The 67515-nt window shown below is 38.6% G+C and overlaps 3 protein-coding genes across 4 annotated transcripts; 2 read left to right on the top strand and 1 right to left on the bottom strand.

Annotated features, from left to right (window-relative positions):
- The first annotated feature begins 10985 nt into the window (after window positions 1–10985).
- Window positions 10986–13309, top strand: LOC104441301. The gene is made up of 2 exons (XM_010054394.3): window positions 10986–12151; window positions 12931–13309. The coding sequence occupies exons 1-2, from the start codon at window positions 11297–11299 to the stop codon at window positions 13006–13008; spliced, it is 933 nt and encodes a 310-aa protein (XP_010052696.2). The 5' UTR covers window positions 10986–11296; the 3' UTR covers window positions 13009–13309.
- A 4352-nt stretch (window positions 13310–17661) lies between these two features.
- LOC104441302 (protein transport protein SEC23) lies at window positions 17662–29238 on the bottom strand. The gene is given in 14 exon segments (XM_010054395.3): window positions 17662–18029; window positions 18805–18909; window positions 19694–19957; window positions 20053–20214; window positions 21584–21661; window positions 22210–22291; window positions 22369–22544; window positions 22618–22693; window positions 23998–24140; window positions 24568–24729; window positions 28106–28279; window positions 28382–28785; window positions 28788–28837; window positions 28839–29238. Coding segments are annotated over 14 exon segments (2283 nt in total). The 5' UTR covers window positions 29105–29238; the 3' UTR covers window positions 17662–17888.
- A 4725-nt stretch (window positions 29239–33963) lies between these two features.
- LOC104441303 (TATA-binding protein-associated factor BTAF1) lies at window positions 33964–56358 on the top strand. 2 transcript variants are annotated; one of them, XM_010054396.3, is made up of 29 exons: window positions 33964–34122; window positions 34273–34481; window positions 34590–34684; window positions 35306–35520; window positions 35688–35742; window positions 38999–39080; window positions 40219–40550; window positions 41276–41375; window positions 41453–42074; window positions 42663–42795; window positions 42913–42981; window positions 43277–43488; window positions 44719–44959; window positions 45450–45623; window positions 46904–47326; window positions 47504–47947; window positions 48526–48645; window positions 48734–49201; window positions 49460–49998; window positions 52004–52496; window positions 52583–52651; window positions 53402–53506; window positions 53586–53816; window positions 53905–54168; window positions 54251–54300; window positions 54420–54529; window positions 54681–54763; window positions 55167–55379; window positions 55790–56358. In XM_010054396.3, the coding sequence occupies exons 2-29, from the start codon at window positions 34433–34435 to the stop codon at window positions 55958–55960; spliced, it is 6162 nt and encodes a 2053-aa protein (XP_010052698.2). In that variant the 5' UTR covers window positions 33964–34122; window positions 34273–34432; the 3' UTR covers window positions 55961–56358. The 2 variants fall into 2 exon arrangements, with proteins under 2 accessions (XP_010052698.2, XP_039167345.1); XM_039311411.1 differs by lacking the exons at window positions 33964–34122; window positions 34273–34481; window positions 34590–34684; ... (1 more) ...; window positions 35688–35742; window positions 38999–39080 and having other exon boundaries at window positions 40417–40550; window positions 41280–41375.
- The last annotated feature ends 11157 nt before the right edge of the window (window positions 56359–67515 follow it).

Raw genomic sequence — 67515 nt, forward strand, 5'->3', positions numbered from 1 at the left:
TTCTCTCTCTTTCATCTCGCGATACTATTTAAGTGTGGATGCAGGCCCTTCGAGTTGTTCCTCGACCGCCTCAAGTTCATTTTACAAGGCCGAGAGTCAATTAAAGCAAGCGGTAACCAAAAGGTTCCCTTGCTTGAATTCAGACAAGGCTTGAGTGAGTGTGGAGCTTGACGCATCAAGTTTGCTGTACATCTCTCGAATGTTGCCCCACATAACCTTTGAGTCCTTGGCTGATGGAAGACCGGCAACGATCTCAACACTCAGACAATTACTGATCCATGTGCACACAAGCCGGTTGCATCGGTGCCAATGTCGCTGGAGACGTTCATCAGTTGGGAATGTTGGGGTTTCATGAATCATGTATAGGTAAAATTAACAAAAAGAACGCAGCGGAAACAAAATGATATATTTTATACATGATTCTCCGAAAGCGTTATTCGTGCATTTTAATCAAAAATCTGAATATATAAAAAGGGAGTTAAACAAATTATCTCTCGAAGCGCGCTTTATACGAATTGATTCGGATATTCTATAGTTCGAAACCCACAAATGTCAAACATCTAATTTAGACACACCAACAATGGACGTTGAACGGAAGAGAGAAATTTTGGATAATCACCACTATGATCGTGCTAGCAATCTCGTGGAGGTAATCCGCCGTATCCTTGATGTTTTAGTCACGGCCCGAACGAGAGAGAATCCGTCTTTTTCTCGCGTCTCAAAAACACAACAATGCACACACTTTGCTCTATTTTCAGCAACCAACACACCCCTCTCTTTGTTGCGGCATTTAATAAAAACACACTTTCACGATCGTGCACAATCATGCACGATTTCGTGCATGATGGTCAGCAGTTGCTGACCATCCATGCTACGTGCATGATGTTTAGCAACCGCTGACCATCATGCACAATTTTGTGCAAATCGTGCATTTAATTTTTTTTATTTAGTTGTTATTATAAAAAAAAAAATGCACATGATGTGCGACCGTGTGCATGATTAATTAATTAAATAATTAATTAATTAATTCCTAAAACAAAAATAAAAGGAACATAATCTTTGCGTGTGCAATTAGGGTACATTAACATGTATCCACTTTGGGCATGCGTGTGCATCATATGCAAGTAGCTCATAACTATAATACAAATTAAATTAAATCTCATTTAATTTAATTTCAAATCGACTCAATTCAATTGTAATAGTTGCAAACACATTTGCAACAATATTTCTCTCTTATTCCCCGTTATCCTAATTGTTTATGGTGTGTGACATCCTTAGGTTCATCACTTAGCCGGTAGTAAAACTTGTACTAACACATTAGTACTCCCAAAAGAATTAATTGTCTCAATTAATCTTTGGTACCTACAAGCCATAATTGACATTTAGCAATATGTCATGACTACCCAGATAGTGTAAATACTTTAAGAATATAATGAACATATCAGTTTTGGCTATAGTGTAATTCAATCCCTCTGTCTTATTATGTCCCGATCAAATAAAGACCATGGAATATTTGTCAAGTCACCAATTCAATCATACGCACAAATCTAATTGACATGCATTTTATTTGAGACATAAACAATTTATTCTAGATTACAACCCCGACCGAGGATTTCAATGCATTGTCATAATCAGATTGCATAGAACATCATTATTATACCTTGCATGTAACAAAGAGACAGATTCCATATTGCGTACACGTGCAACTTCGGATATAAACAAACTATGACCATCAAGTATATAGACAGATCAACGACTCGGCATTATGTGCACCCATGAACCATAGTTGTTCGACACACAAGTTAACACCATGCCCCAGGTCTAAGGATTCTTTACACAAGACCAAAGCATGAACAATTAGACATTGACCACGCTAAAAGCTTTCATGTTGTTAATCGTTCCATATGCGTCACGTTCAATGAACTTGTCTAATACAAACACTTGTGTTCTAACTCAGGTATCATAATACCCAATTACATGCGACTCATCATTCCCTTAAGTATCTAATACTATCACTAAGCTGGTAATAAGACTTGTACTAACACATTAGTACTCCCAAAAGAATTAATTGTCTCAATTAATCTTTGAGTCCTACAAGCCATGATTGACATCTAGCAATATGTCATGGCTACCCATATAGTGTGAATGCTTTAAGAATATAATGAACCTATCAGTTTTGGTTATAGTGTAATTCAATCCCTTTGTCTTACTATGTCCCGATCAAATAAAGACCATGGAATATTTGTCAAGTCACCAATTCGATCATATGCACAAATTTAATTGACATGCATTTTATTCGAGACATAAACAATTTATTCTCGATTACAACCCCGACCGAGGATTTCAATGCATTGTCATAATCAGATTGCATAGGACATCATTATTATACCTTGCATGTAACAAGGAGACAGATTCCATATTGCGTACACGTGCAATTTCGTATATGAACAAACTATGACCATCAAATATATAGACGGATCAACAACCCAGCATTATGTGCACCCGTGAACCATAGTTGTTCGACACACCAGTTAACACTGTGCATCAAGTCTAAGGATTATTTACACAATACCAAAACATGAACAATTAGACATTGACCACGCTAAAAGCTTCCATGTTGCTAATCGTTCCATATGCGTCACATTCAGTGAACTTATCTAATACAAACACCTGTGTTCTAACTTAGGCATCATAATACCCAATGACATGCGACTCATCATTCCCTTAAGTATCCAATACTTAGTGGTGAAGTTAAGAACACACCGGTCTCAACAAGATTATAAATATCCACTCAATAATCCATCGATCGAGAACGATTTAAAGATTCAGTCTAACTATGAACCCGTCACATATATTCTTAACATCTCAAGAATAGGTCTAGTTACAACTGATCTTATGGAATCATTCATAAATATAAAATAATTAGACAAATGAATGAATACGTCATTGCCATTAATTAAATAATAATAATGATAGTACAAGTGAAATCATGTAACTATTACATAGTAGCTTTGCATATATCCAATAATCAGGAAGGCTACGGTCCCGTCAAGGAAACCATCTTTCTCCTTAGTCACCAAAGCTCGCAGGAAATCCCGATCCCATGCCATATAATTGTCTGGTCTAGTGAGCTCTAGGTTGATGATTTTCAATTCAAGGCCATCGATCAACGATGTGTACAACGGATCGCCGAGCTTTGGGCGACTGCCTCCAACAAGAAACAAATAGGGCACAAATCTGGGTTGGAATCCCGGGTAGGGATCCGTCCCAAGACCCTAAAGATTCGGGTCTGGTCTCTAACCTGAAAATGTCCAGCCTACTCCACTTGGGGCAAATGGAGTCGGCCCACCTCCATTAGGCCTGCCTCCAAGTGGATCATATTGAGCCCAAGATTGACTCGGCCTAGCTACCCATTGACTTGAAAAGGGAAACCAATGGACCTATGGCCACTGAATCTGCCCGGAGTACTGAACAGTAGCAAGAGCTGAGGAGACTAGATGCTGAGCAATGGACAGTTCTTCTATGTTAGGATCAATCTGTTGAGAGATCTGATTTTGTGGTGAGTTTTCATCGGAACTTGTCTGTTGTTTTTGGTTTTCTTGCATGGTATCGTGAGGTATGGATTCCTACCAAAGCGCTGAATTTGTTTTGCAAATAAGAGGCTGCAACAACAAATCAGAAACTAAAGATGGAGGCAATCCTAGAAATTCTTTTGTGGAAGCTAGGTCAGGAAAGAAAGCTCTAATACCATGACAAAAAATGAGAAAGAATTGGAGGAATTTTGTGTATTATGTATTACTGTGCTTGTACATATATTACACGCTTATTAATAATACAAGAAAAGAGTACGATAGGAAAGAGTATACAAAATACATCGTTTCCAACATTTTCAACATCAATGAGTAACACCTACTCATGAGAGGGATATCTTTGTGAAGGTATACTCTCTCCTGTTGATTTCCTCCCTTGAGGTGTAACCAGTTGTTCTTGATCAATAGGTTGTTCTTGCTAACGGGATGTTCTTCATTAACTATCTCGTTTGTCTCAACTTCTCTATATAGACTCAACCACTTTATGATTTATATGATTTCCTTGCACTTATTGCTCATAACTTCCACCTAACATGACAGGAGGGTTTGGGCTAAAAGTAATAAAGTGCCGATCTAAAATTTTGACCTACTTGGCTTATCGATGTCTTCAATGGTTTGATATTCAAAGAAAACCACATATTGACTTCTAATTGGATCCCATGACCTGTAGCTAAACTCTTTATGTCCATAACCTAAGAAGATACATTGCTTAGACTTGTGTGGCATCCCAAAATTCTTAACGACCTCTAGCTACATTAAAGTCTATGAATAGGTGATGGAAGTACCATTAAGTTATTTTATAGCCATTTAATCCATAAATTGCAATAAGATTTATGGCCAAGCTTTTAATGGATAATTAGGTGATAGGAAAGAAAATTCTATCATTGGCCATGTGCATCATAAATTGGAATTTATGGATTTGTGACTATAAGTTTAATGGCCTTATTATTTTTGCAAGTTAGGTAGTTATTTAAGTAGAAAATGTTAATGGATGATCAAGGTTGATGCTATAGGACAATTTGATAAAGAAGACTTTGTTCTTGACTATGCACTTTATAGATTTGATTTTATGGATTAATATCACAAAGTCTTTTGGCCATTTTATTATGCAAATAGGTATTTATTTAAATGAGGGTTAAAATGTACTATTAAAAATTAACTTGGGCCATTTAAGCTTGGGCTTTAGGCCCAAGTGTGTTGGCCTAAAGCGGGCCAAGAGGCCTAGCCCATGAAGCCCATTGGGCTGTCACGCATGGAGGGGTGGAGGAGGAGCCGCATGGCCTCCAAGTGTCTTCGGCAAAGGAGACACTTGTCTCCTTCTTAGGGACAAGTGTCCCCCATGCAAAGAGGGGGTGCATGCAAATATATATACAACCAAAAAGAGAGAGAGAGAGAGAGAGAGAGAGAGAGAGAGAGAGAGTGGCTGGTGGAGAATTCGGCCAAAGGGAGAGAGAGGAGGTTGAGAGAGAGAGAGAGAGAGAGAGAGAGAGAGAGAGAAAGGGTCGCCGAGAGGGAGAGAGGAACCGAGGAAGAAGGAGCCGTCGCCGCCCGTTTGCTGCCTGTGTGCCGTCGTTCTCTTGAGTTTAGAGGCAATTTGGGACTGATTTCCACCCTTGCATGTGTGCCTTGCATGTATGATTTGTTTGTGGTAGGTTTCGGATCATAGGGAAGGCAAAAATCGGAGCTAGAATGTGGCTGTTCTTGACTTTGCATGCTGATTTCGTGAGGTCCGCCTGAACCAGAATCTTGTGAGGGCTTGCATGCATGTTTTAAGTTGGATTTTGACTTTTATTCCTTCATAAAAGTTGTAGCCAACATCTTAAAATACAACATACTAAAATTTGGGACAAAATGGTGGAGATTTAATGGGTCAAACTCTCATCCTACGGAGATGCTAGATCTGGAATGTTTTCGCATAAACTGTTTGAGTCAGAAACTTTTTAGAGATTTCATGCATGTTTAGAGTTCGATTTTGACTTGGATATCTTCATGAAAGTTGTAGCTAACGTCTTAAAATAAAACATACTAAAATTTGGAGGAAAATTATAGAGATTTAAGTGGTTAAACTCTCATTATACGGAGACCTCAGATCTGGGACGATTTCACTGACCTTTTGATGGATTTTTGGTTGTATGTTGAGTTTTGCTAAGAATCTCTCTTCTATTTCTTCATGAAAGTTGTAGGGAACATCTTAAAATACAACATACTCAAGTTTGAAGCAAAACGAACAAGTATAACCTAGTAAATCGACTGAATCTTGGAGATGGTAATTCTGGAGATGTAGTACAGGACACCCGAGGCTTCATGGACCTAAACGACGACTATACTCTGGATTTTTGACTTAAATATCTTCATGAAACTTGTAGAGAGCATCTTGATGTAGAACATATCCAAATTTCAGAGGAAAATAAGAAGAATAGGTAGGTGAAAACTCAGTATTTCGGAGAAGCATGTACTGGACGTTTCGGTGTTGGATCCAGAAGCTTCGTATGACTATAGAAAATTATCTAAAACGAATCTGACCTATAAGTCTTCATGAAAAATCTACATTAGTGTCTTAACTATAATCTGGTAAAATTTCATAATTTTTGGAGGTCGTTCGGGTATTTTAATCAAATTATTTCGAGAACTGCACATTCTGTTTCTACCCGAAATTGTATGCTGTGTTGGTATAAATCATATCTTTTGTGTGGAACTCTATTGGGCATGTATTTCTCATGAAATTATTATCTTATTGTCTTGCCTATCACATGCCTTGATTTCATGATTTTTTAGAAGCATATGGATATTTAATTTAAGTATTTTCAAAAATGGTACATGCTGGAATTTTGAAAAAGGCATGAAATATGGACCATTTTAAAATTGCATGGACTCCATGAAGTGTATTGTTATAGATGATGGTGTCTTGCTGCATGTACGATAATGATTTGAGATGCATGTATGAATTCAATGATGAATATGATCTTGGTTGCCATCACATCGCATGCCATGTTGAAATTGAGCCATAATTATGAATGTGAAATTGAAAATGAGATGTATAAGAACATGCATCGTGGTGATGATGATACCGTCGGAGGTGTGAGCCGACGATGCCCCGGGAGTCGGGATGCCCAAAGGTTCGAATGAGTCGATGCCCTTTGGATGCCTAGTTGTATTATGAATACATGCCCAGAGGTTTTCCCCGGGAGTGTCGGGATGCCCGGTTGTATTATGATATATGCCCGGAGGGTGAGGGGTTGTATCATGATGCATGCCCGGAGGGTAGGGGTAACCATTTTCATGGCGAACCCCGGAGATTCCTCGTGATGCCAGGTGGGATGCGAGATGCCTAGAGGTTCAAATGAGTCAATGCCCTTTGGATACCCAGTTGTATTTTGAATACATGCCCGGAGGTTCCTCGTGATGCCAGTTGGGATACGAGATGCCCGGAATGTGGGGGTGCCGGATGCCCGGTTGTATCTTGGATACATCGCAGTGTCGAATGCACTGAACAAAGAGAAATGTGGTGGTCCAAAATGAAATTGAAATTGAATTATGCATGATGATATATGCATGATACGATGAGATGTGCATGGATGCATGGTAATGATGATGGTACATGTGATATGATGATGAGATGTGCATGGATACATGGTAATGATGATGGTACATGTGATATGATGATGAGATGTGCATGGATACATGGTAATGATGATGGTACATGTGATATGATGATATGATGATGATGTTACATGCATGGATGCATGGTAATGATGATGGTACATGTGATATGGTGATATGATGATGATGTTATATGCATGGATGCATGGTAAGGATGATGCCATATGTGACATGTTGATGGTAAGTGTATAATATGATGATGAAGTCTATATGATGATGATGGTACATGAGGTATGATGACATGTGCATGATGCCATGGTATGTTGTGCATGGATGCTTGTCTGATATGTGATGCTATGATTGTGATGATTGCATGGCATGATGTATTGAGTGGTTTATTAGTCATTTACCTGCTGAGTGGCTGTACTCACCCATTTGGGGACCAACATTTCAGACTAAATAAGATGCATCTGCTGCTACTACTACTAGTAGACGGATCGAGTGATTAGATATGATCATGATGAGGAGGATAGTAAAGGAAGGAGCTTTTAAACGCCGACACTGATCGATGGACTTTAAGTGTACGACTGTCGGAGGGGATGTCGGTCATCTTTTAAAGTATAGCCATGTATAAGAAACTATGGCATTTCGATGTACCGACTAAAGATGTCCATCTGTTTTATGTAAATAAAAGTGTACGGCTTTAACTTATATAAGATGTTTAGTCGGTGTGCATCGTTTTCTGAATATATGGAAGGGAGTTTGTTGGATGTGCTTCCGTATATGAATTGTGCAAGGGACCTATCAAAAAAAAAGTGTAAACCCCCTATGTGATATGGACCCGCTGCAATTGAAATGGTATCAGAGTGACATGTTATTAGGAAAAGTGAATGGTAAGCGAACTGTGGTGACCCTAATCGGATCGGGGGCCGTCAAGGGGTGCCACAACTTGTTATTAAGTTGGACCTCTTATCTCTTGAAACATGATGAATGCCCCCACAATCGGACACTTCTAGATGTTTGTATGAATCTTTCTCACTCCAAATTTTCTACAGAACATCCCCCTTAAGATAAACAAATGTTGGAAGGTTTATCAAGTTTAATATCGTTGTCATTGCTTCACCCCAAAATGACTTACACAACCTTACATGAGAGGGCATACATTGAATCTGATCATTAATCATCCAATTCATTCTCCCCACTAGTCCATTATGTTGTAGTGTTTATGGAATAGTTTTCTCAAGCTTGATATCATGATCTCTTCAATAACATTCAAACAAACTTCTATATTCACCACCATTGTTAGCTCAAACACGTTTCAACTTCTTTGTGGCTTCTTGTTCTATGTTGACATAAAAATATTTGAAAGCTTTAAGCACCTAGTCTTCATATTACAAAGCAACGACATGCACTTTTATGAAGCAGTCATCAATAAATGTTACATAATGTACCACCAAGTGTTCTAGCATCCATGAAACAAACATTGATGTGAATTAAATCAAGTAAATTTGATTTTGTGTGTGGAAAGGAACGATGAAATCAAGATATTTGTTGCTTACCTCTTAGCTGGCGAGTATGTTCTCTTTTTTCTTCTTTTTTTCTTTTTTCAATGGTGGAAGATTTTGTTTAGCAATAGTTTCAAGCTCCTTCTTGCTGAGATGACCATGTCTCAAACGGCATAGGTCAACTAAGGAGTCATCCATTGTATTTACCTCTTCCAAGATCAACATTAGCTTGTATGGTGTAGAGAGTGCAATTTTTTTGCCCTTAACCACCGCTATTAGACCTTTAGTTTGCCATCATTAAAGGAATTGCAATAACCATCTTCATTGAAAGCACCTGTGGAATCGAATGAAGAACAATGTCTGGAATATGTCTCACATTTTGCAAAAGCAAATTATATCAACATTGATTTCTAAATGAACATATCCTATATCGATAATTTTACAAACACCATTGTTGCCTATCTAGTCACATTCAAAATCATCTTTGCAATATGATGTGAAGTAGTCACGCTGTGAAGTGACATGAAATGAGGTTATGGAATTAACAACCCAACTATGGTCTTGGCATATAAAATTCACACAAGTAACGCCACAAATTAACATAATATCGCCATTTGATGCAATTGCCATTGTATCTTGCTTCTTTTCTATCTTTCCATCTCCATTTCCATCTTGGAATTTATCTCTATTTTTGAACCTGCATTCTTTGATATAATATCCCATCTTATCACAATCGTAGCACTCTGAATTCTTCCTCAAGCTTGATTTCGATCTTCCTCTTGAGTTGACTTTTTATCATAATTTTAAAATTTTCTTGATTGATTTTTCCATGTTTTTCAATGACAAGGCCCTTCAAGTGAGAAGCATAATTCATGCATCTTCCCATTATTTCTTCATTGAACAAGTTTTCTTTAATCGTGCTCATCAAAAGCATGCCATAAGAAGCAGAGTCATTTAATGCCAAGACCAATGTATCCCAACTATCAAAGAGAGCACCAAGCAATAAACATGCCAGCAACTCTCCAACAAGATCAATTTCTAGATTTGTCAATTGATTCACAATATTTTGAAATTCACTCAAATGTCCAGACATGCTACTACCCTCCTTGTATCTCAGATTTACAAGTCTATTAACAAAATATGCTTGTCTTGTAATTTCTTCCACGGTGTTTCGGCATTTGTTTCTTGAATGACATCATAGTAAACTCACTTATCAATCCATTTTCCAATAAAAATAATTTTTTTATGATTCATCGGCCCCCATTATTTATCTCCTTGTCCCCTTTAGACTCATCCCCATCAATGGGATCATATGAATATTTACAATACGATTTGTCTTCCATCTTAGGCTTCCAAATAAAATAATTTGAGGCATTTAACTTAAACATAGTACTACTAGTTTCCTCCATTAACCTCGCTTTGATACCACTTTGATGAGGAAAAAGAACAACAAAATTCACTAAGAACTTAAATTTATCCAAGATCAATTTTTTCCCAAAACTCAACCAACCAATACAAAAATAACCTCAGCAGCAACCACCCCCAATGTTCCAGCAATATCAACCACCAAACCAATAGACATAACGTTGAAAATTGAAGAGTCAATGGAAGAAACAATAGCCACAAATTTTATGTGAAAAATTCAATATAAGAAAAATCATGAAGCCTCTCAAAATTTCTACTAATCATCAAGAATAGCAGAACATGCAATAATTCATTTCCAAGTCACACAATCAGAGGCTCAAAATATAACAATATAATAATATTTCATCATCACAAAGGGGGATTAACAAAGGAGCAAGAAAACTCTACTTACTATCTTATCTGAGGACTTGAGAGAGAAATCAAAGAATGATTTCAAAGATTAGAACCATTCACCTTGTAGATCTTGATCTCACGATATATACTAACATTTCAGCTGATTTCGACAAAATTTTACCGTCAAATTTGAATTGCCTCCTCTCCTCTAAATCGCTATCTCTCTCCCTCTTCTTCTTCTTCTTCTTTTTTTTCCTTTTGTGCGAACGCTCCTTTTTTCTCTCTTCACTGTCATGGGCCTTCAATCCCCTTTTGCTTTCCTTTTTCGGCTTTTGTTCTGTGTCTAAATAAGGTGCGCCGGGCCCCATGAGGAGGACCCAGCCCATCATAACTTGGCACCGCATCGGCTCAACCCGACCCAACACGAAGGAGACAACGCAGCCACAATTTTGACATGGAAACGAGACACTCTAGTGAGGTGGTAGCAAGGATGAGGCAGTGGCCACTCTAGAGTTTGATACGGACAAGAAGACAACGAGTCCATGGCCCGGCCGCAATGCAGGGCGGTCGTGGCCGCATCAGGGATGCGGATCGGGCAGCCGCCGCTGTGGAGGGCGGCGAGGAGAAGGTTTTCAATGTGTATTTTTCGAGGTGTTTTAATGGAAGACAACTGGAAGCAAATTTTAGAACAGAGTGATTTCTTGGTTTCTCCCCCTGAAAAGGGCTCTGCTCTGGACCAAGTGGTGCCAAAATGGTCAACAAAGTGGGCACCATTCCTGGATAAAAGTGACTCACAGTCATCCTCTTTTCTTGGTTTCTCTCTCTCTCTCTCTCTCTCTCCAAATGCAGTCTTCAGTGCTTCCCCGAGTTCCCACCACCACCGTCTTCAACCTCCTAACCCTAACCCTGTCGCTCCTCCCCCTCCCTTCCCTCCCGCTCTCCCTCTGCCGCACCTCCTGCGGGGCCGTCCCCGTCTCCTACCCCTTCGCCGTCGACGACGGCTGCGGCTCCCCGAGCTTCCGCCGCATGCTCTCCTGCAACGACTCCGACCTCTTCTTCGCCACCCCCTCCGGCGCCTACAAGGTCCAGTCCATCGACTACCCCAAGCGCAAGGTCGTCGTCTTCGACCCCGCCATGTCCACCTGCTCCATCCTCCAGCCCCACCACGACTTCGCCCTCACCGACGTGCAGGCCGCCCTCATCCCACCCTCCGACGACACCATCTTCGCCGTCCTCAACTGCTCCGTCGACTCCCCCGTCTCCAACCACTTCAAGTACCTCTGCTCCCACGACGTCGGCGGCCACACCTGCGACGAGATGTACGGCGCCTGCGCCTCTTTCCGGATCTTCCGGCCGGCGGCCCCGCAGTTGGCCAACCAGTCGTTGCCGTCGCCGTCGCTGTCGCCGCCAACGTCGACGTCGACGTCGCCGCCGTGCTGCTTCACGAGGTACGCGACGGTGAAGTTCATGACCATGAACATGCTGGACTGCACGCACTACACGACGGTGATCGACGCCGGGGGGCTGGAGAAGTCCGGGCCGCTGGACTGGACGTACGGGATCGAGCTGACGTACGCCGTGCCGGAGAGCACCGCGTGCGACCGGTGCAAGCGGTCGGGCGGCGCGTGCGGGTTCGACGCCGAGTCGGAGGCCATGCTCTGCCTCTGCTCCCCACCCTCAACGCCACTGTGGAGTGTCGTAAGTGCAAAAAACGAAAGATATTATCTTTTTCTTCGTTCTCTTTTTGTAATATAAATATATATAATATAACCATAATCGTCCTTTACCAAATTTATTTTATTTTCGTGTTCTATAAAGAAGCTTACAGTAGGACCCGTTAATCAAATAAGTGAATGTAAAGAACAAAAAGAGTTTTCTTTTCTTTTTCTTTTTTTTTTGGAGGGGGGGGAGGGGAGGTCATTTCCTATTCATTGAGGACACTTAAATTTGAAATGTTCAACTTTAAAGTAGTGATCCTCTACAACATAAGAATAATCGGCTTATTTAAAAACTGTATTTTTTTTCTACTTATTAACTGAATAGAGATTTATAGCACCATAAGCTTGATATTAATGGACAAATGAGAATTTTTGCTTATAGATTAAAAAAAAAAAAAAGATAGTAAGGCTAATGATTGATCATCTTCCCTTTAGTACATGTATATTCTTATGAATCATTTGAATTGCGAGGGACGAAAATCCATCGATGCAAATTAAATGGAATTGATTCGATCCCAACCCATGTCGGGTCATTCATTTCCCCCCAATCAAGGAGGGACGTAGGACAGACATGACATTATTCTAATTATTACAAGTACAGTACAGAATTCAAAGTTGAAATGCCACCATGATTGAACTTTTCGAGATTTGAATTCGGCTTCTAAGTCGATTGCTTGACCTGCATTTGGCTTGCATTTCTTGATTTTGTGTGTTTCCACTAGCCTCGATGATGATATTAAAGTCTTGTGTTGGGTCCAGCTGCAGGCACTGGGACTGGCTACGGAGAAAAGCTTGCTCCGAGGATATCATTCCACGCAACCCTATTTATCATTTTAATCTCCATTATTTACACCAATTTAGTGTGGTGATTTCTTCTTCTTTTTATTATATTTTTTTATTTTATATATTTTACCTCTATTATCTATTTTTCTTTGTTTTGTTATTGTCTCTAGAGTTCACGTGTATTTCCCAATGGCTTCACATAGAAATCGCTCACATCAGAAAAAGAACAACAGTTCATGTAATCCCTCTAGTCGTCATATGTACTCGTGTCTGTTGCTCTTGCGTTTCTGCTTGTATTGTCTCTAGGGTTCACGTGCATTTACCCATGCGGCTTTATAAATTTCTCCCCAAGCCATCCTTCCTCACCACACTCACAAGAATCTTAGAGATGAACTTATTGAGAAAAGTTTTGAATTTCTATTATTTGTGAGATAATATAAATGGATGGAGGAAACCCTTTGTATAAGCACTTCTCTGATTTAACAGTAGATGTTGTTGTATTGACGTGAAAATAGTAGGATCTTGTAAATTAAGTCTTTATCAAAATACTAAATAAATAAATAAAGAATAATAAGAACACTAAAGATTTATAAGATTCGGTCTAAATATCAATATTTACACATAGAGAAGGTCAATAATAAATAATTTACTATAATCGGAAAATTAAAGTTAGTTCAAATATTTTTCATACTTAATTTAAGTGAAAATTTAAGGTGTTTATAAACAAATAACTTAATTTAGATGTAAACTTACGGCAGAAATCACCGGGCTTCGCGTTTATTGCGCGGCTTCTTTTCTCGTGCGGCGCGTCTCGGCTTGTGCGGCTCTTCACTGGTTTCTCGGCTATTTTTGGGGGCAAAAAATAAAGGGAGAGGGACCCACAAAGAATCCTTTGGCCTTTGGCCTTTGGCCTTTGCCTTTTGCACGACTTCTGCTGGAGAGAGAGGAGTAGCTTATTTTGTCCTGTAGCGTCCAGCATTGTACGACATATATTTATAAATGATTCAACCTCGAGGTATAATTTAATAGTTATCCCTTTAATCTAACAATAATACTCTATCTTCCAATCTACAAGCTAATTGCATTAATTACAAAAACATCTTAGAATAGTACGCATTTCTCATATTGCTCTTAAGAATATTTCAAAGAGAAGTCCTATGCCCTTAAAAGCTTTAAGAATGATCTTCTTGAATTACCCTTGATTCATTCTGAGTTGAAAATCCTTGGTTATGCCTAGTATAAAAGGTTAAGGACGCGTATGATAACCATTCTATTTTTGTTTGAGAACTATTTTTTTATTCCAAATTCATTTCTAGAACATAATTCCGTTTGGTAAAATTATTTCATTTTTCTATTTCCAGAATAAATTTTTACTCTAAAAATAGGTTTGGTAAATTTATCATAAATGTACCAATTTGAGATTTTTGATAATTTAAAAATTAATTCGAGATAAATTTGTCATATATGCACTAGTTTATGGTTTTTAGTAAACAAAAATTTACTTTGAGATAAATTTGTCACATATGTACCAATTTATGATTTTTTGGGATGTTAACCCAAACTAAAATTTTAGCTCGAGGCTTTAATTTCACCTTAATTTGAATAAGTATATTAAAAATCTTAAAACTTATTAAAAAATGCAAAATTGGATTTTAAATCTAATCAAGTCTTAAAATTATCAAATTTGTGTAATTAAGTCCTTCCGTTAACTTCATCAACATAACTAATAGAAAATGTTGCAATAATTTTTTTCTCTCTCATATATGTCTTTAACTAGCTAAAATATAAAAGATAAGGTTAAATTGGCATCATTTTGGTCTAGATCTAATTTTTTAATCTAAATATTAATTAAACTAAATTAAAAATAAATAAAATTATTTTAAAAAGCATAAACTATTGGGTTTTGGGGGAGGGGGCCGGGGGCAAGGGCAAGGGCCCTTGTCGTTTACGCCCTCACCAACCGCAGGCAAAGGCCTGACAACCCTTGCCTAAGTCTCAGCAAGGGTGCCTCCTCTAGCAAACTCCACCAGCCCCACAACAAGGGGTAGTGAGGGCAAGAGCCTTCCAAACTGCCCTTTTTTGTGCGCGCGTGTGTTTTCATCCTTTTTTGCTTTTTAATTTTATTTAATTAAGAATTGGCTAAAATTTTAGGATTTAAGTCAAAACATGGTCGTTTTATATATTTTAGTAAGGTCAATGCCAGTAGGAGAGAAAAAATATTTTTAAAGAGCCACAAAGAGAAAAAAATAATACAAAGGTTGTTTAAGTGTTTCGTTAGTCTAATTGTACATTGTTAGTAGCATGACTTGATTATATAAATTTGGGAAAATCTCAAATAAGGGCTTGAAATGAGTTCATTTTCTCAAAAAATGACCTAAAGTGGACACTATATCAAAAAATGATCCAAAGTGGCTAATTTTGTCTCAAATGAGGACCCAAACTTTTAATCTTATTTACAGCTTGGGGTAGTTTTGTCCAAGAACATTTTTTCTTAATTTTTTTTCTTTCTTCATCTTCCTCACACCTCCTCCTTCACTCTACATTGCCTCCTTCTTCAACACCATAATTAGGGCCCCTACCAACGACCTCGTGAGCTTCATGTCATCACGTAGTTGGTCCTAGTGACAAGAAGTCAAATTGGAGTTATTAGCTACTGGTCACCTTCTCGGATACTAAAATCCTCAGTTCCTCACGATGCATCAAATCTCGGCTCGCTTGTGCTCAACCTAAAGCACGGATTGACCTCCATCTGACGACGAAGATGCTGGATTTTCTATTAGGGGCAGCAGTTGATGAGGTCGAGAGCTCGAATAGGACTTGTCAATGGCAGCAATGGGGTAACGAAGTACAATAATTTCTATAGTTAATGATGTCAAATACGACTAATAATCAATCTCAAGATGGGTATCAATTAAGAAGAAGAGCTATGTCGATGAGAATGGCAAGAGTGTGGTGGGTGTCTCCAAACTAGGGATTATTGAAAGGAGGCATTGGCATTGCAAAGGGGAAGGGGATCTTTGAAAGATTGAATTTACGCAAGAGAGGCAAACCCAAATTTAAAATTGATGAGGAAACTCTTGCCAAGGTTGAAATAGTCGCCAGCTAAAACAAAATTGTTCTTTGGCATGAAATTATTGATCACCAAGTGTTAATTGAATAGAGGCATAAGTTAGTCAAACAAGATGATCTGGCAATGCTTGGATATTGCTACTATGTTGTTGCCAAGCAGGACTAAAAACAACATAAAAAATTGCAATTGCTGGGTTAGCGGAAGGCCTGGAATAAGTGGAGTTTGATGCACTCTTAAGGTGAGAGAAATACGTCGCTAAAGGGATTAGTTGCATAGCTTGGGAGTTGGACAAGAAGTTAAGTCTCAACAAAAGCAGATTCATATTATGACTTTGAGATTAGAATTTGCGATGAATGTTGGAATAAAAGAACTTATTTTTTAAAGCTCATTTCAACGTCGTGGAATTGTCTACAAATCATTTTGAGGAGCGAAAATTTAAAATTTTCATTGAATTAGACTACGTTGTAATGGCTTGTGTTAAAGAAAACTCAATCTTGGTCATACAACGAGATGACACAGAGCGATGGAGGGGCTGATAATGGAGGTGATGTAGAGAGTTGGTCATACAACAAGATGTCCACTTTAGGTCTTTTTTTGAGAAAATGGCTCAACTTCGATCCTTATTTGAGATTTTTCCTATAAATTTGATAAATTTTAGGGCTTAATTATATATTTTGTAAATTTTAAAATTTAATTATACTTTCATGATAATTTTAAGACTTACAATGTTCTTATCTTATCACCGTCAAATTTCTGTTCAATGATGCCGTTTAAAAATGCTAATATTATTCCTTGGGTATTCGGCGACTCAAGGATGTTCACGTGGAAGGATGACACACCATCCGAGAACTTCCTGTCTTCGTCGTCGGGTGCCAAACAAGTTCAAGATTCCTTTTTTCCCTTCAATTTTCGTACATTGCTTGGATACAGCCACCCGTTTATCCATGCCACATTTGTCAGGGAAATCATTTTTTTGATCCATTTCAATTTTTGTCGCCAACATCCAAAATTTGAATGCTCAAGTTTTCTCCTCTTGTTTCGAAACCATTCAAATTTCGTCGACGGCCTCAGTGACGATAGCCGTGAGTCATCAGTATATGTGGAATGAGACGTTGAACTTATAATGGTAGTATTAGACAGAAACTTGACAAGAGCCAGATATGTCTACCAACTAAATGTTGGGGTTTGTAATCCAACACAAAAAGCTTGAGTCAGAATCAAGCTCCAAGCTAAAGTACGTGTTTCTTTAATGAGATAAAAAAAGAAGTTCGAATCAAAATGAAGAACCAAATTTTTTTTTGGTCGAAAAAATTAAGAACGAAGTCAAAGTTTGTGTTTTATTAGGAAAATTAGGTCAAGAAAGAAAACGGGAGGAACGCAAAACCTGAGATATTCATATCCAGAAGGTACAATGGAGATGACCGGCTGACCTGGTGGTCCGTTCATAAATTCCCCTATCCACTCGCTTCCCTCCAAAGTCATCGACCGTTACACGAGCAGTGGCCATCGCACTGTCCAGACGTACGAAGGAAAAGGGACTGACCCTTATTTCGAATGCTTGAGCACTCCAATCCCCTTGAGCTGATTGCGCGCACGTGAGATTCATGCATTTGCGCTTGCAAAACAAGCCACAGTGCTGAAGAATCAAGGCTCGACATGAGTACTGATACTGAACTATACCTGGGGATTTCATTCGATCGATTCTACAAGCGTCCAAGTTTCAAGAAAGAGCTTCAGACCTCTTCGACAAGGACACGCATGTCGTCTCCTAGGGGACACATCCTGTCCGAGGCCTAGCTGCACAAAATTTGCAATAAAAAAAAAAACATTCCCAACCCGACAAAACTTGCATACTTTATACACATCATTGAACTGCTAGTCTCTGCAGATGATCCAAGAAGACTTCAAAGCTAACATCGTCCGTAAATATAACATCTCCGCCCGGCACAGGAGCTTCAGAATTGTAAGTTGCAGAGGGATTCAATTTGGCCAGAAGAAAACGAGCCTGCATGGAAATAAAATGGAGATGAAATTCGCATAATATATTCTGCACAGAACAATCAACAGCCACGGCGAGATAATGACCTATAGTAGCTCAAACAAACAGGTGAAGAGAAAATGGCCCTGAAGGTGGAAAACCTAATACATGCTTTGCAAACACAGCCGTATTAAAAGGCTCCATAAACCCACTTGGTCACGTTCGTTTATGTAATGTATTTTCCTATGTTTAGAGCTGTAAAGGGATCTATCTGTAAATCACAACTCCTTAGAATAGAGAATGTAATTCGATGTCAAAGGACGATTTCCTGTTCATCAATATTAAAATCAATTTAGGAAACCAAACCACACGTGTCAGTCACTTGGCCTCCCTCGCTAATTGCAAACATTTGAGGACCCACACAATCTGCGGATCCGCAACAGTCAATTTATCACTACCTACAGACTACAAGCACCAGCAGGTATCATCATCAACTTAGACCAACTGCTCCCTACCCCATGGCAAATCGACCACTGGTCCACTGTCTACAAACACCACAGATGCCACCTTCCATTCCCCCATTGATCAGGCAGCTATTCCTATTTTCCTACCACAAGCTACATCCCTGATAGTGAACAATAGCATAATAGTGTAAACGAACATAATGGAGCATCTAGGGCTAAAAATACCCTCCAAGCATGATCTTCCATGAGGAAGCAAGGCAAAATCAGGTGTAAAAAGTTTCAGCTAAATCAAATAATAGCAGAACCTTTATTTAAATGTGGAATAGAAATTTAAAGACCTGTGAGCCATGCTGATCGCAGACAACTAGACGAGGCACTGGAAACCTTTCCTTGATTATTGTGTCTGCATCATCACAAGGAGCTTGTAGCAATTGAGCAAATGCCTACAATGGTAACAGGCAATTCCAGCAATCAAATACCAACAAATTAGTGAAATTTTTCCATTTGAAGACACAATAGAGTTACACAATTTTCACATCAAATCAAAATCTTTCATGTAGACTTGACTGGCCAAACCAGAGCATAATTAAAAGAAGAAAACAGAAGTATGTACTCAGAAAACAACTGTATTAAGTTCAACACATGAAGCAGCTGGACCACAACATGAACTCACCAGCCAAGACTAAGAGGCATGGAGAATAACAAGGTTGTTGAATACTCCAGGAGACATACTTACGTAAATCCTTATCGTAATTCACATCGCGAAATAATGCCAGTTTCATAATAGTGCATTCAATTGCTTCCTCATTTAAATCTCAGTTTTTCCACATTTCAACACAAATACAAGGCTTTAAGATAATTTTTCTTAGTCTTAACTTTTCTTTTACATCTTCCTTCTACCACTCTGATTACTTTTAAAGTGGACCATTAAAAACCAAGAACTTTCCGACACTTCATAGTCATGTGAAGTCCAAGCATTGAGATATCTTTCGGAACATACAAGAACATCAACAAATTGTTGGATCAGCAAGTACATATAAAGTCTGCAATATCATGAAATTAACCCAAAATATAGAACCCTATAAAAGGGTTGGCGCAATCTTAAAATGAAAAAAAGATCCGACTTGGAATAAGTGAAGAGCTAAGTGAATGTCCAACTTGATAAATGGACAGAAAGAAGCGCATTCGTCTACTTGAAAATTGATATTACATCCCGAATGAACTTACTTGGTGCTCAGGCTGGTTTTGGTAACCAGCTTTTCGCCATTGAGCGATTGTGGCACCATGAAAAATAACGACAGTGAAATATGAGTCCAGAAGAAGTATCCTGTCAGCTGCTATGGCAGCCACATCAAGAAAGGCTGGTTCCGGGCCAGAGTGGAATGAATATGAAATAAGGGAAGGCTGTATCATTACAACCGAGTTGACAACATTTTCCCGGTTCAAGATCATTCTAAAGTATGCAGTTTCATCTGGACTATTATTGAAGACCTGAAAGCATTATGACCACTTCAATCAAGTATACTTTGCCAGCAAATAATGAAAACTCAGTTAAATGTAGACAAAAGACAAATGCTATATCGGACCTGTACAAATTGGGAACGACGCAAATGAAATATAAATTGAGGGAAGATAGAGAGTCGTGGAGAGAGGCTGAAGGTAGAAGGGCTATCCTTCTGGTAGTCTCCAAACCGTGAACACAGTTGTATCAGTGCTCTATCCAACCACCTTATTGGATCAAAGTCGGCCTTGACAACAATGAAATAAAGTTGGGAAGTGTTAGGTTTATTTCATATCAAAACTTGTTAAGTTTGAGATAGAACAAACTGCATCAAGAAAGCTAAAACACTTCTCAGCAGATTATATAAAACAGGAGACCTATGGCAGATTAAGTGAAGATCACATCACATAACCCCTCTCTCAATGGGGCAAATGCACTAAAAGTAGTGAAAGTAATAATCTTCTCAGATAAGGATGTTTCTCTGTGCCACAGAGACAGGAGTAGGTAGCTGTGGATGCTTTACAAAATGCTTTTATGATAATCTTGCTTCTTTGTGTCACGAAACATAACATTAAGATTGCTTTGACTTCCGGGCGTAGGAACATTTATTTGAGTACGACTTTAATGCAACTGGAAATTTACAGACTAAGAGACCAAATATACTGAGGGACAAAACATTGCCACTTTCAAAACTGGAGTACTTTAAAAAATAATTCATACCGGAACAATGCTTAATTTATAAATGTGTCCTTTCTGCTTTAGTTGCCTTTCTTTACTTCCATTGTTGGGTGCAGAGTATATGTTTACTAATTGTTGAAGCTAGTTGCTAGATTTTTCCCCCCCTTTTTGTGGCCAGCAAATATTACTAGATGGGTGGCTAATTAAAAAGAACAAATGAATATGCATGTAAAATGGGAGGCTATGGTTGCATTAGAAGCCTTGTTATCCCATGGAATAATTGCACACTCTAATAAGTAGGAAGCCTACATATAATTTGGCAGATTGATTTGCAGCCTCCTAGTCCTAAGCTGCTGCTTGGCTAGCATAAGAGACCTTCGATTAAGAAACTCAAGCTGCATACTGTAGCTTACTTCTTAACAGCCAGTAGTAGTCGAACTAACAAGCGAATTTCAAATTCAACACATCTACTTGAAGTTGCAAATTACATTCTAACATCTGTTTTCCTTGCCTTGAGGCTAACTTTTGTAAACATGCAGACAACAGGAATGTGCTCTTTCATCACTTAATTAATTTCTTACTCTAGTGCCAACATCTTGAACTCAGCATAGCACTCACCACTTATTGTTCATAAGATTGCACTCTTTTATTTTACAATGAGTGCTTCTCATTAGTTAAGACTGGATGGCTACCTAGTTAACAAAAGAAAATTAGGAAAAAGCACAATTAACCACTCCTAACAGCTATCATTTCACAGATTTTGAACCCTCTTGCTAGCATGTATATTTCATTCATTGAGGTTCTCAACCATTTCAAAAGTCAAAGGTAAGAGAGACAGCAAATGTAGAAAGCAACTAAGGCTCGTGCAGACGAGTCCAATAACATAAGAGTATAGCAAACCATGGATATCCAAATTATGAAATTTCATATTTGTTTACCTCACTTTCCATTTTGAAGGAAACTTGGCGTGCCATAACTACAGCTGCTGCTTCTTGGTCAAACCCAGCAACCAAATCCTACAAAATTTCATATGAAATTGCCATACTTAATGAGGGAAGGAAACAAATACCAAACAAAATCTCATAGCTAATATATGAATAATCCTCCCAACTGCAAACCATTTGGGCTGAAGACTTGTATATTCTACTGAAGTATCCAGTTCTTGGAGCTCGGGTGATTCAGGAGAATATTTTGTAAAATGACGGACTTTGTAATTGTTAAGAAACGAGAAAGTGTACACTTACTTCTTGACAGTTCACTATTTTTTAACAAGCATATATCTGACACAACTAAGTAAAATAATCAAATCATCTACATAACAGAATTTAGCTTGAGGCAATAAATGTACAAATGAAGCTACACTGGACATACTCAACACATGAAAAAGCACCATCGCGGAACCATAATATAGTTTATTTGGTATCTTTATCTTTAAAAACATAAATGAATTCAAGCATTCTTTATTCAATGCAACCACTGACATAGAAGTTGACCAAATGAGAGAATAAACACATTTTCTACATAATAAGGGAGAAAACCGATAGAAGAATAAAACAGAACTTGCCTGAACGCTGCCTGGTCCAGCAACCCATCTTCTAGACAGTGTTGTGACTCGGAGTCTCATTTGACCACTATTATGTTGATAGCTGCAGTAAAGTATTTACACTAAGTGTAATAACAAAAAGTAATTAGTTCTCACAGAGCAAAAGATCAGAGTTCATACTAAGTTAAAAACTGGAAGTAAAATTGATTGCTTGTTGATTGTATGGTAGCATCTGGGCTTTCTTTCTTAACAATATCAAATATCAAGCACAATGATGTAGCTTTATCAAGGCCACACAACTTCCACGCGGTAGTATTTCCCTGCCCAACAACAGTGTCCGAGCACAAAGGACCTTTCTGCACAAAAGTTAGAAACAATAAGAGTTCCACTATTACAACAGAAATTAGGAAGCTGGAATATCTGTCGTACCTTCTCAAGAGAAGCACAAGGACCAATAATGCCTTGAACTTTAATATCCTTAGAGCAATTTATTTCGAAAATACCACTGCAGATAATCAGCCACAGGCAAAGAGACTCAGTGTCGATTTCTCAACTAGCTGATTGCGTAGTAGGAATAATAGGTGATGATTCAGGATAATCATATTTAAAGGGAGAAAATAGCCAAGAGCAATTCAAATCACAAGCTCCCTGAAAGATATTCCCTTCCTTTAGTCTCACAACTAAAGAAGGAGAAAAGCAATCAACCCCAAAGTAACCACTGCATTCATCTAAGGATCTATTCTTGCTTTAAAAAGAACACAGATACCGACCAAAGAGGATGACAGAAATAGAAAGATCGATGGTCCTTCCAAGTAACAACTAAGTCTTTCAAGATTATATTTTCTTTTTCCTCATAATGATTCTTCAACAAGCTATAGTAATCCAATAAAGAAGAAATTTAATCCAGTTCACCCTATGTTATTGAGCTCTGCCATGCAGTGGAAAGAAACCCCAAGAGAATGCAAACGCTATCTCAATATTTGTCCTTTATAAAACAAGAGTGAAATTCTCTTAGTAAAAGATAACAAAAGGCAAGACTGAATTACTGGAAAGGAGATTGAAACCTATTATCAAAGGAATTAACAAAAACCATTGAGAAGATGAAGATCACACTTAACTAGGTAGCTACACCTACAGTCCAGGGAACACTGTCAACTTTATACAGGAATTGTCAACTTTCTCTCCCAAGTCAGGAATTAGCACATTCCCTACGACACACTCTCATTTCCTTGTTTATGATTTTCCCCTTGGTTATTAAGAGAAAAGGCACAACATAGCATTGCATTGACCAATGATATAGGCTTGTAAAATCTAATTCCTTATACTCCCACTGATACACTACAATACCTCCATGCCACGCATCTTAGGTTCATAATCCCCAATCGTAGTAACATGTCCTATTGAATGCTTAGAATTTTGCATGCATCCCAGATTCATGTAGATGCTTCATTAACAATTCTTCCTAAGCTATACCTCGTAGTCTTTTACACCTTTTACAACCTACTTATGTAAATATATCAACATTTTGACGTTCACTTCTACATTGGTCTCATCAAGCAAAAGAATACAATTAAAGAAAATTATGCAACAATAAAGAATGTTCCCAAGTTCATCCACCATAGAAAGGAAATGTGATGATATTAATCTTCTTAACGAAATTACTGCACCATCCGAGCCAAAGAAAACTCATACGATAGTTCAGTACCAGCATGATAGAAACTCATATCATACTTCAATGAGAACAACCAACAGCAGATTATCATCAAAGATAAGCCAAAAAGTGACACAAATGAGATAAATGAGCAATACTTTGATGATAGGCCAAGATCATATTCACCCGACTGGAAAACACGTTTAAGGGAGTCCTTAAATACTGAATGACCAAAACTTTCTGCAAGAACAACAAGCCCCCCAGTTCTTTCTACTGCTACTTTAAGCTCTGCAACTCCTACCTGGAGAAAGATACCAGAACAAAAATGACATTTCAAATGATGACTTGCTGGAAAGAGACTAAAGGAAAAAGCCAGCAGCCAGATCAACAAATTCAAATTATGCTGGAAGCAGGAAAAGCAGACTGCATAGGAGAACTCTGGTTTACATAGAAGTCATGCAGCCCAATCATCTTTGTAATATCACTGTCTGTGTAAGAAACAGATCAAGGACATGTGTCTTAACAATAAATTCATGGGATCTGGAAAATTTTCAAAAGGAGATATTAAAATCTGTGATGATTAATTAGTCCTGTCAGATTTAGACTGTTAACCTGAAAGTAAACATCCCTAAAATCTTGTACTGTAAGCCCGTTGAATGTAAATGTAATATGAAAAAGGTGAAAGGTGATGCAGAATGAGGACTAAAGACATCAAAATCAATTAGCACCTGATCAAGAGCACAAGCAAACAGATCAAGAACATGCCCCTGGTTTACAAGCTGCTTTGAAAGTCCTTCATAGAACTTCACAGCTTTATGATAATGAGGAACAGAATCCTTATCCAGATCTTTGTGTGATCGAATTGGCTCTGATAAACTTTTCGATACAATCTGTAGAGTAAACAAAAGAAGAAGTAAGCAAAGCAACTATTGCAAATACCTCATGCATTAAATCAACTGCATGCTTACACTATCCTCTTTGCCATAACTTTCACATAAAAGGTAAGTGCATTGACAGAGCTAACTCTTACAAGCATTATGCAAAGACAAGAAGAAGAAGAAGAAGAAGAATTGACCAAGAGATCATTTCACATCTATGTGGATCTTAATGACAGAGACTATGCTCTAGCTCAACCAAAAAAGATAAAAAGAGAGACTACGTTGCTTCACTTCCATTTTCCACCAGTTAATAACAAAGATCTCTTTCTTACCTGCAGTAAGAGAATTTCACTGTATAGGTGACAAGGGGTTGCACCATACAAATTGAGTTAACAGACAGAATTACTTCACTAATTTCAAAAACACATCAACTCGGGTGGTTTTTAATCCAAGAGCCTCAATAGTAGAAACCAAGAGTAGTTGATGACTCCTCTGTCACTTCCAATCCTCCAGAGAGCCTGTGTCTCTCGATCCAAATTAACCAAATGAAGCTACAGCAATTTCATGAACAAGCTTCTGTCAACCTTTTAAATATGCACGCCTTTCTATCCAAATTACTCTCTTTACAGTTTTCACTACTGTCCAGCCTAGCTCCATAATTAAATAATATCAGATTCCAGAGCTAGCTTGTCCATCAACATGAAGCAACAAACGATCACCACCCTCTCAATTCTCACTCAATTTGGATGGAGTGATTAGTAGCAAAAAGAAAGGATTCAGTTAATGACCTCAGGAGAGAAAAGAAAAGAAAAGGATGGAAAGGAAAGGAAAGGAAAATATCTCATTTTATTGTTGTTTAGATGTTTATGAAAAGAGAAGCGAAACGAAGAGAATTTAGTCATTTCATATTCGGTTGAAGAAGAGAAAAGAGTGGAAAGGAATCTAATTACATCTTTATGACTATTTGTCCTCTTACTTCTTCATAGGTAAAATAAATGAAAAGAGCATTGCTAAATTTACTACTGTTATAGTTCCTCATCAAAAATGATATATTAGCATAAAAAGTTCCCATTATTCAACTGAAGAAAGACAACAAATTAGTACACGCATTCAATTGACAACACAAAACAAATTAAACAATATAAACTACTATGACCATATTCATATCCAATATTTTCAAATTTCTTCACCTTAACTATTTAGAAATTTTAACAAGAATTCTCCAAGGTATTAAATATATTGATCAATATATTTTTACCTAAAACTTGTATTGAAAAAAAAAGTTTTAATTTGTTTGCGACGAAGTGCAGAGTTAATTAGTAATGTTGTAGTGAACCAACAAATATCATGCACTTTGAATATGATCAAAGTACTGATTACTTTCACGAAGCACATAATGAAAAAAGTTTCCAAAAGCATGTCATGTTAACGACCCAAAAATTATTTTAAAAAAATAAAATACTTAAAAAATCAAAAAAATGAAAAGGAGTAGTGACTCATGACTTATCTGGAAATTGCTTAAAAATTTGGACAAAATTTGCAGGTTATGTATTGTACATGACAAATAATATAGGACTACAACATGGCCACCTAAAAGAAATAAAATACATTAAAAAAAAAAATCAAAAACAAGAGATACTTTTTTTTATCTTTTCTCTTCCTCTCTAATCCCTCCAATCACTCCACTCATATGAAGTGTTAATGAATTAGAGCGGAGTGAATTAACTAGTTCATCAGTGTTCAATATGCTCCTCTCAAAGTGAACTTTAAATTTCAAAGGCCTCAGACCTTCCTCCAAAATGTCTAGAGTCATCTCTATCAATCTCTGTCACTCATGCAGCAAATTAAGCAGTATCTCTTCATAGAGCAATGTTCGCATTAAAGACCGTTTGAAGTTACTTTAGTTTTCAACTACCTTTCATTTTTACATTTGAGGTTGACTAAAACTTTAATTCTCAACAACGTGCACTTAGAAACCTACACGAAAGCATATTAAAGGTCATGTGCAGTCATGGTCAAATTCTTTCATAATCGTTTAAGGTGGCATTATTGTTTTGACATTGGCAAGAAAACTAGTAAGTATTTTGCTAAAAGAGAGCCCGTAAATATAGGCACAAAACTTATGGAGCATAGAAGGGTCAAAAAGAAATTTAAGCTTTCATAGCTTTCCGAGGAAGCTATTACTGGCACATGACCACTTCGGAATACAATCAGAAATTTTTGATGATTCTGACAGCCGTTACAAAAAATTAAAAAATCTTCACTTTATGCTATGGAGTTATGGTACACACATAGCATTAGCATTGATGTAAATGCTATTCTTCAGCTAGTAGACTTTTTGTCTTATAAGTGAATTCTTAAATTGCTCCGCATCCCTTCAATACCTTTTTATACATTACCTTTACTATAAGAGAAAATAAAATAAATTCCATTAATCACTAGCTTCGCACTTGAGTAGATCCCCTTCTTTTAATCACTAGCTTCCATTAAAATAAATTCCATTAATTACTAGCTTCCATTAGAATAAATTTCAACATAGGTGATGTCTGGAAATGGAATCGTTGGAAGTGCTTTTACATTCATCTACCATAAAAAGCTTTACCAATCAGTACCTCTTGAGAGCATCTAGACCAACCCTTAAGCATTGTCATCCCCAATTTACCATTATCCATGGCTTATGCATTTTGTCCTTTGTGTACACTGCTCCAAAAAGCTACGTCTGACCTTGTGTCTACATTTATAATCCCTGCCCTTCAGTTCTTTTCTCCCAACTCTATCTTGTATCCTTCTTCCAAAAAATGCATATTCTTCCCTCATTCTTTGAAAGTGGGATACATCAGGAAGACAGAGATAAAGTATCTCATCACAATCCTTCCATTAGGATGAGAGAGTATATCAAGCCACCACAATGTGATGTAAATTACTCTAGATACTCTCAACTCAGTAACTTGTTTTCTTCAAAGTTAGAAGCCATTTTCACACTAGATCCAAGGTTATGCTCATAATACACAAGTTCTTTGGAATTACAGTATCAAACTAACCATCCGAACCTACTATAATCAACAGAAGCTGATGTGTTTTCTCTCGGTTCCTTTTACAGTCAAACATCCTAACTGATGCATCGAAGCCCTATTCTAATAGAATAGAGGTAAAAATACATGCAAAGCCTAGGCCCTTTTTTCTTCATTGGATGTGATAACATATGATTAACACCAGCTAACAATAATGTTCTATGCAGAGCTTCCCTCATCACAATTATGGAAAGAAGGCAGTTCCCCCTTTAAGCAGGAATAGTCTCGACTCACCAAACTAAGTATAACACACTTTCTCAATGGTAATCGAGAGTCACACAGCGCTACAATAAATAGCTAGTAGCCAAAGCACTTACAGCACCCTGTCCTTCAGTTGATGGTCCGCCAATAAATGCCATAATTCTGGCCCCAGAACCAGGCACACAAGCTCCCAACAGACCTGCAGCCACACTCAAAGCTGTGCTAGTGCACCTCATGGCCCGTTGATCCGAAGCCACTGGCCAAGGATCTTTCTGTAACTCGTCTAATACCTACCATCAATCCAATAAAACATAGCAATTCAACACCATCATCATCGACTGAACACCAAAACCACACCAATGTCAAGTATGCCAAATCACAGCTTTCATTACCGAATTGAGCGCAAACTCGCACTCAGATGCAGGCACCAAAAACCTGGCAATGCTCTCAGCATCCAGGCCATCCCTAACGCCTGCAATCACGCCCGTGGTCGGCCTCGGCTTCTTCACGAAGAAGCTCATCTGCTCGAGCAACTGCTCCTTATTCACCTCCTTCGACCCCTTAAACACGTAGGTCTTCGAAATCTGGCCGAACCCCAACTCATGGACGTGCACGAGGGTCCCGAAGGTGATCAGCCCGATGAGCGAGTTCTCCGGGAGGAGCTCGATGGCCCGCAGCAGCGCGGACTTGAGGAACCCCAGCTCCTCCTCGATCAGGCACGTGTCGACGACGAACATGAACACGGGGGGCACCGCGGAGGGGCGGTCGTCGGGGGAGGCGTACTCGATCGTGGTGTACTGGGGAAGAGCTCGGCGGGGAGGTTGTCGTCGGAGATGGAGGCGTAGTGGGGGGAAGTGGTTGCGCTGGAAGCAGAGCGGGCAGATCCAGATCTTGGCGGCGAAGTCGACGATCGAGAAGGGGTTGAGGACCGACCGGCAGTTGCGGCAGCGGAGCGGGGAGTAGGGGAGGACGGGCATGGAGGGGAAGGGACGGAGAGGGGTGTAGACGGCGGAGACGGGGACGACGCAGCCGGCGGCCTCCTGCCTCGTGCCGGGCACGACGTTCCACGGCATGCGGACGCCGTCCTGGGCCTCCAAGTCCAGGAACTCCGTCATCGGGGGCGGGCGGCGGGCGGCGGCGACGGCGGCGACGGCGGCGGCGACGAGGGTGGAGGGTGGAGGGAGGAGAGGTGGGAGTGTCAGCAGTGTCCGGAGATGCCGATCCTGCTTTCTGAACCGGTCACTGTCCGACCTTTCTCTTTGTAATAACTGATTTGATCGGAACTGCATTATCAATTTGTGGCAAAGTTACAATAAAAAAAAAAATGTAATCAAATTCTAAAAGTTAATTGACTGAAAATATTAACTTAATTTTTTTTTTTTTTTTTTGATTTTCACTGGCACATGATGATACAAAAATTTGAAGGAAATTAAGTAAAACTGAAATTTAAAAAGGAAAAGAAGAATAACAGAAAAAAAAAAAAAAAAAATTAGGGGGAGGTTGGAAGGGGCTTGGCCATGTCCAGGGTCCCCGGCCCTCGTGCAGTGGTGGCGCCGCCGCTTGTGCACTTCCGAAATGGGCCTCGCTTATTTTGCAATCCTCCCTCTAAAATCACCATTGAAAATGGAAATTGGATCATGAAATGTGGAGAACTTGTTCTGCTGCTTGGAGCGTCTAACTTCTCACCGGCACAAGAATATGCAGAGGAGGGCTAAGCTACCCGAGAATTAAAGGCTTTAGAATTAGCTTGTTCTGTCTATGGATCAGTGCCCCCAGAATCTTAAAGAAACATTTCGATTCGTTTCCTTGATGTTTAGCCGCTCGACATGCTTGTCAATGCTTAATGACAGCAACAGAATGACAAAACCAAAGTTTGATGCTGGTGAAGATGTTATATCCGCCATGGACAATGATCATTTTGCTTTCGAGCAATTCTGTTTCACTTACCTCTTTTGGACCAAAGCCTGGACCCCGGTTGGTGAATTTTTATGTGGAGTTTTAAATGATAAAGGGCGAGGAGGTTTCGATTCAAGCAGCTGAGAAACGGTCCATAAAAGAGCTGACGATGTCATCCGAGGTTGTGAAGGAAGTCACGAGGCTCGAGAAGAAGTTGGGACAATTTAAGCAGAACTGCTGCTTGTACTCCCTGGTGAGCTGCGGCTGTCAAAGTGATGGGGTTAGCACTAGCAGTGGTAGCAGCGCAAGCAGTAGCTCTGAGGAAATCACATATGAGGCGAAGCATACGAGGGTTCAAAGACGCACAGGAGGCGAAGTTATTTGTCAAATTTTGTAACAACTGAAGATCAAAGCACTCTCCAGAAAGTGGACTAGGGTTGCCGTCGAAGTGACAGGACTAGCAGTAAAAGCGGCACAAGCAGTAGCACTGGAGATTGAGATCTGATTGCTAATTGCAAAAGACAAGGTAGAAAGTTGCACAGCAGGCAAAGCTCTGTCTCATTTTGTGAACACTGCAGACGAAAGCATTCTCCAAAAAGTGGACAAGGGTAGGCGGAAAAGAAAAAAATGGGCACTGTACCAGAAATTTTGTATATAACTAGAGGCATTCTAGATTCGGATTTATAAGCTGCTTCTGTTTCTAACAATGGTGAAGATTCCTCTGAAGAACATGTTGTTGCATCTGAAGTGGCTTCTGAAATAAGCTCATAATTGGAAAGAAGTACTAAACGGAAAACTGGCGGAATGTTTACATATATCGAGGGTGCTGCAGCTGGAGACAGGCAGTTATCCTTTATCCGCTCTAAGCTGCTATGAAGAAGCTAGAAATGCATCAGGTGGAGTTCCTGCTGGCTCAGCAGAACTTCAATCTTAGATGAGAAAGAAAGCATGGGTTTGCGATGAAGCAGGTAGAAACATGCTGGAGAGGAAAGGGTTGCACAAAGGTGAGGTTGCTTTTGCTGATGCATTTAGACAAGTCTCTGGCCATACCGGCATTATACTGATTTATTGCAATCTGTGTCATGGAAGATGGGCATTAGCTGCAAGATGGTTGCAATAAATTGGACATCTTAAATCGAATCCCTTTTTTCATGATTTATACAAGCAGGCATTGGTAACTGCAAAGCTCGAATGTTGTGAAGCTCTTAAATTTTAAAGGGCAGAAAAGTCAGAGCTCAGGCTTGTGGAGGAAGATGAAGATTCTATATGTGAGAGCTTGAAGAATGAGGCGTCTGCGTAGCATGCAAACACACATATCTGAGGCTTTGGTATGCTTTAACTGCTGATGCGTATGAAAAAGCAGCCTTAGTAGAAATGTCACTCACTCTAGTTATATTCCCAGAACCGCCAAAGATATGATCTTGAAAAGACATGAAATCTCAGCAAATGAGGCCATCAGAGAGGCACCGTCTGTGTATGAATCATTGTGTGACAGCTTTTTATTAAGTTTCGATGCCCTGTGAAGGCAGCGTTATGTACAGTTTTCACTTTAAAAGGGTGGGTAGCTTTAAGCACAATTATACCAGGATCCATTCTGACTCATTACTATGATCTGACTTCTTAACCAGCTATAATTGATAATCAGCTCTCATTCAACCATTTTCCCAAGACTCCACTCTAGGCAATGTGAGATAAGAGACGCGTCCCCTCCCTACACACATCCGAGGACTAAGGTGCGGACGCACCACCATCCCTCTTCCTTGTGTACCTTCGCCTGGGCCATCACATGAATATCTTGTCATGACAATATTAATGACTGTTCTTTTCAATAATCAACATATAAAATGAATACCGATAAGACATAACATGGTTATTATAACGTATTTAAAGATATCGATGTAATATGATTTTTATAAAGTAGAATTTGTGAGAAGCGAGGCTTTTTGCCCGTACTTAATAGGAAAGGTTGCAAGAAAGTGAGAATTTTTTATAATTACTAATTTGCAATATCAAAGCTCACTAAAACTAATGTTTCTTATTGTTAAACAAACTCGTGGTACTAAACGAGGCAGGCACAAATCATCGTCGGTAGCAAAACGAATGGAGATTGCAGGAATCTCTTTCAATAAAAATGATCAACCATTTGCAATTTATGCAATTTATAACCAAATGTGCCTCTTTTAGAGCCAATCCTTAAGGAAATATATACATATGGTACTTATTATTGGAATATTATTATATGCGATAGACGAATGGAATAGGCTTTAAAGAAAATCCAGTGATATTGTCATCATGAAAGCCCAAAGTTTTGTAAACAGAATGGTAAATCGATCTAATGTTTTTCAAATTCTCTCTTGATCGAAAGAATGTGAACATAAGAACCCAAACCAATTTCTATACTTGTGATCAACTTGATAATCTTAGGATTTGTTTGCTTAGGCTTAAGTTTCAGTAGAAATTACTTATTTGCTTTCCTATCAAAACTTAAAATAATATCCAATTTATTACAAATATGCAAAAAAAAAAAAAAAAAATTGTGAAGGTTTAAGGTATCGGGGATCATAAAAGGTCAAAGTATATCTGCTGCAAAATCTAAATAAGAAAATGCTATAAATAGTCTATACATTTTGGTTAAATGAGCAATATGATTCTTGAACTTTTAAATTATTCAAAATACTCATTGAATTTTAGCCTAAATGTGCAATACGATTCCTAAACTTTTAATTTATTTAATGTAATCTTCGAACTTTTGGTATGTATTCAATTTAGTTATTGGATTATATGAAAATGTTCAATATTGTCCAAGAACTAAATTAAATGAGTATGAAAGTTTATGAACTACATCAAATGAATTAAAAGTTTAGGAATCATGTTAAATATTAAATCAAAGTTCATATATCACGCCAAGTGAATTAAAAGCTCATGCACCACATTACATATTAGGCCAAAGTTTTTGTATTATTTGTATTATTCTCCCGATCTAAATTAAGCAAGAGGTAAAAATTAAAAGTCTATTCAAACACAAACCCAAGAGAATAATAAGGTTTTTGTTAATAAGTGTACTAAGAGCACTTATTAAGCCCCAATGAAGGAAACTTTGCAGTTTCGAATGTACAGATGGCTATCATGTCATGCACAATTAATATCTTGAAAAGTAAGTTGATCTAAATAAATTATAAGCAACAAGTACGCTGTGTGCACTTGTAAGTAGCACTCTAAATCATACAATCTCTTATTATTTAAATTGCATTTTATTTATCGTTGTATATGTAGTGCTAGGGTACAAAAGGACTTAGAGGGTCATCATGCTATTGTGTTATATTTGAAACATGCCAAGCTAAATTATGAATGTCAATGGAATAAAATTTATCACAAAATACCAATGATATGTATTGTAAAGGATAAAGATCTAAGTGTTAAAGCTCTCATTCAACCATTTTCCTTGGTAAAAGAGTAGCATTAGATTAGGCAAGCAAGACAGATGGACATCTTTAAAAATTCATTAATCCACCCATTTTAACATATACATAATAAACAATCCTTCAAGAATTTTTAGGTAATCCTCAAACTCACGATGTAAAGAGTTATTCAACTACATAATAAGAAGCTGGTCATCGGCTAACTTTTATATATAAGTCATCAATTTTATGCTTCTTATTTGGCGTTATTTGTTTTCTTTATAAATAATCCATATTTCAAATATCTAATTATAAGAGAAGTCATTTCGAATTTAAAAATCATTTATCACTATAACAAAAAAACAAAAATCCGAGTGAAATAAGCACACCATTAATCCTCGCTGTTTACTAAAATACTACTAATTATAAAGGAATATTAAGTACGAATCCCATAGAAAAAAGATTATATTCGGACGCAAAGAAATTTTCCGCCATGAGAAGGCTTGCTTTGGACAATTTCATTCGACCACAAAAGGAAAAAAAAAGAATAATCTTATTTATCCATTATTTATTTCCCCTTTTTCGGCCCAAAAAAATACACGCGTAAAGAAATTTCGGGTGCTTATATTATCAGATGCGAGCGAGAGCGAGCGAGACAGAGAGGTTAAAGGTTAGAGAGAGAGAGAGAGAGAGAGAGAAAGGTTAGAGAGAGAAGCCGCTTCGACGACGAGGAAGGAGAAGAGAAGAGATACAGAGGAGAGAGAGGAGAGAGAGAAGAGAGAGAAGGAGGAAGCCTTCCCCTTCCTTTTGCCCTAACCGTCGCCATTTCCGAGCCCCAGGTAGGTGGCTTCCCGAAATCCCTAATCCCCTCTCCTTCTCCTTCTCCTTCCCGCCGGAATCGTCGGGCCGCCGTCGCGAGCGCGACATGCATCGCCGCGGCGGTGCCGGTTTGCTCGGGATCTGAACGGCGCGCGCGGGGTGTGACGCAGGGTCGCCGCTTCGCTTCGCCCCGCCGGCAGCGCTTCCGCCGCCGCGAATCGGGGTTCGTGATTGGATGATCGAGGATGCGGCCGCGGCTTCCGGATTACGTCTAGAGAAGGCATTGTTGCTGTTGCGGTGGTGGCGGCGGCGTCGTCGCGTGGTGGTGCCATGGCTCAGCAGTCGTCCCGTCTCAATCGGCTCCTCACTCTTCTCGACAGTATCCTTTTTCGACCTCGCGGCTTTTTTGGATCTGGCATCGCTCGGTCGGTGCGGTCGATTGGGCGAATTTGTGGTTTTTTTTTTCCTTAACGAATTGTGTTTTTAGCTGGTTCGACTCAATCCACGAGGTTCGCCGCGGCTCGCCAGATTGGAGATATCGCCAAGTCGCATCCCCGCGACTTGACCTCTCTATTAAAGAAGGTATTTTTCTTCCTTTTTCCAATGCCATTGGGACGACTCCTCTAATCTAATCATCAACGAAGATATGTCTTGCTGCTGTTAGCTCGCACTCCGCATTAGAAATTTCATATGGGCATGATGACAAGTTTTGGGAAGAGTTATTATATATTGTGCTGTTCAATATTAGAGGTAGGACCGAGGCTAATATGCAGAGTTGGGATATGCACGAATATCGCTGTATATGAAAGTAAAAAGAGGAGACTTCTGCAACATAAATTTGATCAAAAACAAGAGAGAAGCTTTTCTGATAGGGGTTCTCTTAGATACAGAAACACAATGTTTGTTTGGTATTATTAGCTTTTGACGCTGCAGTGTCTGAGGCTGCCCTGTGCTAGAGTTTTGGCCATTATTGGTGCTGGACAGATGACACTTACATGTGCTGTAATGATAAGGATTTCAGGAAGTGCTAGGCTAGCTGAAGGTTTGGCAAATGGTTAAATAAGGTCTTCAAAGTATGATATGTTCCTTAAAATAATAATATTTTTATCTCTTACAGCTGTGATATCAGTTTTCCAAGAAGTGCTAATGTTTTTTGCACCTTATGATCCTCATTTGCTTATGTGAGTACAATTATTTGATTAGGTTGCTCAATACCTTCGTAGTAAGAATTGGGATACGAGGGTTGCTGCAGCTCATGCAATCGGTGCCATTGCTCAGAATGTTAAGCACACATCCGTGAATGACTTATATGCTGCCGTTGAGATGAAGATGTCTGAGACTGGGATAGATGGCTCTCTCGGAAACATCCTTGCATGGCCTAATCAGTCTAAATTTGTGTCAAGTATTTCATTTCAAAGGTTGCATATGTTCTCATGATCTATTTCTGGTTTGCCTTGAGTGATTTCTGTGGTGAGAGTGGTTATGGACTGGGAAAATGCTAGAACCAAGTATATGTGTAGGTATTTTCTGGACGAATTTATCGTTGGTTTTCTGATTTTTTTTTTTTTTAACCTTACTGTAACAGCTTTGATTTGAACAAGGTTTTGGACTTTGGAGCCTTATTGGCATCAAGGGGTCAGGTAAAGTGCTCTGTTGGACTTTTAAACCAGCGTTTAATGCTTTTTGAGAACCTTTTTGAATAATTTTGAGTGCCAGCTCGTCATTTTCAGTCTGTGGGTTTGCTGCCTCCACATATGGAGAACTTTTTCTCATTGCTTACAATTTAATGAGCAACTTATAGTACAAGCACCAAAAACAGCATTTTACCTCTAGTGTGGTTGACTATAAATAATTTGATTACCATCTTGTGAGAAAAGAGAAGTTTGTAAGGAAAACCGGCACTTTTCTTCTACATGCAATCTGAATCTTCCAAATGCCTCACGGCCTTACGTTGACGTAGTCTCTTTCTTCTTACTACTAGTTGTCTATATTCAGTCTCTCATGCTGATGGGAGGAGAGAGCAACTAATATCAATGTATTAAGTATCATATATGTTTTCCCCTATATGGTTGCTTGGTCACTCTAGAAAGCCATTTGATGGAGGATTTTGGAAACTTAGAAAAGTGGAGAATAAGTATTTGCAGACGTTACTTATATGTGTGAGTGGAGAGCTTGCTTGTTACGCCACCTAGAAATTTCAGTTGCATAGACAGAAAAGTGGTACTACTTCTATTTTTTCACTCAGTGTTTTTTGGGTTGCGCTAGAGAAGGAGATAGGAAGATAAGTAGTTCGGAATAGTTCCCCTATTTATTTTTATTTATTTTTTAAACATTTCTAATAAAGGATACTTTTACTTGTTGCGAAGTAATGTTTCTAGGTAGCTCTCTCCTTTTTGTTGCTTTGAATGAATTATGCAAGAGTTTTGAGGTGCCATGCTATTGGGGGCCAATTACATAAAAGGTCTTTGAACTTTGGCCCGATTTGCAATGTGGTCCATAAACTTTGAACTATGTCCTCCATAAAATTTAGCCCAATATACAATGTTGTCTCTAAATTTTTAATTTCTTTAATGTGGTCCATGAACTATTGGTAAATGTTTAATCTAGTCTTTGGATTATTGTATCCCTTGATTCCATCTAGTCCCTGGATTATCTAGTCGAACGACTAAATTGAACATTTACTAAAAGTTTAGGGATCACATTGAACAAATTAAAACTTTAGAAACAACATTGCACATCGGGCTAAAGTTCAAGGATCACATTGAACAATTTAAAATTTCAAGGACCACATTGCACATTGGGCCAAGGTTGAAGGATTATTTTTGTCATTTACCTTTCTATTGATAATAAATGGCTGTCTGTTGTATAGTTTGAGATGGTTTGAAGACATTGTGAAAGATTTGACCCTTTATAAACTTCGTGACTCCTTAAGAGGAGGTGATCATCAAAGGGACACATATCACGAATTGCAAAGTGCATTAAGTCACTTACAGGAACACTTAAAAGTATAGGTGTTGTATGGGCAATTGACCACTATATGCCTTTGAGATTCTAGAGTTTAACATCAAGTGTTTGATGACTTGCTCAATGTTATTGATTACACATGGTCATACTAAATTTCAAGGGAACCATCATCAACTAATCGTTCCGTTTCCAATCAATTTTTCCCTCTCCCATGTCTCAGGAGAAGGAGCCAAGTTGTAGCAGCATAATAAACAGGAAGAAATGCAAAAACTTAAATAGAATAAAACTCTTGATATACATTTGCCATGTGTAATTGTCATTCCATGACTCTGATTTGAAAGTCTCCCCAAAGTCTTCAATTCCTAGCCACCAGAGTTATCATTGAGAAGGAAAGTCGACCACCTATTTTCATTGGGGTGCGTCATGGTTGTTGCTGGAGCTCTATCAAAATGCAATGTATAAACAAATTTTTTTTTTTTTGGGGGGCGGGGTTGGGGAGGAGGAGGGGGAGACTTATTTTTGTTTACCTGGAATTTACAACCCTGATTTGATTGTGAGAGATTTTCTTATACAATTTTTATTTTCCAATAGGAATTAGTGGAACTTCATTTAGAGGTTTATTTTTCCTCTTATAGGATTTATGAAGCCTAGATACCCGACAAATTGCACCTGATAGTGTTCAAGAAGAGCCTAAATGGTCAACCTGCGATTTAAGTGAGTTTCCTGTCAATCTTGCCCAATAAACGATGTAAAAGAGATTTAACAAGATCACCTTGATTTGGCTCATAAAGTCATACGATTGTTATATTGACAATATCCTATGAGATACACTCTCGATAAATTCTTAATGTGAGGAATATGAAATTTAATCCTTCTTTTCTTCGTAATAGCTAGCAAGCATAGGTGATGCATGTGCATAAAAGAGCGGTGCTTTTTCCCCCTAGATTAGTAAAATGACAACAACAACAAAGCAAGCCTTATCCCACTGAGTGGATCGGCTATATGAATCCTATTATACCATTGACCTCAATCCTTAATTAGATTCTGGAACCATCAAATGCTTCATGGCTTTCCTTATTGTCTCCTTCCCTGTCCTCCAAGATATTCGTAGCCTCTTTTGACTAGCATTGCAAATCCCTTCCTAAGCATCTTGTTACTGAGCATTTGAAGGTCTTAGTTTTACATGGCCAAGCTATATCAACTTACCTCTTCTCATATTATTTTCAATGGAGGTGATACCTACTTTTTCCTGAGTAGATACATTTCTAAAGTGTGGAGAAAAGATGGAGGTAAAAGTAACTCCGACCTATTGGCTGGTCATCATGCATAAGCATGGACATGGAATGTTTAGAAGGAATTGAAAAGTTGGATATTTCAAACATAGGGAAGTTGACTCATTAATTGCAGTAGTATTTTATGTATGATTAGGGTATCTTTATTTTAATCAGGTTTGCTTTCGAACAGAATAATTCTTCACTTGAAGAGCTTTGCATGGAATATGATGGCCAAGTTTCATCGGGGAAATCTCCTTACTAATGGTTTAATTAGTATGGATATATTTAAATTATTTTTTAATTACAGCATTTGGGTTGTTTAGGTTTTCTCATAGAACAGAGCATCAAGTACTCACTCTATGTTGACACAACTTCTATGGTGCAAGGGATTGTTCTTTGGTTCTCTTTCCGTACGCTTCTATTTGTTTCATGGTGGATGTTTCATGGTCATGATTTTTTTTTTTTGTTTCGACATTTATTCTATTTAATGTTGGTGATGAACTTGTTTACTATAATGTTCTCTTCCTTGGATTTTTTTTTTTTCTAAAATTTAAAGAATCTCAATCACTGTATAGTTTTCCCTGAAGCAGATTCATTTTTCTTTTTTTACTTTTTCTAATCATGCATTATAGCTCCCTTTTAATACATTGGTCTGCAGGAGTATGACATTTCAGCTGATAATTTAAAGAGTCCTCGGGAGCGTCTGGCCCGCCAAAAGCAAAGCCTTAGACGCCGTTTGGGTTTGGTCTTTTCTCCCTTCTATTATTCTTAATTGATGAAGATGACTATATTGTACTCATTTGGGTATGAATTATCAGTCACATCTAGTTTTGCGTGTGTTTTAGATTGATTATTCTGCTTTTCTACGTCAGTGGTTGATGTCAAATATGATTCTCATGACAAAGATTTAATAACTGTGACATGATCAAACTACGTTAATAAATGGTCAAGACAAGTATTATATTTTTCGGTAAGTGTCGAGAAAAGTATTTGTGGTCTATAAAAATGAAAATTAAACATTCATATTTATGATTTGGATTTAACATTGCTACGGACAGAAGTAAATTCGCTGTAGTAGGGGATAGCAATGCCGCTGTATGATGATTCGTCAACATTATAGTGACTACCAGGATTCTCCTTGTTTTTGTCTTCTAGCAAAGCAGGATATACGACCAATGAATATCTAACAAATTTTTGCTTAAAAAGCAGCTTTTGAATAAATTCCTTCTGATATATCACTTTGTACATGCTTGATGCCTGATTCAATCAGAAGCATGTGAAAGTTGTACTCTCTTTAAAAATTTTATCTGTGGATTGTTTATGTTTTTCCACAAGACATGTTGGAAGTAATAAATTTTATTGTCATATTTTCACCAGAATTTCCTTTTTGCCTGACATTAGAACTTTCAGATGATTGTGAAACATTCAGAGTCCTGAATGTTCTGCTATGCTGAGGATTTAATGCTAAGTATCTCTTTTATATCAGATGAACTTATGTTTGAAGTATTCATTATTTGCTTTTAGAACTTATTACATATTAGTACTAGTTATGTGCAATTGGGGCAAATTAGCTGGATGTCGAACTCTTCATGGTCACCCATGCTTTAAGGAAGTAGGCGAGGACTTAATTATTCTTTTTTCGGGTGAGGGTGTCATCCAATATGTAGCATGCGGAAGCACATTTTAAACAATTGTTTCATGAACTCTGCTGGATGCTCAGTTACATATTTTGAAAGAACAAAGATCTATCATTTTATTTTGGCCCAAAGGAGCCTGGTTTGATATACCTTCTCCAAAATGTGTTAAATATCTGCTTCATAGGTTTTGCATTTTGCATCAATCTACACCCGTCTCCTAATGCTAAGTCAATGAAAACAGGTCTGGATGTCTGTGAGCAGTTCATGGATGTCAATGATATGATAAAAGATGAGGACCTTATGGTGCAGAAATTGCATCCTCATGGAAATGGTTTAGACCATAAAATTTATGCTTCAGCTTCTGTACATAATATTCAAAGACTAGTTGCCAAGATGGTTCCTTGTGTTAAAAGGCCAAGCGCTAGGGAATTGAATCTATTGAAAAGGAAAGCAAAGAGTACTTCAAAGGACCAAGGCAAAGTTTGGTCTGAAGATAGCAATACAGATGTATCAAATGCACATAACACAACTGCCCCAAAGGGCACTGGTCCAGAGTTAACAGTTATTAATAAGGTATTGGAGGATTCACGTCATATTTTCCTCTTCTTTTTCTTTGGATGCCATGTTTAAACGTTTTAACATTTTGATGCCCTTGCTTGTACACATGCATGTGTTCATTTGTGGTTCTGGTGACTTCTTTCTTGTAAGCACGTTTTCTTTTCTCCATTAGTACTTACAGAAGTATTTGTCATTTGTGAAAGTGGAGCAATCTCATTCAAACTATTGCAAATGTTTGTGTTTTTCTCTCTTGTGTGGAAACCTGGAAAAAATTCTAAAACTTCATTCATTTTGGTTTTCTGAACTTCAGGTCAAATTGAAAAGGCAAAATACAAGGTTTTAATCATTTTCTAGCATTGCATCTTTCAGAGGAATTTAATTCTTCAGAAGAATGACTTAGATTTGACATTGAAGGGTAGCCTTAGAGCAATGGTAAAGTTGTTCCCATGTGATCTGGAGGTCATGGGTTTGAGTTGCAGAAACAGCATCCTGCAAAAATTGCAAGAGCAGGCTATGTACATTACACCCAAAATGGTCCGAGCCTTACCCGGAGCCTGTGCACGGCAGGAGCTTTGTGTATTGGCTGCCCTTTTCTTATAACTTAGGTTTGACATTAGGGCTTTGAGGTTATAGAAGTCTGATAGAGCATGGTCAAACTATTAAATGTTGAGCTTGTGGTTATATAGTTTATGCGTTCGATGATCAGAGATATAGTTCACTTTTTGTGTCTTAATGTGTAGGTAGATTGTTCCCTTGATGACGATGCTGACCATGATGGTGAAGGAGTATGGCCTTTCCGTAATTTTGTTGAACAACTTATTCTTGATATGTTTGATCCGGGTACGTTTTGTACATTAAACTAAGTTTCAATAATGTATTACATGTGAGTGACTGTTACTCTGGCTTTGGATGGTCAGTCTGGGAGATTCGGCATGGAAGTGTCATGGCTTTAAGAGAAATTTTAGCTCATCATGGTGCTTCAGCTGGTGTCCTGTTGCCCAACTCTGGCTCTGCTGTTATGCCTTGTGAATTAAGAGATGAGGGTTCCATATGTTCATCCGAAGACAAAAACCATACAAGTACTTTGAAGAGAGACAGATCCATTGATCTCAACATGCAAATTTCTGCTGATGATTCTGAGCCAGAAATTAAGAGGCCCAAGATTGAAGTTGCAGCCTCTCCATCTCAAAATGTAGTACTTCCGGCTAGCACTGCTGAGAACATGGATGTCACCGTTGAGGTTGAAGATGTTAAATGCAATTTGCTTGATGTTCAACCAGATGGTGGGACGATTAAGTTGGATGCTGAATCTTATCTTGATGATGTATCTTGCTCTCATAAAGAAGAAGCTGGTGAAGCAGATTTGAGGAGTGACTCTAATGCGAAGTGTCTGCTAATGGCTCCAGATATATTGAAACATCTCCCAGAAGGCTCTGAGCTGGTGAACTTGGTCGAAGTGGCTAGGCATTCCTGGCTTAGAAATTGTGAATTTCTTCAAGATTGTGCAATTCGTTTTCTATGTGTGCTGTCCCTTGACCGGTATGTTGTCCAATTTCATGTTCATTTTTCCACAAGCAGTATCCGATTTGAGCTCTCTCATGTGTTAAGTAGGGGGACTAGTCGGTGGCATCAGTCACTCAATTGAAAATAGACAGTGAAATTGTGTATTGACTACCTGTTTCAGCCCTTTAAAAGCGCGATATCAGATTTTTTATTAGTTACTGGTTTTTTATCTTCTTTCTCAGTGCACTGCAAAGGAATTTCTTGATGGGCACCAAGTGCATTCCACCTTTACAAAAACTTTTAGATGCAGTGTGTACAATTTAATGTTACTAGAATATTTTGCTCAGAAAACATACTTTTCCCATTTTAACTGGAATTTCCAAAAAATGAAATTGGATTACTACGTGTTCTGACTGGTGCTTTCCATTCAAAATTTTGTGAACGAGAGTTCTAAGTTTTGGAAAATATGAAATATGAGACAACAATACGTGGCAATGTTTATGCTTTTTGAAAGGTCTTGGGTGTTTGGCATAAAATGAAAATCAAGTTTCCCACCTTTTAGGAAAGGGAGAATCGAAATACTGGCTCTGACTTAAAAAGTTTTGGGCTTGTTTTTTTGGGCAGATTTGGGGACTATGTATCTGATCAGGTTGTTGCTCCGGTTCGGGAGACTTGTGCGCAAGCATTAGGTGCTGCATTTAAGTATATGCATCCTTTATTAGTTAATGACACATTGCGTATTCTGCTTCAGATGCAGGTAAAGTTAATGGAATTAATCTTCCAATCCTTACTGGTGCAAACCTAGAATTGAATTTCTTCTTTCCTACTGTGTATTAGCTCTGTCTCTCTGATATTCATATGCTTAACTTTTCAGCATAGACCAGAGTGGGAAATTCGCCATGGAAGTTTGTTAGGTATTAAGTATCTGATCGCTGTGCGACGGGTAAGCCACTTGTGTCTCATATCTTACTGAAATATACCAATATTAGATTTCTTATATGAAATGGTCACCTGTTGTCATGTTTCATGTGGTTCTCTGTATTGCAAGGCATCTTCAGCAATAAGAAATACATTCCGAAGAAATTATGGGCTGTTGCTTTTTTTTAACATGAACCAATATACAAAAGATACAGTAAATCCATGTAACTGTTTGCTTATGTTGTTATTGCAAGTAAATGCCATCTAGTTTGCTTAGCTTTTTTCTTTATCAGCTACACTCACTTGTTTGCTGCATTTAGGATATGCTGCATGGTCTCCTTGGTGCTGTCCTCCCTGCATGTAAAGCTGGGCTGGAGGACCCTGATGATGACGTACGAGCTGTAGCTGCTGACGCTTTAATACCTGCTGCCTCTTCTATTGTTGATCTCAATGGTCCAACCTTGCATGAGATTGTGATGCTACTTTGGGATATCTTGCTTGATCTGGATGACCTAAGTCCCTCGACTAGCAGGTAATACAACCATTTGAGTTGCTCTTTCAGCTGTTTTGCCCATCTAATGGTAATTTCTTTTGTATTTATTTCTTTGGCCAGTATTTATAGGAATATAATAATGAAGACAGATCTCAATAAAGGAAATCACAACTTCCATAAGCTAGAACCTCGTTATAAACTCAGTAGATGATGAATGCAAGAAGAAACAAGAAATGGCAACTGATAGAATGCTCTAGTTAGTACTTGTGTAGGCATGTAAGAAGATGGTCATTTGCTCCATCTTGCGGAGACAACAAGGCATCTTCTTTTTCTTTCTAATTTTTTTTCTTCATTTGTATTAATGAAATGAACTGTTGCACTAATGATCTTGAATCAAGTTGACATTGTTTCCCCTCCTCATAAAATCTCATGAGTTTGCAAGTTTGACTACCACGCTTGAAATTCCTTGCTGAATGGTTTATTTAACTAAAATTGCTTCATGACTATATGCAACCACCTCTCAGCATTGTTGTATTTTTGGGTAAAGGCTGCTGAAAACCCTAAACTATGCCCACTGTGATACATTTGCCCTAAACTTCTTTTTGTGACACCAAAAACCTGAAACTTGTACCTATATGACACATTTACCCCAAGCTTTTTCTTGTGACACAAAACACCTGAAACTTGTATTCGTGTGACACATTTGCACAAAATTTGGTGTTACAAAAAAAAAGTTTGGGATAAATGTGTCATACCGGTATGAGTTGGGGTTTTTGGTGTCACTGAAAAAAGTTTAGGGTAAATGTGTCACATGGGTACAAGTTTGGGGTTTTTGGCATAACAAAAAATAGTTTAGGGTAAATGTGTCATAGTGGGCAAAGTTTGGGGTTTTTTATGGCTTTTTCCCTATATTTTTTGGGTTGCTACATTCAAACATTCCTGGATGCTACTTTTATGCATTGAAACTATTCACATTGTAGATTTGTCTATTGACTTTCAGTGTTTCGGAATACTTTGAGTCATTCAGTGGCTTTTTTTTTTTTTTTAATTGGTGAATTTGAATGATCATTCTAATATAGGAAACCCCATATGCTGTTCAGACTTTATTGAGACAATTAGTTTTCTGGTCAGATCAATTTCGGGTTGGATGGGTCTGTATGTGGAGTCATTTTATTCAGATTCGTTGTTTAGGTTGGAGTAATGGGTATTACATCTCTTAATTTCCATTTTATTCAGATTTTTTGTTTTTTGCCCATTGTTCCACTGCAGTGTGATGAATCTGTTGGCAGAGATCTACTCCCAGGAAAGTATGATTCCTAAAATGCTTGGGACTTCGGTATTGAAAGAAAAACAGGACATGGACCTAAATGATGTGGTTAGTGCGGATAGTTTTGGAGAGAGAAAAGATACACAGGAAAATCCTTACATGTTATCTACTTTGGCACCACGCCTTTGGCCATTTATGAGGCATACTATTACATCCGTCCGTCTCTCTGCTATTCGCACTTTGGTAAGCTCAAGGCTTTCTTTTATGGGCACTGCATTTCATTGGGGTTGATGTCTCTTCAGTAAATCCGGTTAAGAATCAAGAAGTTATGTATAAATCAATATGTCTGCTTAGAAAGATTTAATCTGCAATCTGGCAGTTATAAGTTTTGTGTTATTCATTTTGTACATGCATGCTCTTTTTCCCTGATGAGTAGAGAGAAGTTCACTATGATACACCAAGGGGCTGCCAAGACATTAAGAAAAGGAGGTTAATGACAAAAATGAGCTTATTTATAATACAAGGAATCCACCATATCAATCAAATTCATTACATCCAACTGTAAATCCATGATATACCAAAATTGTAAAACAGTGATCTAATTTAGGTTTTCATTTGGGTTTTGTGGTTATCATACATTTATTTTATTGTAGAGTTGCAGATTCTTGTTAATATGATTGCTTCCTCTTGATAAATTTTTTACTAGTGTTGACTTATTGCACTTTGATTTTAGGAGCGGCTACTTGATGCTGGCTTTAAAAGAAGCATCTCCCAGAGCTCCAGATGTTCGTTTTGGCCTTCATTTATTTTGGGGGATACAATAAGGATAGTTTTCCAGAATCTGCTGCTGGAAACAAATGATGCGATTTTGGAGAGCTCTGAGAGGGTTTGGAGGCTTCTTGCTCAGGTTTTGAATTTGATGAGATGCAGAACATTCTTAGAATATATTTTCTTCTTTGATTATCTATTCAGGGACAATAGGTGATATTTAGAATAGTAATTAGTCTCTGAATCTGCAGTTTGCATGTAAAAGTGTGTTGCCCTTTCCATTTATTTTTGCAAATTTATCCAAATTTAAGCTGCCCAATGGTGTTATGCAATCTGTTATAATACCTTCTTGACATTTAGGGAATCATGCAATCATGTTAAGACCTTCCATATAGAATGCTTGCCTGAAGCTAACAGCAAAGAATGTGCTAAACTATTAGCAGTGGCTAGTTTGTATGTTGTGGACTGTCCAATGCAATGTAGAATCAAATATATCAAGCTCTCCCAAATAATGAGGAAAGAATATTCTGAACCTGAATATCTAGAGTTAGCAAATAAATTGGTAACTGCTACTATCTACTGCTGGTTTCCTGTGAGTGGGTCCTGTAAGTGGTGGGGTGCATGTTTACCTGCTTTACTTTGTCCTTGTTGTGAACATGTGTTGCCGTTCATCAACCAAAATGTGTTGTTACTTTGACTTAGGAAGTGACGTGATAGGATTTATGTATTTCAAGCAGTGTTTCATCGCCAAACTCAAATGTGCTTTCAACTTTAGCGAGGAAGTGTGGATGACATGCCATAGATATCCAGGAAATAGGGTTGACGCTGTTCCTCATTGTAGTTCTTGCTCATGTTGTTTGGAATGGCGAAGCAAATATATTGCGTGTATGCATGCGCGCACACACACACACACACACACACACACACACACACGAGGCATCAATGCCATGAAAAAGTTACAAATAAACCAAAAAATTAGAGAAAAAACATAGTTTAGTACTTTGACATCTATGTCAAAATAGGAGGTTTTGAACCAAGAATTTGTGTATAAGTTAGCTCTAATCATCAGAAGGTCTCGTTTTACTACATTATTTGTGCTTATGATGCTGGGGCTCAACATGTGATTAAGAAGAGTTTCTTTTAATAGGGATCTCTGTCTGGATCTGAGTTCTTCACCTAGGTTTGTCATGTTGGAAGTTCAATTTGGTATTGCAGTTTATTTTATCAAACAATAGCTGCCTAGTGTTAACTTGAACATACTAGTTGCCTACTTTGCTAGTTCTTGCTTTTTAATTTTATGCATAATTTTATTCTGTCATTATTGATGATTTATTATTGTTATTTATTTAGTTTTTTTTTTTTTTTTTTTTTGTGGGTGTTTTGACACGAATGTCCTTCTTTTGTGGGGATCATTGCTAGTGCCCAGTTGAAGACCTGGAAGCTGTTGCAAAGTCTTATATGTCTTATTGGATAGAACTTGCATCTACTCCTTACGGTTCTCAACTGGATCCTGCCAAGATGTTTTGGCCTGTAGCTCCTCCTCGAAGGAGCCATTTTAGAGCTGCTAAAGTGAGAGCTGTGAAATTTGAAAATGACCCTTACCGAAACAGTTGCTTGGACTCTGGTGGAGGAGTTGTTCCACAGGAAAGAAATGGGGATGCTTCTGGAAACTTGATAAAAATTGTTGTGGGTGCTGATGCGGAGATGTCAGTGACTCATACCAGAGTTCTATGTGCCTCAGCTTTGGGAGTCTTGGCTGCTAATTTGCGAAAAGAATCTCTTCAATGCATTGTTGATCCTTTATGGAGTGCCCTGACCTCCTTCTCTGGGGTGCAGCGGCAGGTACTACTGCTAAGACATAAACAGGATCTCTCTCTCTCTCTCTAAAGCATGTGTGTGTGTGCGTGTGCGTGCGCGCGCATACCATGTGTCTGTGCCATGTCTGTTAGTTTTACCCCTGTACCTTTTGTTCGGACATTTCTGGCTGGCCATCATTGACTGATTTCTTTTTCTTGTCAGGTGGCATCCATGATTCTCATTTCCTGGTTCAAAGAGATTAAAAGTGGGGACCTCTCTCAGGATAAGTGCATTAGTCCTGCAATTCCTGAAAATTTGACAAAGTGGTTATTGGAATTATTAGCATGCTTAGACCCAGCACTTCCTACAAAAGAATCACCTCTGCCCTATTGTGAGCTTTCAAGGACATATGCTAAAATGCGGAATGAGGCCACTCAGTTGTTACGAGCTGTGGAGTCATCAGGCAAATTTATAGATACGTTATCTACAATGAAAGTTGATTTAGAAAGCTTGAGTACTGATGATGCAATTAACTTTGCTTCAAGACTACCAACATTTTCTGATGATGCCTCCAGCAATGAATCTGTGGCTAAGCACATCCTTGATGATATTGAATCAGCCAGGCAACGGCTTTTGACTACTTCAGGCTACCTAAAATGTGTTCAGGTAAGTCTGAGATGCAACTGACCATTTTCAGTATGCTGCCTTGTATTGTTGACAAAGTCATGTTTCATATTTCGTCTTTTCTTTCAGTGAGCACACTCATATCTTTATCTTGTCAAGTTGTGATTTTCCATACTGGATTAAGTAAGGGTCCCTCATGTTTTTGAGTCATGGTTTTTTCCAGTTTGACATCATTTTCCATTTTGTTTCGTGCATTTACATTGATGCCTTCTTTCTCTCATGATGATTTAGTGCTTCAGCCTGAGGTTTCTGATAATGTGCATTTGGGTCGATTGACTGAAATCTGCTTATGGTCTCTCTACGGAAATCCCCCTCTGTTGTAGAGAATATTAAAGATGCACTTATGCAGAGTCTACCTAAAATGATAATGGTCTTCTCTGGGCTAATGCACTATATTTACCGGATACCAACTGCCAATGGGAGATTAGTATTGTTGCCATGATCCCTTTGAACTTTGCATTTCAAACTTCTTGACTGTATACTTCATGTTATATAAATTTTCTTTAAGTTTTGGATGGTAGTTATTTGTGATCATCCACATCTTTTCCAACAATTTGCAGAGTAATTTGCATGTCACCGTGTCTGCTTTAGTAGCTGCTGCTGTTGTCTGGATGTCAGAACTTCCAGCCAGATTGAATCCTATAATCCTTCCTCTGATGGCTTCAGTCAAAAGAGAGCAGGTAGTGTTTTACTTTGTTTCTATGTCAATCACACATGTACATGCTTTGTTGAACTTTGACTTAGCTGGATCACTCTCTCTTTCTCTAGGAGGAAATATTGCAGCATATGGCAGCTGAGGCACTTGCTGAACTCATTTCTCGCTGTATTTCGCGTAAGCCAGGCCCAAATGACAAGCTGATCAAGAATATTTGTAGTTTAACATGTATGGATCCTCGAGAGACGCCTCAAGCTGCAATCATCAATTCTATGGAAGTTATTGATGATCAGGATCTGCTCTCCTTCAGGAGCAGTTCTGGTAGGCAGAAGTCGAAGGTTCACATGCTTGCTGGGGGTGAAGATCGGTCAAAAATTGAGGGATTTATAAGCAGAAGAGGGTCTGAATTCGCATTGAGGCATTTATGTGAGAAGTTTGGTGCTTCATTATTTGACATGCTGCCAAGACTATGGGATTGCCTTACTGAAGTCTTAAAGCCTGCTAGTGATGTGGACGAGAAAGAAATTGTGATGGCGATTGATCGCATTAAGGATCCCCAAATGTTGATAAATAATATCCAGGTTGACACTGTTAACATTGACTAATTTTCTCACATTTTTTAGCATTGGAAGGGTGAAATCATCTTATCTGGCATCATTGTTTGGAACTTTAAGTGGCATTTTTATCCTTTATTACATGCATACGAGATGTTTTAGGACATGAGTGTGTGGCCCAACCTGATCATTTGGCTTTATTACTTAGTATTTGGATAGTTTAATCCAATCTGATTTAGCTATTGTTTGTTATCATCTTGTGACTCTGCTGCATCTGATCTGCAGTTGGTTCGGTCAGTGGCTCCGATGCTCCACGAGACGTTGAAACCCAAATTGCTAACACTTCTTCCCTGCGTCTTTAACTGTGTACGTCATGCCCATGTGGCAGTAAGATTGGCAGCTTCTAGGTGCATCACTTCAATGGCAAAGTCAATGACATTAGAAGTGATGGCAGCTGTTGTTGGTAATGCCATCCCGATGTTGGGAGATATGACATCTATTAATGCCAGACAAGGTGCCGGTATGCTTATTAGTTTGCTAGTCCAGGGACTGGGTGTGGAGCTGGTTCCTTATGCTCCAGTGTTGGTTGTTCCTCTGCTCAAATGTATGAGTGATTGCGATGCTTCTGTCAGACATAGTGTCACACATAGTTTTGCTACCCTTGTGCCTCTTCTTCCATTAGCTAGGGGCCTTCCTCGGCCAGTTGGAGTGAACGAAGCCTTGTCTGGAAATGCTGAAGATGCACAATTTTTGGAACAGTTGCTTGACAACTCACACATCGATGACTACAAGCTGTGCACTGAATTAAAAGTAACCTTGAGAAGGTAATAATTAAATTCTGTGTTTTTTTAATGTTTCAGTGCATGTGCATCTTTTCTTTTTAAAGACAAATGGAACGGTACTAATGTAAAAACTAGAAGAACTTGAAGGATACTAGTTTGAAAAGATGTACATCTTTTTTGTAGTAGTTTTCTCTTCTGAAGTACTACAGGTAACTATAATGGTTCCATTTCCATCTAATGAAGTCTTATTCATGAGCTAACATCTAGGAAGGAGGTTGATATGAGTTCTTTGAAACTTCCATTTAGGAGTTGGTGCAAATGCCAGCAATTCATTTTGGTCCAGTGGTTGCTGCTTGTAGTTTTACCTATGAATGTGACTGACTCTAGGATGAGGATTTCTAATTGATTTGGGTTCTATACTTCATGACAAAACTGAATGTTGTTGCCATCTGGCAATAAGTTCATTTTAACCTTGTTTCATACCCTTCGAAGATGTACCTGTACTGTTAATAAATGCAGACCAACCTCATTGCAAGTTTCATTATTCATGCACTTAAAACTTGATGAATATTTATGGATTATTGTATTCCCTGCTCCAAGGATGATTTGCAATTGACCCTAGTACTTTTTCCCCCTTTTGGCAATATTATTCCATGTACTTTTAATATTGGTAAAATAGCCTTACCTTTTGATTTCACTGGGATTTTTTGATGTAATCAGTGATGCCATGATGGGGTATCATTGAATTAGTCAGATAAGGTGTCTGTTAAAATCTCAATAGGAGGATGACTGATGGACTATTACTTATGATAAGTGAAGCTTTTCTCAAACAAACTTCATTTTTCCAATGATCTAAAGTACAGTTGGTGATTCGACCCAAAAAGAAAAGCACAGTTGGTGTTGAGATGTTCCCCTAAAGATTTACCCAAATACTTGAAATCATGGAGGTATCATGGTTTGGCTTTCTTTTACGTAGGTACATTAGTTGGATTCATTGAAATTATAATATCCAGGACACCTGTTGGTCAATGTCGAGAAGTAGAATGAAAAATTTCCGAGGATTGCTTGAAGGTTTTTGAATTTCATATGCAATTTGTTTAAGATGGCACCATGTAGACAAAAGTTACTCCCATGATTTATTGATACATTAAGATTTAACAAATGTTTAAATGTCACAGAGCAGTGGTGTTACTACAACATGAAAATCAGTGCTTTTTTTTTACTGTTTTAACTTTTAACTGTCTTTAATCACTGTAAATCTGAGAACCGACAAATTCTTAGGTGGCATTTTGTTTGCTTTAAGCCAATTAAATGTACTTTGAATTTTAAAAACCCATAAAAAAAAGTTTGTGGTGAATTGATGTTGTTATTTGTAGGATTTGAGGTGAATACTGAAGAAAGGTGTGATTTCAAACTCAAGAAGGGAAAAGCCCAAATCTAAGAGTTAAACCTGCAATAAACTTTCTTAAAAAAAAAAAAAAAAAAAGCTACAATGGAAACCCACTAGTTTTGGATTGATCAATACCTGTTGCTTTTCTTCTTCTTTTCTATATATCCTTGTTATTCTTGGCAAGTTTTCAAACGCTTCATGTTACTTATCATATTCATCTACGGTAATTCACTTATACTCAATAAAATTCTGAATTGTGGATAGCAACGTTTCTCTCCACCCAATCTTATCATCTGCAAGCTAATGGATATATCAAATCTTGTTAGTGACTTTACTTGGGTTTTGTCCTTTCTTCAGTTCTCTTCGCAATGATACTATACTGTGACAGGAGATTTCTTGTGCTATTCCTAGAAATTGTGAATCCCTTGGAACTCAGTCAACACTCTGGATGCAGATTAATTAGTTGTTAAATGCTGATATATAATATGGATCTATTGCATTTTGTCTAAATTTGTGATCTTTCTCAGGGATTTATGTTCCTTTTATTTTAGTCATCTGAATTTTACTAAATAGGATTTGCAGCAAAGCATAGGTTCCAAGTAGCATATATGTTTTGACATTCTAAAGTTTGAACCAACATAATGTCTTTGCTTGTAGGTATCAACAAGAGGGTATAAACTGGCTTGGATTTCTGAAAAGGTTCAAGCTTCATGGGATATTATGTGATGATATGGGGCTTGGCAAGACGCTTCAAGCGTCAGCTATAGTGGCCTCTGACATAGCTGAGCACCGCGCTATAAGCAATGGCGAGGGTCTTCCTTCGTCATTAATAATTTGCCCGTCAACTCTTGTAGGACACTGGGCTTTTGAAATAGAAAAGTATATTGATCCATCTTTAGTATCAACTCTCCAATATGTGGGCTCTGCTCCAGATCGCATTTCCCTGCATGAAGAATTCGATAAACACAATGTCGTCATAACATCATATGATGTAGTCCGCAAAGATATTGATTACCTTGGACAATTAATGTGGAACTATTGTATATTAGATGAAGGACACATTATCAAGAACTCGAAGTCTAAAATTACAACTGCAGTGAAACAGTTGAAAGCCCAGCATCGCCTTATTCTTAGTGGAACACCAATTCAGGTACAATATTATTGCAATATTCCTGAAAGAGAAATCTGAACTTCTTGTTTCCTGACAAATATTTGGTTTTATTTCTTTTGATGCAGAATAACATAATGGATCTTTGGTCCCTTTTTGACTTCTTGATGCCAGGGTTTCTAGGAACAGAGAGACAAGTATGTATCCCGCTATTATGCATCACTATTTATGCTGAACTGTCATGCATTATAGTTCGTCAGCTCAGTTCTAAAATGGGATCGTTTTGTTAGCATCAAGCTTTTTTGGCTTGCTTATCCAAGATCAATAAGCTGTCTGCTTGGAGCTGTAAGTAGTGAACACAAAAAGGCACAAGAAATCATATGAATACTCAATTTGAGAAATCATAGGAACACTCAATTATTGGAAGAACAGCCCCAACCAGTAATCAGCTCCATCTCAAATGAACAGATTCAAGCCCTGTCAAACACGCTTAAACGTTTTTTGCTTCTGGATGTGGATACCAAGCATGAGTGTGCTTAAAATTGCTGGAATATTTTTTCACCATGACTTTACTTTTGATCCATCCTTCCGGGATAATTTGTTATGTTCTGGGAGTTAACTTTGACTTGCTGTTCAGTTTTGCTGCTAGCTGGTGCTGGTTCTTGTTTTACACTGTTATTGTCTGTGAAGAGAATGAGGTGTACTTTTTCTTTTCTGTATGTTGCATTGAGCAGCAAGACAGTCACCCTAAAGATTTTCCTGTATAAGAGGACAAGTCTTTTTTCTATATCTTGTACTAGTATAATCAGGGTATTGTGGTGCATAGTAAATTTCTTTGTCTACCATGCTTTTTTGGCTGAAACTAAGCTTTGGATGGGCTTGATAAGTCCAGATGTTTTTTGCTTTCATTTCTACTGCCATATAATAGTGTAATGTGACTTGAACAGTTTCAATCTACCTATGGCAAACCACTGTTGGCGGCTAGAGATTCAAAATGCTCAGCAAAGGATGCTGAAGCTGGAGTACTTGCTATGGAAGCCTTGCACAAGCAGGTCACTATTTTCTGTTCTTTCTAGGTGATTCTTTATAAATCAACATTCCGGTCTCAAGTTTCAAGTTTTTTCCTCATAGGTCATGCCTTTTCTGCTTCGTCGGACCAAAGATGAAGTATTGTCGGACTTACCGGAGAAAATTATTCAGGACAGATATTGTGACCTTAGCCTTGTTCAGTTAAAACTTTACGAGCAGTTTTCTGGTTCTCCTGTTAGACAAGAAATTTCAAGCATAGTGAAACTAAATGAGGCCGAAGATATGAAAGATGTAAAACCCGCTTCTTCTAAAGCATCCACACATGTTTTCCAGGTGACAAAGCAAAATTCTCATTTGGTCCCTGCTACACCTCTCAATAAGCTTCTATAACCTCATATTTCCCCTATTTTTTGTATCTCAGGCACTTCAATACTTGCTTAAACTCTGTAGTCATCCATTGCTTGTCACTGGGGAAAAGATTCCTGCCTCGCTGGAAAGCTGTCTGTCAGAACTGTTTCCTGGAATCTCAAACATTATTTCAGAACTTCATAATTTGCATCATTCTCCCAAATTAGTTGCTCTTCAGGAGATTCTTGAAGAATGTGGAATAGGCCTGGACACTTCATCTTCTGAGGGTTCTCTTCCTGTTGGGCAACATAGAGTTCTAATATTTGCTCAACATAAGGTAATCTCCTGTTTAACTGGTTATTCTAAAAAAAATCTCACCTTTTTCTGTTATGTCTGTTTGACAGAGGTACCTTTTGTAGGCCTTATTGGACATCATTGAAAGAGATTTGTTCCATACCCACATGAAGAAGTGAGTCTATTGTGTGTGTGTGTGCTCGCGTGCGCGTGTGTCAAGTGTGCACTCATTTTATCTTCCTCTCGGTCTATGCTCTAACATCCTATATCGTTTGATATCTTGTGGTAAAGCAGTGTTACATACTTAAGGTTGGATGGATCAGTAGAACCTGAGAAACGTTTTGACATTGTGAAGGCTTTCAATTCAGACCCTACTATAGATGCCCTGTTACTCACGACACATGGTACGTCATTTGTTCCTCTTTACTTGATTTTGCCAATGAATAATAATAGATTTGTAGCTCACAGGGGAATGCCGTGGGCTTTGGTTTGAACCCAATACTATTCATTTGAAATAATGCTTCACATATGCTAACTCCAGAGTTCGTGTTGCAGTTGGTGGGCTTGGCTTGAATCTGACCTCTGCTGATACACTCATTTTTATGGAGCATGACTGGAATCCTATGCGAGATCATCAGGTAATTGGTCCTTCCAGCTTTTATGATTGCTTGTAGCTTTTAGTTAAGCTTATTAGCATCATTTAAATCAACCTATGAAAGCCAGTAGCAGATGTTGGAAGAAGAAATCGTCCTTCCCCAGCTCCTTGCTTATGGTCTTGTCTGTTAAGTGGAAATTTGTTAGGAAAAAAGAGTATTTCACATTATGGACTTATAAGTTATCTGTTCCATACACAAAATCGTATATTAGTTAAATCCACAAAATAACTCTGAATAATTGAACTTTCAAACACTAGATCTAACAAGAACTCCAGATACTTCAAAAGTCAAAAGTCCTTGTCAAGTACAAAGGGCCAAAAAACAATTAAAAGCTTTTATCTCTTCCAACAAGCTCTCATTATGTATGTGCTCAAATTATTTTCAGGCTATGGATCGAGCACACAGATTAGGCCAGCGGAAAGTTGTCAATGTGCACCGCCTCATTATGCGAGGCACCTTGGAGGAGAAAGTCATGAGCCTTCAGAGATTCAAAGTGTCGGTTGCAAATGCCGTTATTAATTCAGATAATGCTAGTCTGAAAACAATGAATACTGATCAACTGCTTGATCTATTTTCTTCAGCAGAAACTGGCAGAAAGGTAGTGGTGCCTGTTCCTTTTCAATTCTTATCATTCAGTGTGTCACAGTTCTTTGGTTGCATAGTCTGTTGTCATTGTTAGTGATACACTTTACTGCTACTGCTATCAACAATCTCTCTCAACTGTTGACGGTGTTGGGAGTCTGGACTTTTAGTGCTTGTAATTAGAGAATATATTATATGCGTGTATTAGTTTTTTCGCTCCTTTTATGCCATCCTAAATATTTACTTAAATTAAGTTTCGTGAGTTTCTTTTTCTTTCAGATCACTTCTTTTATTTCTTGTTATAATTTTGTCCTTTTTGAGGATAGGGAAATGGGTCAGGATTAAATGGATAGTGTAATTTCGGTATTCTTCTCCTTAATACTTCTTATCCTTGTAGTTAAATATTACTTAATATTTAATTTTCAGGGAGCTATTGTATCAAGACGTGCAGATGGCAACATTGATGTTGACCCTAAGTTGATGGGCGCTGGGAAAGGTTTGAAAGCCATGCTTGGTGGATTGGGTGAGCTGTGGGATCAATCCCAATATGCCGAAGAATATAATTTGAACCAGTTTTTGGCAAGGCTTAACGGCTGAGTCCAAGCTTGAAGCGATGTACAGGTTGTATATCTCAGGATGAAATAGGGTCAAAATTTTGGCGTTATAGTTGTAGGTTCTCTTTTCTGTCTTTACTTTTTTATTACCTTTCTCAAATGGCCCTCCTTTCTAATGAGTCCTGCCATGTTTGCTTCCTCCATTTCTTTTTCCTCCCGTATGTGCTTTTTTGTCTTCTATGGGGGGTTGTGCAGAGAAGATGGATTGGGATCGTTAGTGCAGGAGTCCGGCATGTGGAAGAGTTAAGAATATTGAGTGAGTTGGTGTTGGAAAGGATTACAGAAGTGTAAATTGTAGACAGATGTATAGACATTTGGCTTCATTGACTTAATAAGAGTTATTACTTTTGGTCCAATGAGGAAATTTTGGACACTAGAACACATCCTTAACAATTTCTCGGTAACATGCTCTGTTTTTTTTTTTTTTTTCCTTTTCTGGATACTAAATCTTGATAATGTACTTCAAACTGTTTAACAGTGCTAAGACATGATATCTCTAGCCTTGGTTATACCAAGTTGCTTTTGGTTGAGCTTTACTGTTGGTTGGTAAACCAGGGGCATCGTTGATTTGTTTGCTCTTGGTCCAGGTATGCCGGCTACATTTACAAAAAAGCATGTTTGATCTTCTACTTTACATAGAGTTTTCTTATATTTTAGTAGAGACGCGCCATCATCTTGCCACTAGAACAAGCGGACTTAAAAATTTACAGGTTCCACTCCAGCAGGGACTTTCCAGTGGGAAAATTCTGGCAAGTGCGAGAGCATACTGACATCTTTAGATGTACTTGTAGCCACTTGCAGCTTGCTCAAGATGGCGGTTGATGCCTTGATGGCTCAACTGCAGAATGGATCTTTGACGTGAGTTCTCTTTCTTTGATTCTTGCTGGATGAACAGGTCCTCCTTGGTCTTCGCTGTAGATAAGCTTATATAATGAAATCATGTTGGTCGAACGGGTATTGTCAGCCTTTGTGACAGTGCTAATATGAATCGTGTCAATTGTTTGTCATATTGTAGTTCTTGATCAACGTGTTGATATATTATACAGTAGGGGAAATTGCATGTGGTGGTTCTGGTGCTTGTATCGCCTTCAATATGCACATAGGGTTTTCCATTTTGCTTTGCCTCAGTGGTAATTTGAGGCGTATTCCATCCTTGGATGTTCGAATATGTGAATAGGGTTAATGGAATTTTTCAAAAATCAGTTGTTCCTTTTCTTTAGCCGGAACAGATGGTGCGCAACTTATGGGTGTAGTACGATCTCACTAGATACTGAAGTCCCGTTCGTTTCGCGGAAAATGATCCATTTTCGGAAAATATTTTCAGAAGTCATTTTCCAAGGAAAATGACAATATATTTTGGTGTTAATTAAAACTTGAAAATGTTTTGAAAAAATGTTTTCCGGTGTTTGGTAAGGAAAATATTTTCTAACCCTTTTGCTTGGGAATAGTTTAACATGGCCGGTGACAAGAAGTCATAGGCCTTCGATACAGTTTTGGCGCTCGATGACAAAAGCTTCGTGTGGCAAACATTGCATTCTATAATCCCGTTCTTCATTGATCTGCCCCTAAAATCTCACGATCTCACCAGATGTATCTACAGGTAAACCACAAAATCAGCACAAAACCAAGTAGAGGATTGATTCAATAGAAGCATTTCTACAAGACTTACATTTCAGGTCAAAAACATGATCTTCATTGCCTTAATCAATGCTAGAAGCTCGCAAGACAAAAATCTGGACTCATTGCCCAAATGCAAGGAAAATCAACAGAACACAATTGTAAGACTTCTCTCATTCATTAGGATCAGCAACTCAATTCAATTCTCCATTGATGTCAGAAACTCAAATCCGAATGCCATCGTTACGACCAGACTCCCACCAGATCTCGCCTTTAACACAACACCACGCGAACCCACCTCATTTTTCTCGAATACAACTTTAGAAAATCCAAAATTGATGCGATCTCAATGAAACCCAGATCGTGGACCGTAGATCTCATCAGCGGGAAATCAAATTCAAGCGTTCGCCCGATGAGACAGTCGTAACCGAATTGTGAACGGGAGCGAAAACGTCGCCCCTGGATCAATGGGAGCGAGCTGCGAAACAAAGACTCACTAGAACGCGCATGCCTTGGGATTGTCCCCCGCCGGTAGCGAATTCACACATCGGTAGCGAAGAGGAAGCAAGGCACGTCGTGGAGATCGAGCACCACTGGACGAGGGGGACGCTCCGCTGCGGCTAATCGTTGGCGTCGAAGGAGGAGGAGGAGGACGAGATAGAAAACCCAGGGCTTCGCGAGGGCAGAGATCCAACACCATCGGCCCTGCCGCTGCTAATCGTCGGCGGCGAAGGAGGAGGAGGACGAGATTAGAAACCCAGATCTTCGTGAGGGCAGAGATCCAGCACCACTGGATGAGGGGATGCTCCGCCGCTGCTGATCATCGGTTGAAGGAGGAGGAGGATGAGATCGGAAACCCTAGGTTTCGTGAGAGAGGAGGCACAAATGGCAGATGAGTGAAGCGCAACAGAATCGTGCGAGAGCGCACGTACGGATGGGAAAATGATTTCCTCTTTTGAAAAGAGGAAATCATTTTCCACAATTTGGTGGGAAGATTTTCCATTGACCAGAAAATATTTTCCTTGACCAGTTATTTTCCGCCATCCGAACACTGGAAATTCTGGAAAATGTTTTCCCGGAAGTTATTTTCCGTGAAACGAACGGACAGTGAAGTTTGATATCTAATTATATTCGGTGGATGGTATACATGAATCTATGGAGATTAGTTGAGCAGGATGTTGAGATATCCATTTTATTCCCGACTAAAGGCGGAACGATATCTCACTGTCCAGTACGACATGAGTTTTCTTGAAGGCGGGGAGCGGCGGGCCTAGCGGCTGGTGGTTATTGCTGGTTGAATCTCGTTTTGGCCTTGGAGGTTCGGTCTTCGACTGCTGCGCTGAAATGTCATTTGGAACTAAAGTAACCGTTCACTTGATTCAGATGCCAATCTGTAATTTAGCTCCTGATTGACCTTTAAACAATAAATCAATCGGCGGCACTTGTTGAGCACTTATTTTCTTTTTCATTTTTGTGGGCAAAACTACATTTGACAATTGGTTGACCACTAAAACTTTCAAATGACTTTTCCGGGTTCGTTGAACGATAAAAGAAGCACGAAGCAGTACGCTGTCATCCGTTGAATGAGTGCAGTGATAATGGTAATTCAGAGTCAACAAATGGAGAAAATGGTCACAGACAGAAGCGAAAACAGTAAGTAAAAATTAAAAAATTAATATTTTTAGTGTTCATAAAAAGGAGCCAAACCTAATCGGGAAATAAGTTAAGCGGGATGAATGAAATAATAATGAACTAATAAATTGATTCAACTATTTAACAGAAATAAAACTAATAACAAATCGATGAACTAGAAAGTAAGAAAAGATTGGAGCTATAAGTGATTTGATGTCGATATATTACTCTTAGAAAATTTCGACGAATTTGGGACACGGTCTATAAGTTGGATAAAAAAAAGTTGGATGCCTTTGATATTTACTATGGGCAAAAGAATGATGAGATTGGTGGAACTGAATGATGAGATTGGTGGACCTGATTTTCCCAGCATATTTTGCTACCAGAGCAAAATTCATAATTTTCTTGACAAGACAATACGCAATTAATCGAATAGATTCTAAGAATTTTGGGTCATTCTTGACACATAACACCTCAATCGGAGAAATAAGTAGTTTTTTTTTTTATTGTCAAAAGATAATTATATTTATTGCTCAAAAGAATACTTAAGAAATATATAATTATCATGATAAAACAAACCAAAATAGAGCAATAATATTGAAAAGTAAAGCTAAGTCCAAAAAACAATGAGTATTAATGGAGCACCAGCAAGATTAAGCATACACTCGTTGTAAAGATCTATCAAGCAAAATTATTCAACGGTCATTGGATCTCGTATCTTCATTGATGAACACATGTCGGGAATTCTTTCTGGTGCACGTCTAGGTTTCATTTTCTCTATACCATCGTTATATAGTGACAATCAAAATAAGTTGAATAAATACAAATCTAACATGTGAATGTACAAATTCTTGTGATTTAATGAGACAGCAAAGCTTTTGCGATCATCATTGAAGTTGGAGGTAAAAAATCTGTACATGAACAAAGTAGAGGGGTATCAAATCCCCAAAAACATATTTATTAAACTCCTCAATCTAGATCTGAAATAAATTGAGAAAGGATAGCACCTAAATCTAGAACTAAATTAACAGAATTCAAACTCTCATTGAGAAACTAGATTGAAGAAGAGAGCTCCCAAATTTAAATTGGGAGTGAAGAAAAAGCAAGAAAGAACAATAAAATGCAAACTAAATCAACAAAAGAGGGAGGGGAGGGTGAGGCTAGCTCAAATCCTTCCTCATGGCTGAAGTTCGAAGAAGATGATGTAGAGAAAACAGAGAAGGAGAGAGAAGACTTTTTGGCTCCCGATAGAGAAATAAGTAGGTTTATGAAGTACAATTATATGGAAAAGGATTCTTAAAATGGATAACAACACCATGAACAACACGATGATTATAAAAAAAGTCATAAACTTATTGAATGAATGCTAATTCAATTTTAAACTTTCTAATTTGGTCAATTTAACTTTGAAGATTTTAACAATTTGCCAATAATCCTTCTAGCCTATTTTGATTGAAAATCACTAATATGGATGCTATACGGTTGGCACTGATGTCGATAATTGTTGCAATTTTTTTTTTTAAATTCCAAATTTCTTTCTTTCTTCCTTTCAAAAAAATTTAAATAGATGTAAAAATTGTCCATGTCAATATCAGTTATGCCACAAAAGATGGCTGGTATTTACATTAGTAATTTTTCAACAAAAATTGATCGAAATAATTACATTGATAAAATTAAAAAAATTTAGGACTTAATTGGCATGTGCACAATAGATTTATGAATTTTTTTTTTGTTAATAACAATCAAGTGATTTTTCATATGTGACCTCATCTTACAATGAGTGCTTCTTGAGGGCACTCTAAATAAGCACTCTAAATTGAGTAAATTGAGAAAGAAGTACAATCAAAGTGCCAAAATTTAGCATGAAGTGACACTTAAGTGCTAAAAATTAGGAAAGTAACACTTAAGTGTTATTTTTTTTTTAAAGTAGGACACTTAAGAGTGTGCATTGTAACGCTTCTTAGCCGAGGAACAGTTTCTTTTCAGAAATAGTTCTTTTCTATTTTTACTTCGGGAAACAATTTTTAAGTAAACTAAGGTGTTTGGTAACTACACAAAATTTCTATTCTAATAACTGAAATGTGTTTCGTACAATTTTTATTTTTTATATTTATTTATTTTTTTTATTCTTGTTCATGGACCGCCGATCGCTACTTGCCGTCGCCTATCGCCTGTCGCCCATTGCCCGTCGTCGCCACTCGCCGCCACAGGACTGCCGGTGGGTGGTGACGATGGGCGGCTGGCGGCAACAACGGTGGTTAGTGGCAGTCATCGGAGGTTGGGGGTGGCCAGTGGGGTGTGGGTGGCGGCGATCAAAATGGTGGTGGCACCCACCAATGGGGCGACAATCGGCAACGGTGGTGGTCGGCCGACGATGGTTGCAGCCCCGGCTAAAGGTGGCCGACGGTTGGCAAGCGGCCACCCAAGGTCGCATCAAGTAAGAACAAAAAAGAAAAAAAAATTGGCTTATTTCTAGAAATTGTTCTCGAGAACAAGAAGTTTTTTTTTTTCTTGTTTCTGTTTCAAATCTGATCCCGGAAGCAAAAGTTTTACCAAACAGACTTCTATTCTTTTTGTTCCAGGAAACAAAAGAACATAAATTGGGAAAAACAGAAACGTTACCATGCAGGCCCTAAAAGGCCTGAAAAGATTCCAACTCAATAACTTCTACTTTGATATCATGTAAAATTTTATAAGATCACTATCAATTGTTTTTAAATTTTACACTTGTAAATGAAATCCTAATTTAATAATCAAATATTCTAACAGTTGAGTTGAGTGAAATTACATTTAGAATTGTTCTTAAGCAAGACGAAGAATGACGAGTTCGTAGCGTTTTGGATTGGCAAACGAGAAAAAGTCATGTTTTCAAGTCTATTCGAGATCATTTTCGAAAAATGACAATTCTAAAGGCTCGATGGGCCGACCGCCAAAAATTTGTTGGGTTAATGAGTCCCTAGAAACAAGCACAAAAATGTCATACCTGCTAATTTGGGAAAGTATTAATTAGATAAATACAGAATGAATTTGTTAGGGGACTCGAACCTCGTACCAAGTCGCAGGAAACATCAATAGCTAGAGGTCTGAAACCATCCTCGATCTCTAGCTTTTGAAGCTCTAACGGGTCTAGCCTTTTCCTAATTGATACTTGCGGCCAATGTTTGGGGATAGCGGAATGGGGTTTTTTGAGTTTCTTTTTATTATTTGTGCAATATGGCACTTAAATATTTTTCCCAATGCAATCGGATTTTTGAATTGTATATTTATTTGTTATGGTTGGTTTTTCGGTCAAAAAAATAACAAAAATGTGACGCGACTATAAATTGATCGTTAATTGCCTCAGTGGTAGCCACGTGACTATGACATTTTAAAAGATTGAAAATATATACATTCAGTTAATGTTTTATGAAAAGAAGAATTATGAAAAAAAAAAGAGATAAGAAAGAAACTTCAACTTGCCCTTGCGACGATGGCGGCACCGCCCAACCGCCAATGAGGGTGGTGAGACCATGGCCAAACTCGGTGACGGTGCTCGATGCCAGAGCTTCAACATTGCGTCATAGAGCTTCTTTAAGCAAGGATCACGTCTGTGGGATGAGGTGGGAATAGATGTGGGGGAGTGACTTGTGTGTGGGGTGGGCAAATGTATTTTGAGTGATTATGATAGGACATATGATATAATACAATCACCACCAAAGCATAAAGGACACGTTGTCAACCTAGGATCAAGATTGGAATTGACTAAGTCCACTACCAAGGCTTAAAGACCAAGTCACTGGTTAAGGATAAATGATTTCGGGATAGGAAAAACAGGAAAATTATCCAAAAAGTCCTAAATTTATTGCACTTTGCCAATTTAATCATAAACCTTTTAACTTTGCTAATTGAGTTCTAAATCTTTTTACTTCTTGTCGATTCACTCTATCCGGTCAATTTTGGCTAGAAAATACTGACGTGGACGCCGGCAATGCCACATAGGACTGCCGGCATTAACGTGGATAATTTTTTATAATATTTTAATATTTTTGTTTTTTTGTTTTTCCTTTTTTTTTCTTTTTAGCTTTTTCCTTGGCCTTTTCTAGTGGCCAGCTGGCCTCGCCCACCACGAGCGAGGCCCGGCTGAGTGAGGAGGAGCACCGGTGAGGGGAGCCCTCGCCCAGGCGTGGCCCGGCAAGGTCACTTTGGTGAGGCCGACCCTCCCCCGGGCTAGGGCGGCCTTGTCGGGCGTCGATTGGGCAATGGCGACACTGGGGAGGCCACCTTGGCCTTGGTGAGGGCCGGCCTTGCCAGATCTGGGCGAGGGAGCCCTCGCCCAGGCGAGCGTCGGCCTCGCCCTAGTCGGGTGGGCGACGATCGGCCACAGTCGACGCCTCGCCTAACCGGGCGAGGGATGACCTCGCTAGATCTAGTTTGGGCGAGGCTGATGCTCGCTTGAGCTCCCTTGCCGATCTGGGGAGGTCGACCACCGGGGGCCGGGCGGCCTCGCCGCTCGGCCAACGCTCGGCGAGGCCACCCCGGCCCAAGGGAGGGTCGGCCTTGCCCAGGCGACCCTTGCCGGGCCGCGCCTGGGCGAGGGCTCCCCTCGCCGGTGCTTCTCCTCGCTTGGTCGAGGCCTCGCTCGTGGCGAGGGAGGCCAAATGACCGGTGGCTGGCTGTTGCCTGTGGCCGGTGGCTGGCCATTGGAAAAGGCCAAGGAAAAAGCCAAAAAGAAAAAAAGGAAAAGGGGAAAAACAAAAAAAAAAATTCAAAAATATTAAAATATTATTAAAAATTGTCCACGTTAGCGCCGGCAATTCTACGTGGCACCGCCGACGTCCACGTTAGCATTTTCCGGCCAAAATTGGCCGGATGGACTAAATCGGCAAGAAGTGAAAATATTTAGGACTTAATTGGCAAAGTTAAAAGATTTATGACTAAATTGACAAAAGTGCAATAGATTTAGGACTTTTTGGACAAGTTTCCCTAGAAAAACTTATCACCAAGGCCTAATGAAAAATCCATCAGGCAAGGATAAAAAATTTCTTGACTCATCGCCAAGAAAAAAGCCACTTTCCAGGAATAAAGAATCGGAAAAGATATTCACTCACATATAGAAAAATCTCATGTATTCTCAATATTCAAATCTTATCTATTTACATTTGAGAATTCACCTCTTTTTATAGAGGAAACAATCCATAGAAAATAGACTAAGCATAAAAGATACGGGAACTACCCAACTAATAAAGACATGGGAACTAAAATACACAACAATAAAACTGTAGGAACTAGAAAATGCATTTAAAATACATGGAAACTTGAATTTTGACTTTCCCAAATTTGTGTACCATCCTTGAAAGCCGAATGGATGCCCTTGAAGATCAACAAACACCGATGGGAGTCGACCAGAACAGCTTTCAATTTATAGATGAACGAGCGGCAGCCTTGAAATTGACCTTAAACTTGTGTATCGATATTTTGATAGTCAATCGGTAACCATGAAATCAACAACTATTCTTGTGAGTTGACAACTAGCATGTAGAATCAATAGCTTTGAACTTGGACCCATCGAATCAAACTATAGCCAAAAATTGGCTTTTTGCTTTCAAACTTAGATATTGAGCTGGATTAATCAACGATATTTGAGTTGAGCTCTCGAGTTGATCGATAGAGTCCTAGGTCGTTGAAGATTTGTCCTCAAATCTAACATGGCTCCATCTCCAAGATTAAAAGTAGACAAGTTACCATAACCATCTTTACGAAAAGGAAACTTGATTCCGATAAATTTCCTGGACGGCCTCACCAACAGACTAGATAATTCATTAGCTTCATACTTATTAATATCTTTAAGGCTCAATAAAAAACTGAAAGTATATCAAACATATTTTGACAATTGATGAACACTTTGAGAGAGAATGCTTCGGGGAATACGAAATGAAAGTGATAGGTAATGTTATCAGCTGTTATAATCATTCCGTCTCCATTTATAATCTTAGTGTTTGCCTCAATAATTTTATATAGAGATTCACCATCTAGAATATCATAGTTGCTTAATGGCATTTGGATATGCAGCATCTCCTCTTCTTCAATTTGCCCTATCACCTGGTCTTGCTCTATGGATTTGAACTCTGCATGGCATGGATTGTGCCGAGCCTAATCTTTTCAATTTCTTGAATGGTGATAGCTCTTTGGCTCGGACAACAGCACTTGAAGCGCTTGCTATCTCTACCATTTGATTCTTTTTGAAGCTCTTTAATGAACTCAAGGGGTTTTTTTTAAATTCGTTCTCTTGTTTGGAAATATTCTCAGCTTGGTTAGAATAAGGACCCTCAAAGAAGGACATACCTTTAGTTGAAGGCTTAGTCGAAAGTCTTGTGCCACCATTTAGTCGGTTTTCTAGGAGGGTGAGGATTCTCTCCATTTATTGCTGGAGTTTCTCTATAGTACGGTCTTGCCTACAATTGTGTGCTTGCTCCAATGTTAGGCCTCCTGAACCTGATTAGCCAATTTTTTTGGGTAAAGTGCACATGAAGTGTCAAAATTTGACATTGGTGGATAATTTAGGGTCCGCTCGTTTCGCGGAAAATGACTTCCGGGAAAATGTTTTTCGGATTACCCGGTATTTGTTTCACGAAAAATAAACTAGTCAAGGAAAATATTTTCCATTATTGGAAAAAACAACCTTTAAAGTGAGGAAAACGTTTTCCATGACTTCTTCCCTCTTTCTTCTTTTTAATTTTATGCTTTCTTTTCTTTTTTTCTTTCCTTTTCATCTTATTCTTTGGCAGTGGCCGGCGACCGGCCATGGCGGTGTCTGGCGACCGGCCACGGCGGTGTCCGGCGACTGGCGACCTCGCCGACCTTGCCGGCCTCACCCCAAGCCAGCGAGTCAGAGCTCGCGACTCACCAGATCCGGAGAGCCGGGCGGGGCTCGAGCCTCGCCCGAGCTCGCCGCAAAGCTTCATCGGGCTCGGCGAGACGCGAGCTCGCCGGATTTGCGGTGGAGCTCGCCGCCGCCGATCCAATGAGCTGGGCGGGGCTTGGGCCTCGCCCCAGCTTGCCGAATTTGGCGGCGGAGCTTGGGCTCTTGATCTAGGTGAGCCCGAGCTCTGCCGCCAGATCTGGCGAAGGATCTGGCCACCGGGTCTTGGTCGGCTGTTGGGCAGCCGGCCATCGTCAGGCAGGAAGGAGGCGGCGACGGTGGAAGGAGGAGGAAGAAGGAGGAGGAAGGAGGCGGCGGCAAGGAAGGAGGAAGGAAATGTAAAAGAAAAAAAGAAAGAAAAAATAATAAATAATAAAAATTTCGATTTTTTAAAAATATAAATAATTAAAAATTCATTTTAAAAATAAAATTATTTTTTTGGTAAATTAAAAATATTAAAAATCAATTTTTGATAATTTTTCCCAAACATTAAATGAGCTAACGAACGGTGGAAAATATTTTCCACTTAAATTTTAGGTTTTGGCCGAACATCGAAAAATAGTCATTTTCCGGAAAATGACTTCCCAAAAATATTTTTTGGAAATATGATATTTTCCGCGAAATGAGCGGACCCTTAGTGTCAAAAGTTTCAAAATGTACACTTAAATGCTATTTTTTTTAAAAGTGAAACACTTCGATACTAAGTCTAGCGAGAGTAGTTGGAAATTCAATGTGATATTTTTTTAATAATATATGTGATCTACATGGCTCGTTGAAAGCCAACTCAGCAATGATTTGCCCCAAAATTGGATTTTAATATAAATATTAATTAAAATATATAAAAATTAAATTAAAAAAAAAAAGAGATCTGCATCAAGCTTCGATGAGGGTTTGCACAGGTGTTGCCAAACTCGTTCCCCCCTTTTAAAATTAATATATATTAAAATTCAATTTTGGGGCCATGGTATCGTTAAAATGACATCATTTTGCATCTGTCTTGCCATGTTAGTGCCAAAAACTATGTTGCTCTGCACTTATCTTACCGGGAAAATGTTATGTTATCAATTTAATCGGAATTTCTTATTGTTGGCACTTAAATGTACCTTTTGAAACTTTTGGCACTAAAATGCTCCCCCGTGCAAAATTTTGGCAATCTAGGTGTACGCACCTTTTTTTTTTAATTGAGAGTATGAGAGGGAATGAGAGATTGGTAATGAAAGAAATAACTTAAAATGAGTTCAACTCTAAGCTCTGATACCAACTTGATGTGTGTGGGTAGCAAACGAATGTGTTTTGAGTATGATAGAATATGATCACCACCAATGCATAAAGGACATGCTACCAGCCAAAAATAGAGATTGAGATTAACGAAATTCACCACTAAGGCTAAA

Source organism: Eucalyptus grandis, chromosome 4 (genome assembly GCF_016545825.1).
Source record: "Eucalyptus grandis isolate ANBG69807.140 chromosome 4, ASM1654582v1, whole genome shotgun sequence".
NCBI classification, from domain to species: domain Eukaryota; kingdom Viridiplantae; phylum Streptophyta; class Magnoliopsida; order Myrtales; family Myrtaceae; genus Eucalyptus; species Eucalyptus grandis.

Excerpts from the sequence above, each read along its gene's own strand:
- LOC104441301 (XM_010054394.3), top strand. The coding sequence starts at position 11,297 with ATGCAGTCTTCAGTGCTTCCCCGAGTTCCCACCACCACCGTCTTCAAC. Across the intron at positions 12,152-12,930 it reads CAACGCCACTGTGGAGTGTC|CTGCAGGCACTGGGACTGGC; the intron begins GTAAGTGCAAAA and ends TGTTGGGTCCAG.
- LOC104441303 (XM_010054396.3), top strand. The coding sequence starts at position 34,433 with ATGGCTCAGCAGTCGTCCCGTCTCAATCGGCTCCTCACTCTTCTCGAC. Across the intron at positions 49,202-49,459 it reads TGTTGATAAATAATATCCAG|TTGGTTCGGTCAGTGGCTCC; the intron begins GTTGACACTGTT and ends TCTGATCTGCAG. Across the intron at positions 49,999-52,003 it reads TTAAAAGTAACCTTGAGAAG|GTATCAACAAGAGGGTATAA; the intron begins GTAATAATTAAA and ends CTTTGCTTGTAG.